Genomic DNA, 71,399 nt, shown 5'->3' on the forward strand with positions numbered 1-71,399 from the left:
AACTCATGCAAGGAAAGTGCCCTACAGGTAGTCCACAGCTGCGATACAAGGACATCTGCAAGAGGGATCTGAAGGCCTTAGGAGTGGACCTCAACAAGTGGGAAACCCTGGCCTCTGAGCGGCCCGCTTGGACTTGGCCAACAGTCTGAGACAAAGAGGCAAAGAAGGAAGGCCCATAGCCAGGGAGGCAGACCAGGGACAGACTGCACTTGCTCCCAGTGTGGAAGGGATTGTCACTCCCGAATCGGCCTTTTCAGCCACACTAGACGCTGTGCCAGAACCACCTTTCAGAGCGCGATACCAGAGTCTTTCGAGACTGAAGGTTGCCCACTCATCTACTATTACGTGTTTCTTCTTTCTCGAGTGCCTAGGATATAGTTGCCGCTGGATGAAACCAACAGCACCCCCAAAACTGCAATGGGTGCTTTGAACAAACAAAAATCCTCTCTTGAGCCAGGATTGCGATCAACTGGGCTCCTTGGAAAGAAAGCTTGCAGTTAGAAGCTCATGCAAAACATGACCTTAGGGGGAGCTGCTCTGGGTGTGTACACTGTGATTCCTCCACCTGAGAATGGTTGCTTTCATTTTTTTTCTTTTTAAAACAAATTCCTTTCTAACCCTCCTAGGCTTAAAAAAAGAAGGCTTGAAAATGAGTGGTGTCTGGAAGGAGAGTGTGCAGATAAGAATATCTCTGAAAGAGGAACAGAATCAAGACCCCTTCTAGGGCCCCTTTTCTTCTGCAAAGGAATTTCCCCCTAGACAGGAGCTAGTCAGTAGCGTAGCTATAGGGGGGAAGTATTGCAGGCACCATAATGCACCGTATAAGCAAGGAAGGTCAAACTGGTTTCATACTGAAGGCCAAATAGCATTCATGATGCCTGCTGGGGGCTGGAAGTGGCAACATTAGGCAGGAAGTGATGTCATTAAATAGGTCATAAAGTTAGCACTTTTTCTCACTTAGGAACTCATTAGCTGCAAATGACAGAAGAGAAAATACACAAATCTTGATCATATTTCAAGATATGGGCAAGCCCAATTTTCATGTGGGCTGCCCTTACAGCAGTAACATGTCAGCACTGCTCAGCAGCTGAGAGCCTGAGGGCCAGATAAAAAGCTTCCACGGGCCACATTTGGCCCCCAGGCCTTATGTTTGACACCCCTGGTATAAGCAGGCTGCGTTGTTGTCACTGCCCAGAATGGCTTTGACAGCAAGTGGGAGGGGTCACTTACATGGTGCATTGCGATGCCTGGTATACTTGCCCCCCCATAGCTACACTACTGAAACCAGTGGCCATGTGCTTTGTTGGCTACCAGAAGATCAGCAATGGATGGAAGTGAACGATAACCACAACCTCAGGGGGGAAAAACCGCTCAGGATGGAGGAAAACAGCAGAACGAAATGAGTTCTCTTATCTGGATAGCAATGTTGGCTACTTTGCCGGCACTGTGAGCCTTACCCAAGCCTATACTATCAGGCCTACCCCTGGGGGCTGGGGGCCAAGAATAGGCCCTCAGTTTGGCTGTACTTGTCGTAAGAGGCGACTAAACAGCCACCGGGTAGATGGGACTCGTCAGCCTAGGAAGGCAGCTCATCTAAGAGAAGGAAACTCTGATCCCAAACCTCCACTGCCTTGTGGCTACATCCAGTTCTGGAAAAGGCTTCAGGAGTCAACCTCGAGGCAAAATCCGGAGCCGGAGTCCCTTAGGCAGTTCATGGCTGAACACAGTCACGTTCTGGCAACTCCTGCGACGCCGCTGGAACCAACCGTATTGGCTTCTGCCTTTCCATTGGACCATTCCAGCGACGTGGAGAGGGGGGATTTGCTGCATGGGTAACAGCCTATCCTCCATACCTTCTTTACCCAGGCTTCGCGCACTGGAGAGGACACTCCAACTTCACCATACGGCGTCGGCGCAACACGGGAAGCAGCAGTTTACCGGTTATAAGTCTTTGCTCGATTGGCGTAGAGCATGAAGCCAGGGGTTGCTTCCGACGGTGGGAGAGATCATTGCATCTCATTGGGCAGCTACCGCCCGCCTTAAGCTGGGCAGTCCCCAGCCAGTAAGGTGTTGCCTCGCCACGGTCCGTTAACCTCACGGGGTGCGTGGGGTTTAGAGTGAAAACCGACAAGCGGATCGACAACTCTGCACCATGCAACAGAAAACAGAAAACTCCTGCCCTAAAGCTGGGCACCTGCAACGTAAGGACAATGACACCTGGCTTCTCTGATGACCTGCAAGCAATAGACGATGCACGCAAAACAGCTGTCATCGACATGGAGCTGAGCAGACTGCAGATGGACATCATCGCCCTTCAAGAGACAAGGCTGCCAGATTCCGGATCTGTCAAGGAGCGAAATTTCTCATTCTTCTGGCAGGGAAAACCACCAAACGAAACCAGGGAACATGGTGTTGGCTTTGCGGTCAGAAATACCCTGCTGAAATCCATCATCCCACCTACTGTGGGAAGTGAAAGAATTTTGTCCCTGCAGCTCCAGTCATCAGCAGGACCTGTCACTCTCATCAGTGCTTATGCACCGACTCTGTCGTCTCCAGCAGAAGCCAAAGACAAATTTTATGATGACCTGGCCACCACTATCAAGAAGATCCCCGTAAAAGAGCCATTGTTCATCCTCGGCGATTTCAACGCTAGAGTTGGTGCTGATAACAGTTCGTGGCCCACTTGCTTAGGTCAGTTCGGCACTGGGAAGATGAACGAAAATGGCCAACGCCTGCTAGAGTTTTGCTGTCATCACGGTCTCTGTGTCAGCAACACGTTCTTCAACACGAAGCCCCAACATAGAGTCTCTTGGAGACACCCAAGATCAAGGCACTGGCACCAGCTCGACCTGATTCTCACCAGACGCTCCAGCCTTCCCAGCATCAAGATCACACGCAGCTATCAGGGTGCTGCCTGTGACACCGACCACTCGCTGGTGTGCAGCAGAGTGAAACTGCAAACAAAGCGACTGTATCACATGAAAAGGGAAGGAAGACCTCGCATTGATACGAGCAAGACCCGGGATCAGAGAAAAGTGGAGGAATTTGCACGAGCGCTTGAGGAATCTCTTCCAGGCCCGGTCGATGCAAACGCATCCAACAGATGGGAACATTTCAAGAATGCCGTTTACAACACCGCCTTGTCCATATTTGGCAAGAAGACCAACAAGACAGCAGACTGGTTTGAAGCCCACTCTGAGGAGTTGACACCAGTCATTGAGGAAAAGAGGAGAGCTCAAGCAGCATACAAGGCCTGTCCCAGTGAGCGCAACCTGCAGGTCCTCCGAGGTGCTCGCAGCAAAGTCCAGCAGACTGCCAGGAGATGTGCTAACGACTACTGGCTCCAGCTCTGTTCCGAGATACAGATAGCAGCTGACAACATCAAGGGGATGTATGATGGTATCAAGCAGGCCCTAGGTCCAACACAGAAGAAAATTGCCCCTCTGAAGTCTGCCACAGGCGAGGTCATCCAGGATCGGGCGCAGCAGATGGAACGCTGGGTGCAGCACTACTCTGAGCTATATTCCAGAGAAAATGTAGTCACCGAAGAAGTGCTGAACAACATTGAGTGCCTGCCTGTGCTGGAAGAGCTTGACAGTGAACCAACCCTAGAACAACTTCACGTGGCCCTGGACTCCCTTGCCTTTGGCAAGGCAGCATCCCTGCTGAAGTCCTAAAGTGCTGCAAAGAGATCATCGTCACTGAGCTGCATGAAATCCTCTGTCTCTGCTGGAGAGAAGGTGGAGTACCTCAAGACATGAGGGATGCAAACATCATCACTCTGTACAAGAACAAAGGCGACAGGGGTGACTGCAACAACTACCGTGGCATCTCTCTCCTTAGCGTTGTAGGAAAGTTGTTTGCCCAAGTTGCACTAAAGAGGCTCCAGGTACTTGCAGAGAGCGTCTATCCAGAATCGCAGTGTGGATTCCGAGCCAACAGGTCCACCACTGATATGGTATTCTCCCTTAGACAACTGCAGGAGAAATGCAGGGAACAACGACAGCCACTCTTTATAGCCTTCATAGATCTCACAAAGGCTTTCGACCTGGTCAGCAGAGACGGCCTCTTCAAGATTCTCCCCAAGATTGGATGTCCACCCAGGCTCCTCAGCATCATCAGATCCTTCCACAAGGACATGAAGGGCACTGTTGTCTTTGATGGCTCCACATCAGACCCCTTTGACATCCGAAGTGGCGTGAAGCAGGGCTGTGTTCTTGCACCAACCTTGTTTGGGATCTTCTTCGCTGTCCTGCTGAAGCAGGCCTTTGGAACTACAACAGAAGGCATCTATCTCCGGACCAGATCAGACGGAAAGCTCTTCAACCTCTCCAGACTGAGAGCAAAATCCAAAGTCCAGCTGAAATGTCTGCGTGACTTCCTCTTTGCCGACGATGCAGCTATCACTACCCACTCTGCCAAAGATCTCCAGCAGCTCATGGATCGTTTTAGCAAGGCCTGCCAAGATTTTGGACTGACAATCAGCCTGAAGAAAACACAGGTCATGGTTCAGGATGTGGACTTACCTCCCTGCATTACAATCTCTGCGCATGAACTGGAGGTTGTCCATGACTTTGTGTACCTTGGCTCAACGATCTCCGACACTCTTTCTCTCGATACCGAGCTAAACAAACGCATCGGTAAAGCAGCTACCACGTTTTCCAGACTCACAAAGAGAGTCTGGTCCAACAAGAAGCTGACGGAACATACCAAGATCCAGGTCTACAGAGCTTGCGTCCTGAGTACACTTCTGTACTGCAGCGAGTCATGGACTCTTCACTCACAACAGGAGAGGAAACTGAATGCTTTCCACATGCGCTGCCTCCGACGTATTCTCGGCATCACCTGGCAGGACAAAGTTTCAAACAACACAGTCCTGGAACGTGCTGGAATCCCTAGCATGTATGCACTACTGAAACAGAGACGCCTGCGTTGGCTCGGTCATGTCGTGAGAATGGATGATGGCCGGATCCCAAAGGATCTCCTCTATGGAGAACTCGTGCAAGGAAAGCGCCCTACAAGTAGACCACAGCTGCGATACAAGGACATCTGCAAGAGGGATCTGAAGGCCTTAGGAGTGGACCTCAACAAGTGGGAAACCCTGGCCTCTGAGCAGCCCGCTTGGAGGCAGGCTGTGCAACATGGCCTTTCCCAGTTTGAAGAGACACTTGGCCAACAGTCTGAGGCAAAGAGGCAAAGAAGGAAGGCCCATAGCCAGGGAGACAGGCCAGGGACAGACTGCACTTGCTCCCGGTGTGGAAGGGATTGTCACTCCCGAATTGGCCTTTTCAGCCACACTAGACGCTGTTCCAGAACCACCTTTCAGAGTGCGATACCATAGTCTTTCGAGACTGAAGGTTGCCAACTAACTGTTATTATTATTATGAGGGCATTTACAGGGAGCCCTCTTTATTTATGGGCTCAGCACCCACAGATCTGCTAGCCCACTGATGATGAGCCCTCATCTGAGAGGACCTGAGTCCTGGATGTAACTGGAAGTTGCCAACACAAGCTGGAAGTGGCTTCCTGTTGCATCTGGGAGGCCTTCTGAGGAGGCTGGGAGGCCAGCACAACCTCTGGAGAGCCTGGCACAGCCTCCAGGTAAGTTCTTGTGGCACTGCAGCCAGATTTCAGCATTCACAGATTTTGGTGTCTGTGGAGGAGGGGGGGCGGTCACGGACCCTGTGGATTCTGAAGGCCCACTGTACTAAATTCAAGAAAAGAAAACCCCGTCCAGAGCGTAGCAACTAACTTTTAGGTGCCAGCCCATTCCAGAGCTCCTCACTGCTAAAACCCCAAACCAATGCTAGTGTGAATTCTTTAGGATTCAAATCAGGAACCCATGAATCTTGTGGGGGTTCATTTTTTACCCCGGCAATGTCCTGTAACACAGAAGGACCAGACACTGAAGAGAATTACTCAGTGCAAAAGAAATAACAGAAAACACAAATATGTGCTATTATATTCTGCTTTGGAGCATTCACATTCATTAACTCAGTAAACCTTATGCTTACAACAGCCCTGTAGGGTAGGACAGTTTTATCATTCCACTATTACAGACAAGAGATCAAGGCTTCAAGATACATGACCTTTCAGGTCTATTTCAGGTAGCAGTTTTCTTGGTTGTAAATTTTCCACCATTTATATGGTTTCTCGTTATATTGGGTGGGGAGTGCTTGCACACCTCACACGATGGCGGCGCTTTTTGAAGGACTCCGGTGGGGAGGCTCTGCCTTCCCACCCACCACACCCTGGGGTGGCCATCACGGTGCCTAAGACCATCTGGTGAGTTAGTGGTTTGAGTGAGATTTGACCAGGGGCTTTCACTTACCTGCCACACTCAGATCACAACTGCTGGGGCACCCCACGTGTGGCCTGACTGCATAACTCTCGTTGCCTCTCCAGCTGTCATGACCCCCCATTTCTCTCCGCAATCTAAACTCCTTCCACCTTCTCTGCTGAAACAAGCCCTATATTTCCTTAGCAGGCCTCAGCTGGGAATTTGTCCCAGTTACAAACTCCCAGGCTCTGCATTCTTGTTGTATCTGTGTTGCTCTCTGCTTTTCCAGCAAGTTGAGGCTGAGCTCGACAAGCATTCAGGGGTTTGCAGTGAAGTGAATATGATAAATGTGAAGCTGGATGGCCTGGGTTGGAAACTGGAGAATTCTGTCAGTATGGAAGGAGGAAGCCTCCCTCACTCCAGCAGTCACAGTGCTCAGCCATCAGGCCATCTCAGCCAGAGGACAACAAGTTGCAGGCTGAGGGCTACCAGATCATGGAGTATGGCTGCCCAACAAACCCTAGTGTTGCATACCCTCACACTTTCCCCCAGTCTGCACTGCAGGCAAGGAGATAAAATGCTAATTTGAGCAGGCAAGTTCTAGAGCCCAGCATCCATTTGAAGAACATCTGTAGCTATTTAACCATTCCAAAGCCTCATCTCCTTTGCATGGTCAAAACACATGTAACAAACACGGTGGCTTCAGGTTCCTGCTGGGGTGCTGGCTGCATCACTGGAGAACTTGGAGATGCAAGGAAGATCATGTCGAACATGGCCCTGAGTATGCCACACCTCAGAGCGTAAAATGTTTGGGTCATGCCCAGTGACACTTCAGGAACTGGGAAGAAAGTGGATAGGTGTGGAGTTTTGGATCAGGACCTGCAACGACCAGGAGTGATACTGTAGTCTACTCTCAGAGCCGCCATTTTGTCCTCTCTCTCTCTCTCCCCCATTCAGTTCATTCTCCAGAAATCTTAGAGCAGGGGTGTCAAACTCGTTTCATACCGAGGGCCAAATGGCATCCATGATGCCTGATGAGGGCCGCAAGTGATGTCGTTAGGCAGGAAGTGATGTCATTAAACAGGTCATAACCAGAAATAAGCACTTTTTCTCACTTGGGAATTCATTAACTACAAATGACAGAAGAGAAAACACGCAAATAATTATCATATTTCAAGATATGGGAGAGCCCAATTTTTGTGGGGGCTGCCCTTTCAGCAGTAACATCTCAGCACTGCTCAGCAGCTGAGAGCCTGAGGGCCAGATAAAAAGTTTCCGCGGGCTGCAGCCGGCCCCCGGGCCTTATGTTTGACACCCCTGTCTTAGAGCAACTTATATGGGAACCACAGTCATCTATCACCCAGCCATTGGTCAAATTTAATCCTGTTTGGCTCATACTGAAGCCTCTGGATCTTATTAACCTTTCAGGTTGAATTCACAGTCTTGACTTTGACATTTCAAGATGATGTACACAGCTTGGACCCTAATTATCTCAGGAAACGTCTCCTGTATGAGCCTCATCTGTCCCCCATGCATTTAAAATATTCTGAGGCAGTTCTGATCCAGGTTCCATCCTAAATGGAGGCTAAATCGGCCTCTGCAAGGTGCAGGGTCTTCTTTGTGACCACCTCAATTTCTGGAACTCCCTCCCAACAGGGGCCTGTTCAGCCTGCTGACATTTTGGAGCTTGCTGAAAAAAACATTTTTCCCCCAGAGAATTGCTAAGCCTGTTTGTGCCTGTTTTGATGCAGTGGGTTTATAGCCCAGTCCTATAAGGGCCTTACACTGACAAAATTAGTGTTCTGATAGCCCAGTGGTTCTCACACATTTAGCACCAGGACCTGCTTTTGAGAATGAGAATCTGTCAGGACCCACCAGAAGTGATGTTATGTCCAGAACTGACATCATCAAGCAGGAACATTTTTAACAATCCTAGGCTGCAATCCTACCCACACTTACCCAGGAATAAGTCCCATTTACTATCATTGTAGTTTGTTCAAACTATAGGTCTGTAACATTTCCCCAAATGCAGTCACATACCATGGTAGCATCAAGTCTAATATATTAAAAATAAAATATTGAAATGAATGGGGATCCACCTGAAATTAGCTCATGACCCACCCAGTGGGTCCTGACCCACAGTGTGAGAAACACTGTGATAGCCTAAGGCCCTTTATGGCTGTTGCAAAAGGCCACATGCTGTATCACGGAGCCAGGCCACCACTGTAAGAGGAAATTCACTGTGCAGTGTGCCAGCAGGTCCTCCATGTTCCCAGTGCTGGTAAGTCAGTGTAGTGGGTGGGAGGGCAGCAGGGAAGGGAAGGAAATGAGAGATGGGGTGGAATGGGAGGGAGGTAGAACAAAGCAGGGAAGGGGGTGGTGTCAATGTCAGCAGCACTGTTTATATCCTATCCCCCTTTCAGACCTCAATCTGCCTATCCAGGTCCACTTGGATTTGTGCCAGCTATCAGGTTGGAGCAGATCCAAGTAGACTCACCCATCAAGTGGTGAGGGCTTACCCCCAGAGAAGGGAACAAATGTTTCCTTACCCAGAGGAGACCTTCAGGGCCTGAAACTCTTCCACTGGATCCAGTGCATGCCCCTTTAGCGTGGCTGAATTGCTGAGTAGGGAATTGTGTAGGATTGGGCTGTTAATAATAATACACAACATTTGTATTATACATGGAATGTTAAAAGTGTGTTGCATTAATATTTTGTTATCCTTACAACAACCCTATAAGCAAGGGTAAGTAATCTGCGGTTTCTTTTGTTCTATATATAACATTATTTTTATTGATTTATTTTGTAAATCACTACATTTTAAGAACAGAAGTATTTTAAATAGTCATGTACATGCATTCTTTATTTAATATACATATGTAACACATCCAACACATTTCCTCCAATGGAATAAATACATTCCATCTGATAACAGTGAAAAACTTGCAAATGGATCCAGTTATCTGAAAACAGATCCTTTCAATATTGCATTAATAATATCCAATTTTCTACAAGTTTATTCAGGCATCTTCCTTCCACCAACCTCTTATAATATGTCAGTGTCATCATGTATACATAAAGGCAATCCCTTTGCAGAGCACTCCATCCGAGACAGTAGTTCAGGAGATCTCTGCTTCTCAACACAATCTGGAGGCTGTTTATATTAACTTAAGAACTTAAGAAGAGCCCTGCCAGATCAGGCCAAAGACCCATCTAGTCCAGCTTCCTGCATCTTACAGTGATCCACCAAGTGCTTCTGGGAGCCCACAATACAACAAGACACAACCTGCATCCTGGTGTCCTCCCCAGCATCTGGCATTCTGAGGTAGCCTAAAATTAGGAGCTTGCACATACCTATCATGACTTGTAATTCATGGTGGACCTTTCCTCCAGAAATTTATCTAATCCCCTCTTAAAGGAATCTAGGCAAGATGCTATCACCACATCCGGTGGCAAGGAGTTTCACAGACTAATTACAGACTGGTTAAAGAAATATCATAAAGCCGGTTCAGAATCATCTTTCGAATAACTAAGCACAGCATCTTTGGGAGGACATAACAGAGCATATCTTGAGATGTCCTGACTTTTGCTTATAGCCTCCCTTCAGAACAGCACAAACGGTATATCTGGCTGCCTGGTTTGTGCTCAGAGCTGGACACTATGAGCAGTATGGCAGGTGTGTATGTTAATTACTCAGGAGTGACAAATGTCCATTAGAGAGACTGTTCCCTCTCCCTGGGATCCAAGATCAGGTCTTCTTTGCATTCTGGGGAATCCAAGGATAAGCTCACAGAATCTTTTCTGGAGCCTGAACCCCTTTGCAGCAGCACTGCCTCCTTCCTACGATCCCTGGGAGTGTCCTTTCCTTCTGCTGCCAGACCTTTCTTGTGCATTGGAAAGCATCTGCAGGAACTAAAGAGCTCTGGGACCTGTAGTTCTGGAGAAAGCATGCCATAAATGTGCATAGTCTCTCTCTCTCTCTCTCTCTCTCTCTCTCTCTCTCTCTCTCTCAGTGTTCTAGAGGTCAGCACACTGAATGCTACTTGCTTTGATCTGTTTATGACTGACAAATAACACAGGAGCTTAGATCAGATACCCCATGCAGAGTCAGGGAACACAATTTGCATACCAGGGATGTGCAGCATGGCTTGAGTGTGCTTGGGTACACAAAAGTGTACCACAAAAGTGGCAGCACTTTTCAAAGCACTCTGGTGGAGAGTCTCTGCCTCACTTGCCTCCCCACCCACCCCACATCCCTGTTGCATACGCATGGCCAAGTGTGAGCTGAAATTTTGCTTCAACTTTTTCTTCAGGGTAATTGGGGCTTGAAATCCAACCCAGTCCTGCTGCCCCAGCCCTCCAGGTCTGAGTAAAGGGTTCATTACTTCAGCCCAGGCCTCAGTGTGCCCAAATAAGCTTTGGAACGAGGCGGGGAATCTATACTTGGGATGATGAGAAGCCTCTTTTTGCCCTGGGAGGGCAGCTAACAATCTCTCCAACAAATATGTTAAGTTTCCCAATTCACAGGTGAGCTTCAGCGTCAACCGGAAGTTAGATTTGCATGCTGCCAGCCTGACCGAACAGATGGGGAAAAGACTGAAGCTCTGCATTTAGAAGCAGATGTTGTTGTGAAATTAAATGTGATGCTGTGAATGAGCCGAGCAGTAGCCAGGCCTGAGCGGGCCCTGCGGCAAAATTTTAGCCAGTTTGCCTGAAATGGAGAAGAGAGGAGCAAGCAATGTGAATGGCCCAAGCAACTCCTGGAATGGGGTCCTCCGTCGGGGTCATCCTTCAGCCAGTGGTCAATCCTGCATGTTAACAAAGCAAGTATTACCAAGCTCCAGTGGCCTCCAAAGGAAGCCCGTGTGGTGGACTCCACACGTCTAGCTTCTCCCATGGTGGCAAGTCCACACCAAGGATGGAGGGGCACAAATGGTGGTGCCTCTGAGAGGGCAAGAGACAGGACCAGGAGGCCTGCAGCCACACAGAGCCAGACCCTTGACCACAGGGTTCAACCCACCCCCTCCTATTGCACTCCCCAACTTCCCTTCACTGGGGAGCCTTCATCAGGTGGCTTATCAGAAGGGTCGCTGCCTGTGGTTGGGGACAGTGGGGCCGAGGCAGCAGACTGTGTAGGGGAGGGCAGCTGCCTCTGAAGCCAAGGACTTCTCCCATGACCCCTTTCTGCCCCCTGGGGCATTCGCCTCCTTGAGTGGCCACCTGGCCTTGGGCTTTTCTTCTCCCCCCCCGTGGCCCCCTCCTCTTTGTCCCCTGCAGCCCCCACTCTTCCTCTTTTCCCCTTCCCATAAATCTCTCCCTGGCTGCCCTCCCTCCTGGCCACACACCTCCTTCTCCAGCTCCTCTTGCCCCTGCCCTGGGCTACCTCCTCTTTGACACCTGCCCACCTCCCCGCCTCATTCCACTGCCTGGCCCACCCAGCACTTGCTGGCTTCTGCCTTCCCAGAGGTGCCCAGTGATTACTTCGTCACCAGTCAGGTCAGGAACTCCCGAAAGCCCAGCCCAGGCAGCAGCATGTGAGCTGTGCAGAGCCAGGGAGCAGGGCTGCCCTCCACACTCTGGTAACGCTGTGCATGTCCCTGGAACTCCTCACCACTCCAAGAAGTGAGGCACCAGCAATTTGCTTCGTTCTGTACAAAACGAAGCAAATTAGGAACATGTATTTACTCAATCTGCAGGCAGTACTTAGAGGCCTGTGTTTGTTCTTGTTTTCCAAAGAACAGATTTCTGTTCCCGTTTTTTGGCCACAGGCTAGAGCAGAAGAGGTTGTTTGGGACTCTCTTGCAGCTGCTGGAGTTCCCACAGGAGGCTTTGCTCTGTGCTTCAGGGGATGACTGCAGTCAGGCAGCTTTCCCAATTCCTCAACAGCCTCAGCAGTGATGCAGGATGGCTTCTGACTGTTCTTAGGGCTCCAGGACTGCTGCAGCCCCTGGCATAGCGAGTGGGAATCCAAAGCACTAGGTTTTGCAGGGGTGAGGTTTTGCAGGTTTTGCAGGTGAGGTTTTGCAGGGGACCTCACCACTGCATGCAAATGGCCCCGTCCTGTCCCCTTCACAGCATTTGCATCTGTTTTGCTCCCCCTGCCTAGAATGGCTCTGAAAGGGAGGAGCAGCTCGCACACCACAGTGAGGCTCCCTGCAAAACGTAGTGCTTTGCACCCCCTCTAGTTACACCACCATCTGCTCTGGGCTACATCTCCCCCCCCCCCCGACTGACACTCAGACTTCTCTACATCTCCTTCATAGTGGGCTCCTAGCAGCTACTTCAAAACCTGAGCTGGAAGGGGAGACACACACCCCCCATGTTAAAAATAACACAGGCTCCATTTGGTGTGGCTGCCTCCCTTTCACAGGGGAGGAGTTGTGAGCCAATTGGGGGGAGGCACTGTCCAGTCCAACACCACCAGCACCATCCCCAGACAGTCCCCCCCCCCCCCCGCGGGCACAGGGGGTTGAGCTGGAGCCAGTGAAGGAGAGCCTCTGCTTATGAACACACCAACCCCACCTGGGGATGGATGGATGGATGCACAGTCCTTATCTAGCTCCCAGCATATCTCTGTCCCAAGCCCCAGCCTGAATCCAGTTTGAGTATGATCATCAGTCTCCTTCAAAAATCCCTGGAATTTGGTTGTCACTTCATGCTTGAGTACTTTGTTCAAGAATTGCAAGTTAAAGACTGGCTAAGAATTGTCCACCATGAATGGGTCTGGGGAGGGCTGCTTTGAAAAACTGTGGAGAAGTGCCAGGGCACCTTTGGGAAGCCTCTCTTCCCAAAACCCAAGCAGACTGGAAGGAGAGGAGGATAGTGCTCCACAGCAGAGCACTCTGTACGTGCTCCAAAGTCAAGGTCCCACCAGGCCAAATTGGATTCCAGGGCTGGGATCTCACCCAGACTAGGGTCAGTTTCGACAGTATGACATGTTGTTGAATGAGTTCCAAACCCAAGCCTGTCAACCTTGAACATAAAACTGAACATCTGCATGAAACTTGGAGAACCCAGTGCTTCCATTTGATTGTTACACATGTAAAAGAGTTACAAACCTCAAGTTGCTAGCTCTCATTGCACCACAGGAAAAACCAAAAACACTTCATAGTTGGATTTTGATTGGAAGTAGAAATTTTTAATACTGAATGTGATAGTAGCCATCAAACCTAAACTATTCAAATTTTGATTTGATGCTTCATAAAAGTTGCTAGTTCTTAGTGTGGTAGGAAAAGTAAAGCAGAAACCTATTTTGTTTTGTACTTAGAAATCGAAGGTCACCTTGATAGAGGTTCTGCAATACCTTTCCTAGGCAGAAGTCCCCCTCAATTTCCAACCCCGCCCCATGCCCTGGTTCTCCCTTACATCAAAATCATCCCCAAGCAACCTTTCTACAATCCTCCTGCTCTGAGAGCAAGCCCACCTCCCCTCTGGCTAATAGGGGTGACTTTCTCCCAACCCCACACATGAATGTTTCAGCACAAAGCCCAGAACTGGGCCCACCACCGCTTCCTGTTCATTGTACACATGTATCTGCCCACAACCCCTAAGAAGAAAGGGAGGCACCAAGGGGCAGGCCCATGACCCAGTTGCGAGAGGGCCTCAGGTTCACTCCTTGACATCTCTGGTAGTGTTGCTAGGAAAGAGCCCTGTCTGAACTAAGGTGGTTACAGCCACTCCGTCCTAAAGCCTACCAAGGAAGAACAGGACAAGCTTTGGAAGGAAGCCTGGCTTTGAGTTCCCAGCCCAGCTTCTCCACGACCCCGGCCTCTTCTCCAAGCTCCTCCTGCCCCAGTAACCCAGCATCACCCATGAAAGATGCATGAGCCAGCAGCAAGCAGGGCCGCCAGAAGGTCAATGCACTCTGAGCAAAAATTCTTGCGAAAGCCTGCAGTTGATGGATTCCTCGAAAGGCATGCAGGCTGCCTTGCGTAGCGCAGGAGAGGGCGCTGCGAGGGACAACTCCAGCTGAAGGACAAAGCTCAGCTGAGAGCTGCTGTTATCCAACGGTGCCTCATGGAGCAAATCAGCATAAGCTGAAGTCTCAACCCAGTGAAGGCGTTTTTCCTAAAGCCAGCAGCAAGGCTGCAGCGCTGCTTGTGCAGGACTGCCCAGGACTGTTCCTGGCTCTAGGGTGCATCCTGCAGGCAAGGCTCAGAATCCAAAAATATAGCTCTTAACTCATCAGGCACCTGTGCCCTTTCTGGACATTAAGGACTTGCCCCTTTCACCACACATGCCCAGGATGCCTCTCTCCTTGGCTACTGTCATTTGCTATAGTTGGGGCTGAAGAGAGCCCAGAAGTCCCAAGGGGTCTAAGATGCTGCAGTGGTGCAGGCCAAAGGCTGGAGAACATGTCCGTTTTCTCCAGTTTGTGTTGGTTACCAGCTTGATTCGGAGCAAAGCTCAGAAGTGCTGGTGCCACTAAGTTTAGGATACCTTGACAAACGCTTTACCACCCTCTCATCCTGCATATTCAAGTCAATTGAGCAGAGGCACTTTTTAAAAGTGGTGCTCCTCTTATATTTAACCCTCTTCACCCCACCATGGCATCTTTTCCAGTGGCTGTTGCTGGTATCTCCCCAACACCAAGCCTTTTAGGGACAGGGAGCCATTGATTTATGTAAGCTGCTTTGTGAAACTACTCTAGTTGAAAAGCAGTACCCCCCAATACCAGTAGTCTCACTACTTCCAGCTGTAGTTATCCTCAGTAACTCGCAGAATGCTGTCAGGGAACTGTGATGGCACTACACCTTGTGAAAACAATTCTTCACCTGCACATCCATCTTGCATTTCTGACTGCAGTTGTTGATTTTACTGCCCTAGTTCTGATTATAACATTTTGTTTTTCTTAAGCTGCATCAAGATGTAGATGAAAAAGGTATACAAAAAAATCTAGCATGCCTCCCCCACACCCTACTAAAATGTAACTATGGGGGCTCAACAGCCCCTGCAATTTTAGCATTGGCATCACAGCCCACAAAATAAGCTTTAACACCCTTCCAGCTAAGATTGGGGCTGAAAAATGTTCCACTGGGGCCTTGCAAATTCTCAGCACCAAGGAAGTAGACCAAGCAGATTCCTGCACTCTTCTTCCACAGAGTAATAGCAATGCAGAATTAGCAGATGTAATTTAGGGAGATCACAATTATGTGAGGCATACAGAAGCCTGGACAGTTAAGGTAGCAGCAGTTACATGCAAGCAAAAAAAGTGTATGTTTATGTGAGAAGACCCTCCGGCTTCAGTTGTAAGCTAGCACTTTCAAGTGAGTCCCTGGTATAGTTAATACCTTGTACAGCAGGGATGATGAACCTTGAAAGCAGGTTCTCAACTAAGAACAAGATGAAAACAAAATGTGAAAGGGAGAATGGATGGGTAGGTAAGTTGAAACAGAATTCCTAGGAAGCCACTTTCACAGGTTCACAGAAGTATCCATGACCAGCCTCTGAGGGTAGATGAATGTTGGGGACTAAGGTGGTTGTATGCATTATTTTTTTTAACCTGATTTTGACAAGACTGATATGCCCCACCCAAATGCATGCTGCAGAACAGTTTGATACCTCTACAGTTCTGATGCCTATCTCCCTCTTTTTTGCAAGGTTTCACAGTAGTGAATCAAGACTTGCATGACATCAAGATACAAACCCTCCACGGATTCCCACCAAACTGGCATGACTTGTGGGATCACATTTGGAAACAGCCCAAGTTCCCACACAGACCCCTCCCCCCAGAATATACGCATGTATAGTCCTTTCCAGTGGTTCTCACACGTTTAGCATTGGGACCCACTTTTTAGAATGAGAATCTGTCAGGACCCACTGGAAGTGAAAAGTGGTGTGCCCCAAGGATCTGTCCTGGGACCAGTGCTCTTCAACCTCTTCATAAATGACCTGGAGACAGGGGTGAGCAGTGAAGTGGCTAAGTTTGTGGACAACACCAAACTTTTCCGAGTGGTGAAGACCAGAAGTGATTGTGAGGAGCTCCAGAAGGATCTCTCCAGACTGGCAGAACGGGCAGCAAAATGGCAGATGCGCTTCAATGTCAGTAAGTGTAAGGCTATGCACATTGGGGCAAAAAATCAAAACTTCACGTATAGGCTAATGGGTTCTGAGCTGTCTGTGACAGATCAGGAGATCGATCCTGGGGTGGTGGTGGACAGGTCAATGAAAGTGTCAACTCAATGTGCAGCGGCAGTAAAGAAGGCCAATTCTATGCTTGGGATCATTAGAAAAGGTATTGAGAACAAAACTGCTAATATTATAATGCCGTTGTACAAATCAATGGTAAGGCCAAACCTGGAGTAGTATGTCCAGTTCTGGTCGCCGCATCTCAAAAAAGACATAGTGAAAATGGAAAAGGTGCAAAAGACAGCGGCTGATTACTGGGCTGGGGCACCTTCCTTATGAGGAAAGGCTATGGCGTTTGGGCCTCCAGCCTAGAAGAGATGCCTGAGGGGGGACATGATTGAGACATACAAAATTATGCAGGGGATGGACAGAGTGGATAGAGAGATGCTCTTTACACTCTCATATAACACCAGAACCAGGGGACATCCACTAAAATGGAGTGTTGGGAGAGTTAGGACAAGAGAAAATATTTCTTTACTCAGCATGTGGTTGGTCTGTGGAGCTCCTTGCCACAGGATGTGGTGATGACGTCTGGCCTGGATGCCTTTAAAAGGGGATTGGACAAGTTTCTGGAGGAAAAATCCATTACGTGTTACAAGCCAGGATGTGTATGTGCAACCTCCTGATTTTAGAAATGAGCTATGTCAGAATGCCAGATGCAAGGGAGGGCACCAGAATGAGGTCTCTTGTTATCTGGTGTGCTCCCTGGGGCATTTGGGGGGGTCGCTGTGAGATACAGGAAGCTGGACTAGATGGGCCTATGGCCTGATCCAGTGGGGCTGTTATTATGGTCATGAGTGGAAGTGACATCATCAGGTAGGAAAACTTTTCAAACAATCCTAGGTTGCAATCCTGCCCACATTTACTCAGGAGTAAGTCCTGCTGACTATCAGTTAAAAACATATATACTGTAGCTTGTTAAATGTAGAGCTGTAACATTTCCCCAAATGCAGTCACATACCATGGGAGAATAAAACCTATTACAAACAAAATACTGAATTAATTGGGACCCACCTGAGATTGATTAGTGTCCCACCTAGTGGGTCCCAACCCACCATTTCAGAAACACTGGCCTATTCAGTTGAATGGACAATCTCCAGTTATGGAGGGCTTAATGAGTGTTACCTCATAAGTGGCATGCTACAGCAGGAATAGTAAGAGGGATCCCTTAGAACAGTGATTTTAAGAACAGTGTACTTCTCATGGTACACTGACCTATATGGTCCTCATCTCTTGTGCTGTCACTTCTCTCTTCCAGAAGACTCTTCTGGATTCTGCAGTTGTTTCTAGAATAACCGTGAGGTACTGAATTGTCTGTCTCTCTTCTTCTGCCAGTGAAAGAAGGACAGAGAATTCATTGCCAAGGACAGTTGCCCTAGAAACAGAGCTGTAGAACCCACAATAGTTTTTCAGTGATTTTCAACTTCTGCGCTCCACAGATATATGTGGGCCTTTTGCAGCACATCAATGTGCCAAGACTCACCAGTTGAAAAATTACTATGCCAGGGCACACTTTCTCTTCTAGAAGAAAGGAGTGGAAGGGAAGCTGGTGAGGGCACTTTGTGGCATCACACAAGACCACATGGATGATTAAAAATACTGGTGGCAGTGACCATAGATGAGGGACTCCAGCAGACCCAGGTCCAAAGATCCAGAGCATAAAGCCCAAGAAGGCAAGGCAGAAGGGTAGCCAAGGGGACCCTTACACAACACACAGTGTCGCCTGCCATACTTACCGAACCCCCTCTGATTACACTTGCAAGGTGGGGTTCCTGAAGGATCCAGCAAGACTGTTTATGGACACTCCATCAGCAACTGACTGTCTTCCAGTCCCTGTCCCCCAATTTCACTTGAAAAACATTAAAGGATTTTTACCTTCTGGTTCTCTACCCCCCCCCCGCAACTAACCTCATCCCCCACACCAAAGAGAAAGGAGAGAAACAAACAAAACAAACTACACAGCAATTGTGCAACCAGCTTCGTTAGAACAACTCAGCAAAATAAAATTCCGGTTTATTGTTGGACAACATTGTTTTCACACATACATCAAACAGGCCAAAAAAAAAATTAACAGCAACTTCATCGACAAAAAAAGGAAAAAAACAGGAAAAAAGAAAACCCTTTATCTTTGGCCTTGCCATCTCATACAAACCCACTATTTATGGTACAGCTAAAGTACATACACAAAAGAGAGTTACTGGAATGCTCAGAATAAAGATTGGACTTTTTTTGCATTTTTGATTTTTTTTTCTTTTTTACAAGGTATCTTCTTCTCCTTTGAGATAATAATGGTTTGGACATGGTCACACCACAAGTAAAGTTAAGGAATTTTTTTTGTTTGCTTTTAGGAACAGAGAAAAAACACACTTCAAAGCCCCCCTTTTGGTCAATCGGAGATCGCGATAAAAATGGCTGACCTCGTCACAATATGTACAAAAATATAAAATGTAAATAAAAAATACAAACAAATTCTCCTTTAAAGTTACTTTTAAGAAAGCAAGCAAGGGCCTTGAAGTTTTCGGTGCCAGGGTGGAGGGAGGGACGGGGCCCAGGTGTTGTCGTCTTTCTCTCCCCCTACTCCCGAGGCGGCAATGGGCGAGGAGGGCAGGATTTTTAAACCTTTTTCCACATTCAGTTGGGCAAATGGCAGCACACTGGCTTTGTGGGGCTTTTTGCGCTCTACTTGATGACGGTGACCACAGCAAGAGGGGTGGGGGCGCGGGGGCGTGTTTTGCAACGGGAAGTTTCAAAGGTGAAGTAGGTCACGCTGGCCTATTAAAAATTTTTTCCTCTTTAAGTTTAAAAAAAATGTTTTGTTTTTTCACTTTGTTTCCTAATCATCTTCGTCAGTTTTCTGCTTCTTAGGGTCAACGTCGTCATCCTGTAGAAAATCAAAGGGTTGGAAATCAGAGAGGCAAAGAAAAGATGTGCGCAGAGAAATAAGAATGGGGACAAAGAAGGCTTGTGGGATCTCTTCTGAGGCCCACAACCCAGAGCCAGGCGCAAAACTGTGACTGAGGGCAGTGGTGATAGAAAAGAGCCTTCTCCACAACAGGACACACCTTCTACATTTTTTGGTGTATTCCTACAAAAGTCTGGCAAATGCCCCCAATTTTATCTTGCCCTGTGGAGTCAGAAAATTCTAGGACACCAACAAAATCTGTATGGAGTTTTAAAAAAACTGTATTATTAAATGACAAAAGTCTACACATGGTCAAAAAATAAGATACCCAGATCTTCTATCTGTTGACATTAACAGGACTTTATATGTGGGGTTAAGGCAAGATGCTGTAACAGTTTCCTGTTTTGAGCAACAGGCTCAGCCAGATGATCTTGGCAGTCCCTTTCAACTCCTAACATTCTATGCTAGTCACCTCACAACTTCTTAGGCAGAGGGTGGATGAGCAGACTTGCGGGATTACTTCAGTTCTTTGCCTTTTAGGAAACCAGTCTGTATTTACGGTGTAACAAGACACAAATCCAACTGCATTCTTCAAACATAAATCTAAGTGCCCAAGAAAGATTGGTAAACCCATTACATAAAATCAGTTAACGTTTCACCTTTAAACAGAGTTAGGAGCTGTCGTTTTCCCTCTGAGACTCTAACACAACTCCAACAGCTCTCAAACCCATTTATGCCTGCATTGTGCAGACTAGCTGACTTGGTTACCTCATCATCCTCAGCTGCCCGTTTGCCTGTGGGGCCCTCGGCTTCTTCATCCTCATCACCATCCTCTTCTTCACCTAGAGAGAGGGAAAGCCATGCAGAGAAATGAAGGGTGTGCAGCAGAAGGCACGCCTGACCCCATGCCATCCAAGGAAATACCCAACCACAGCAAGCCCTGAAGCACATTTCCTGCCTCCCTCAGAATGGGGGTTCTGCTACACACCCTACCACCTCCCAAAATCCAAGTCACAAAATATGCATGTGTTCTGCACAAGATTTACCCCTATCTGGACCTCCTCCTCAGGAAACTCAGAACAATCCCCCCTTCCAAAACCAGCCGCTGGTCACCTCTATCACCCCCTTCACGTCTAACTCTGCTACAACCTCAGCTGCCCTGCTGTGCACAGATGCATCTCACTCAGAGGAAGGTGAGTTTGAAATTCCCAGTTTTGTGTGTATGCTGGGGGCAGGGTGTCAAGTTAAATCTTTGCCTGGTCTAAACTGGCAGTCTTAGCATCTGGCCTGCATCTTGGGTAAGATGACAACACATTTGCCACCATGTCAACCACGTGCTTTAACCTGCTTTTTTCGCTCAGGAAAAGCATGACAGTTAACTGAGATGGAACCTGCACTCTGTATTTCTGAAACTAGCAGGCATGAGAACACCTTCAGGTACAGGTGGAGGCAGTGCTAGGTGGCTACAACAGGCAGCTTTTGTGAGGTTAAATTCACCCACAAGAACAGCATGGCAAGGGGCACCCTCTGTTTGTGCAGCCACTGTCAATTACTTCTGCGTCCCTTCTCCACTATGAGCCCAGCTTTAATGAGGCAAAAGAGCCAGGATTCATTATTTCTGAGTCAGGACACTTTCTAATTATCCTACATTGGGTGCACAGATCCTGCCAACAGGCCACAGCCTTCGGAACCAAGGGAGAAAGAGAGAAGAGACAGAGCCTGGATTGACCCAGATACAAGGCTGAAATAGGCCAGTGGATAAGGGACGACTCAGCCCAGTTGGAGGCAGAGGCTCCAAAGCCATTTAAACAACAGTACTGGGGGAGGGGGCAGTCCCAGCTTAAGCCCTTTTGCATAAGTAGCCAGGTCTGCTTGCTCTCCATGTTTAGGCCAATAATCTGGCTTAACTGGTACCATGAGCCTCAAGGCTAGACCAGTGTGGAGGGGGGGAGGGGAAAAAGGAGGAGCAGAGGAGATTAGGGTCACCTGAACAAGAGCCTCCCCCACACCCCTCACAGGATGCCAGCTAGCCTGAGCAGGCAGAACTAGCTCCAGCAGGTGGCCCAACACTCCTTCAGTTTATCTCACAGAGTTTAAATCTTTGGAGTTGCACACCAGGCAAAGAATCTGCCATTTGACTACAGCACCACTGACCGAAACATTCTTATGTCCTGAGAGCTAAATTTCAGCATAGTGAAACTTGACCCATGTTCCCACTCCCTCCTCTAGTTATCTCATTCTAGAGAGAGGGACCCATTTCACATTTAAAACAAAAACAAAAAAACAAAGGAAGTGGTTTTTAGGGGTCCTTATTGTTGCAACTTGTAGCTTAAGGAGACAAAAAGGTAAAATCTCTTCCAACTCCCAGCTGTAAGGCAAGAGCTTCTCTACCTGGTGCTTTCCCCACTGACAACCCAGAACATTCCTGCCACATCCTAGCTTGGTGCTGACATCACTGCTCATTGCTATGGTTTCCAAGCTCTACTTCCCACCCCCTTCCTCCTTCATCACCACTGTATCCAAGCAACACTCCCCACCCAGTAACAAAAGCCCAATTATGCAAAACTGCATGAATACCACAGGAGACCCTCTTGAGGGAGAGAGATTTTCAGGGGGCTGGTTACCACTAGCAGTTTTCTAATAAACAGTGGGTTTCTTCCTAGAAAGGGCCTCTGTGATTTTTGCACACAGATTATGTGTGCCCATGGTATTTTTCACTTGTAAAATTCTCCAGCCTACAACAGGTTAATGCCACACGAAAGATGTCAGGAAATGTTAACAACAACTAGAGACTGGAGCATAAGTAGGAAGCTGGCAGGCAGTTAAGGCTACCTTTGGCCAGTTGTTTTTGTCAAAGACAGGGAGCCAATGCTCATTCCAAGCATGCTTTGTTGAGCAAAAGCTATCTAAATGATGGAGAACACAGCCGGGAGAACTTCATGGGAATCCTCTGGCTGACAATAAATGGAACCAGGAAGAGACAAGAGCAAGTCTGCTTCACGTGAGAGGTGGCAGCCGTTTCCCCCAGGCTCACAGATTTCCAGCCCAGCATTGGAGTAGAGGCAAAAATCAAGTGCCAGGCGTAAGGAAGGAACAAACTATAGGCTTGATGGCCTCTCTCTCTGCTCAACACCTGTGCAGTGGGATGGAGGAGAGCAGGCCCGAATTGGCACATGAAACTCACACAAGAGGCAATTCTTTGAAGGGAAAGAACCCAGAGCTTCTGCCCCAAAGTAGCCTTTAGCCATCAAGAGCGCAACAGAGCATGGTTCACATCTCTTTCAAACCTGCTGGCTTGGTTACACCAATCAGGTGTTCAGTAAGGAGTTAAGTGGCCTAACGGCACATAAAAGTATGCCTATATCCTCTAGTCACACACATCAAGTGGACATCAGAAACATTTAAGTCAAGCAAGTGTGTGGACAGGGCTTCAGAGGGCATGTTGCACTCTAAGGCACTGGAGTATTGCAAAGCCTGCAGAGGGAAAACAAAAGACTCGGGCCTCTTTCCTTGCATTTGGGCAAGGCTGCAGTCATTCCAGTCTACTGAGACTTAGCTCTCCAGCTTAGTTTTGCTTTGTAGGATAATGAACCTGCTCTTTTGCTTTTCCCAAGTCAACCCACACTACTAGCAATTTCTTCAAGGTGGCATCTATTGAAAGCTGCTATTTCATTGCGCACAACTCAAAGTGGTCACTAGGGGGAGCCACAGCCCTCTGCAAATGACTACAGCCTAGGAGCAGGCAGCCCTGGCAGAATGGGAGGGGGCTGTTGTGGAAAGGAAAATTACCATCACCCACCTTCTTCCTCATCCTCCTCCTCCTCACCAACTTCTTCTTCTTCTTCGTCTACCTCGTTGTCTGCTTCCTGCTCCCCATTTTCCTCGTTCTCCTTGTTGAAAACAAGACACACTTAAAAAAAAATCCTGGGGCCACTTGCTAGTCACCATTTCAATGGCAGCTCAACCCACCGCCAGGCTAAATACACCAGAACCCATCCTAAATACACAGTGCAACAGCTGCTGAGTAGTGGAGGAACTGCATGGCTGCCTTTTGCAACAGAAGCTGCGCTGCAAGGAGGGTGCTGACGCCCGAGGGACTCCTGGGGCCTGCTGACTCAAAGACAGCTCAACTCTGCGAGGTAAGGTAGACAGCCCCTTTCCAAAGGGTTTTATTCAGCTTCAAACAGTTCAGAAGAACTCCCTCCCCGCCAAAAGAAAAGGAACAGTGTCCTCATCTGAAATGCTTTGTCCTTGTGCGCACAAACAGGAGGCTGCAGGCAGCTCAGCAGGGCACAAGATCCCAAATTCAGTGCTCTGCAGCACCTCCAATGAAGAGGCTTTCTGGCAGCTTCACCCAAGACCCTGGAGAACTGTGGCTGCCAGCCAGGCAGCAGTCGTTGTATAAGGCAGCCTGGTAACCGCTCACCTACTGACACCCTTTCTGCCAGCAGGCATACTTACGGCATTGCCATTGGCTGGTGCATCTTTGCCGTTTTCCGTTTCTTCCACCACTTCCTTCTTCTCTTTCAAGTCCTTAAAAGGGACAAAAATAAACCAGAATGAATCACCAGGATTCCAGCTTGCAACGGGGTCAATGTTTGGGTTTCCCCCTCCTTCTGGAAAGGTTCCTCCCTGCCATGAGGCAAACTGGGGGGAAAAATCCAAACATTACAGTAACAGTGGTTGGGAAACGTATGGGATCGCTTATTCCTCCTCTCTTTCCCACTGCCATGAGTGGGATGGATGAGACACAGAAGACTAACTATCTAGAACTGCTGCCAGCCCAAAAGGCAGACACGGTTTTTGACAAAACAGACTTAAACCTCAGAAGAACTAGATTTTCATGACCTCCCTGTAAGATGCCAATTTCCCATTATCGACCTAACAAACAATGGCCGAACACAGCGGCACTGGCAGGCTCCGTTCCCTTCCCATATGAAAAGGTCAGAGGGAGGCCTGGATAAGCCAACAGCACACCAACAAGCCACAGACGTAAACACAAAGACCGCAGATAGCATGCTGCAGTCATCACCCAGGAGTTCAAGCCCACCTTGTGCCTTGGAGTTCAACCCACAACACTGAAAGAGGGGACAGCACTTCTTTGTGAGGCAGCCATTACAGAGGGTCTGGAAAGATGGCAGATTCCGAGCAGCCAGAAGACGACCCAGAAGAACCCCCCCCCCAGCACCTTCTTAGCCACCAAAAACCAGACCCTTCCCCACCCAAAAGGCAATGCTCTGTGTTTTGGTAAAACACCGCCACCTGCTGCAGGCCTCTTAAAAGGCTAAAAGGAGCCTGACTGAACACATCCCGGCAGCATCACCCGCTGCTGTGGCAACCCTGGGCCAGTTCTGTCACAGGCTCCGTTTTGCATTCAGAAGCCAACACAGCCCAGAGCTCACAGCTCTGCCACAGATGAGGCAGCCTTCCTTCTCCCCTGCCCCACTCTGTACTGTTAGGGATTAGACTAGCCTTTGGATTATTCAGCCACTACAGCAGGCCTCACACTGCAGCATAAGCCTCTCAAGACAGCCACAGCGTCTGGATAAACCAGGAACAGATTAGCAAACTCTGCATTACCCAGAAACACCCAAAACTCTCACTCTGCATGGCCCTTTCCAGCACCACTAACTTTTAACACACTTGTTGCTCAAAACAGGCATAACCAAGCAGCCCCCCCTTCATTTAGTAAGTAAGCAGTGCTGCTACACCATTATTTTTGGGTAAACTCGGAAGAAAATTTCAACACATTTTGTTGGGTCAGGGGAAAAAAAGTGTCATGCACAATTTCTCATTCCCTCCAAAAACCAAGTCCCAGCTGGTTCTGTAGAGGAAGGGGCAGCAGCATTACATTTCCTTGAACTGGAATGAAATGTGCCACTCAAAGGCCCCTGTAGGGCATTATGGGTGGGGGAATATGCATGTCACAGCCAGTCAACTGAATAACCAAAACAGCTGATTTGCATGGAGTGCAGGTACTGCAAAAGTGAAGTGCCAGAAGTTTCTTCCAACCCTCCCAGAGACAACCAAAGGAAACTGACAAAGTTTTCTATAACACTCTAGGCAAGAAGCTACAAGCTTTAACTTCTGATAGACTCCTGGCAGAGTCTCTCTAATTATAGGGCCAGCAGAGCTGCTTGCTACTTGAAGAACAGTCAACATTACTAGGATCTCAAACTCAGAATCTTATTCTATTTTACTATACCAGCGATTTTCAACCTTTTTCAACTCAAGGCGCTAAAATTTTCAAAGCACACCATTAGTTTATGGACCATTGACAAGGCACAGCACGGTGCCGGTAGAGGGTCCCTAATAAATGAACCTCCCCAAAGTCCCACGGCACACCAGTACGCCATGGCAAGGTGGTTGAAAATCACTGTACTATACATTACACCAAGTGCCACACTGCTTCGCAATCAGAAGAGCTCCCAAGCTGAGCAATTCGATGTGTGTTGAGTTCCAATAATGCACACCACTGCTACACAGGGAGTCTGGCAGAGCAAACCCAGGCCAGAGAAGCACACAGGAATCCCATCTGATAACCGAGGAGTGGCTTTAAAACAGACACCAACTGGAGCACTTCAGCTTCTCCAAATGGGCAAGCCACAGAACATTTGCAGCCTGCTGCCAAGGCCAACCCACTGCAGAGTGCATTAGGAGAATGAATGGGCAGGGTGTAATTAAGACTGCACTCCTGCAAACAGACCCTTATTAATAAATGCCTCTGCTGGGATTAATTCCTCCCACCTGCAGGGGGCGTGCTAGCCGGAGAACGACAGCCCTGCTGCCATGCGTCCCGGGCCATTTCAAACCTGCGCGCCACACTTGGCGCCTCTGATTGGCCTATTGCCATCGAGCTCTCAAAGCATGCCGGGGTTTGTAGCTCTCACCAAGCCCTTTCTAAAGGGGGCAGGGTATGAGAAAACTACGATTCCCAAGAGGCCCCGCGCGGGCGCGGAAGGCAGAGACAGAGAACTGAAAGCGGCACGTGGTGGGGCGCTTCGGGTTGCAGCTCTGCTCGCTGGCTGGCTGGGTGCTGCGGCCGCAGGCAGCCGGGGGCGGCGCTCAAGAGGAGCCGCCGCCCGCCTGGGAAATACATCGGCAGCTCTCTACCCTCGGGCATTCTGGTGCCCTGCTGGTGCAAACAAGGGAGGGAGGGAGTTGTGCAAGCCTTGCAAACGGGCTGGGCGCCCCACAAGTGGGGGGAGATGGGCCTTGGAAGTTCAAAGGGGGTCACAAGGACGGAAGGAATCCCCCACCCCCAGTAAGCATTCACTTCTTTTGCTGCGGAAGGGGGTTAAAATGCCCCCCACCAGTGGCGTAGCTAGAGGGGGCAAAGCACTAAGTTTTGCAGGGAGCTTGCGAGGGGACCCTCCCCTTCGGAGCCATTCCAGGCGGGGGGAGCAAAACGGAAGCGTTTTGCTCCCTGCAAAACTTAGTGCTTTGCCCCCCTCTAGCTACGCCACCGCCCCCCACCACCAGTGCTTGGTCCCCGCAATCTGCAGTTTACCCCATCAATGCCACCCCTCCCCCACTCATGGACAAAATAAGGGCTCTTGCTGGCTCAGTGGGGCGCCCCCTTTCCAAAGACGGGACAAGGCGGACCATCAGGCCACAGCCAGTGGTTAATCCGAATTGCCCCCCCAACAGGCAGGTTTAAAGCACCCACCCGGATCGGGCCCTTTAGAGGCCAAGCCCACGCACACGTCTACTCCGAAGTAAGCCCCTTTAGAGTCAATGGGGCTTACTCCCAGGTAAGTGAGGCTAGGATTGCAGCCTAGCCCGGCCACCGAGTGGAAGGCAGAGCCCGGGTCTTGCTGCGGGGGCTGGAGGCGGGGAAGCGCCTGCCGCGGGCCTTTCCTGGCAAGCAGCCGCAGCGCGCTTCTCCTTCCCGCCTACCCAAGGCCAGTGGTCGGGAGAGCAGAGGCAGGAGAACCACCGAATGACCTTGCCGCCCGCTCTCCCTTCCTCCCCGGCTTCAGATGCGGTGGACGCGCGCTAAGAAACGGGGCGAGGAGTCCCGAAGACGCGGATGGGGAGAGGAGGTGTCCGAGGGCGAGCGGTAACCCGCCCCTCCATCTGCGGGCGGCGAGGAGGCCGGAGAAGCGAGCCGCGCCGTCCGCCAGGCACGATGTATCCAGAGGTGGCTACAATGTGGCCTCTGCCAGCCGCCCGACGGGGGGGCGCGCGTGAGCCGGGCACTCGGGGAAGGACGAGCCCTGCCTGAGAACAGCGGGGGCGGAGGGCAAGGAAGGGCCCCAGCTCGCCCCTTCGCACCCCCCCGTCCACCCACCTCCGCCCTGCTGACCGCTCCGAATCGGGGGCGCCGTCGACGAGCCCCGTTATGCCCCCCGTTGAGTAGCTTCCTCAACTTTGATCGGAAGGGGGGCGAGCGAGAAAGGTCAGCTCGGTTCAAGGGGGGCTCTGAACTTTGGGGGCGGGAAAGTATCCCCAATTCCACCCATTTCCAAACCGACCTTCTTCCAACCAGGTCTTTAGCCAGCTGCAGTCGAACTGAAAGCCCTTCGTTAAAAATCCCCCCACCAGTGGCGTAGCTGGAAGGGAGCAAAGCGCTAAGTTTTGCAGGGAGCGGGCAAGAGGACCGTCCCCTTCGGAGTCATTCCAGGCGGGGGAAGCAAAAGGCACGCTCCCTGCGGAACTTGGCGCTCTGCCCCCCTCCAGCTACGCCACTGCCCCCACCAGCGCCTTGGGGAAAGATCTGAACCCGCCCCCCCTTTTGGGGGTGTGGAAGGTCCGAGGAGGCGCACGACGGTCACCGGAGGGCGAGGGGGGAACAGCAGGTAGGAAATCCCGGGAGGCTGGGGCGCCACGCGAGGACCGGCGCGGCGTGCTCGCTTCCCTGCACCAGCAGACAAAGAACCCGCGCTGGATGGATGGCCGCAAACACCCGCTCTCGGCTTCGATCGCCCTCTGGCCAAGCGGAGCCCCCCCCCCCCCGCGAGCAGCACCCAGCCTTCGCGCTCCCCTCCCCAACCCCCGCTTCCTATTTTCTCGCAGCCACCGGGGGTCGTAAAGTTATTTCCGTGCAATTAGCAGACGCGGGGGGGGGGGAGCCCGCACACGCTCAACTTGCATGGCAAGTACGTCGGAACCCGCACAAAGAGCCGAGCGGGGAAGTGCCGCGCTCGTTCAGATGCCTCCCGGGCTGCTTCACTTCCAGGGGGAGATCAGCCGGGGGAAGCCCTTCTCGGCTCTCCCTCAGCACGGCGGGTCTCTCCGCCCGCTCGCGGGCACTGCCGCGCGTCTCCTCTCAAAGTCCCGGAGAACCGAGGGGGAGGCTCCCAAGTTTGGCGTGCCTGTCAAGCCCGCGGAGCCCGTTTGAATGGCAGGATTTTCCAAGCCCCCTTGGAAGAGGCGCGACGGGGAGCGAGGGATCAGAGGCACCTTCGCCGGCTTCGTGGGGGGAGAAGCCCCTCGCCCCCTGCCCACCCCCGCGGGGAAAGCAGCCTCTGCAGAAAGGCAGCCAGAAAAACAAGCTGGGAGTCTCGCAGAGGTGCCCGCCTCCCCTCGCAAACAAAGGAAGGGGAAGCCGGGGGAGCGCACGCCGCAGGTTGTAGAGGGGGCTCCGGGGGCAGTAGCGTAGCTGGGGGGGCAAAGCACTAAGTTTTGTATGGAGCCTCACCACGGAGTGCAAGGGCCCCCCCTTCGGAGCCCTTCCAGGTGGGGGGAGCAAAGCGGCTCCGAAGAGGGGAGGAGGCTGCCCTTGCACGCTGCGCTGAGGCTCCCTGCGAAACTTAGTGCTTTGCCCCCCTCCAGCTATGCCACTGCCGTGGGGGGAGAGAGAAGCAAAGCCCCGGCGCGGGGGCGGCAGGCGATCCGGCTGAGCTTACCTTAGTGGAGATCTCGGAACTGGTGTCCACGACTGTGTCTGACATGGCTGGGCTGGGAGGCGGTGGGTGTAGAAAAGGCAGAGCTCGCCCCAGAAAGAGGCCCCAACGTGTAGCTCCGACGGCTGGCTGCGCCCGGAGGAAAGAGGCGGAAAGGGGGCGGGCAAAGACCCCGGGCGGGCGAGCGAGGGCCGGGAGAGGCAAGGCAGGAACAATGCAAAGATGGCTTTAGAGCGGCCAGTGGGAGCCTCACGCGGCGCCACTGCCCGTAATATAGAGCGGGGGGCGGCCCGCGCACTCCCCTGCCCGGCTCCCATTGGGCGGCCTGGGCAGAGCCGGGGCCGGCGATTGGTGGCGCGCGAACAATGGGCACGACTGCTCGGAGCTGGAAAAGCCCGGCCTCCTCCTCCGCCTCTTCCCGCGCCCCTCCGGTCACTGCTGCGATGAGTTTGCGCCTGGCCTCAGCCGAGCAGCGCCCCCCAGAAACGGGCGGGGGACGCCTTTGCAAAACACGCACGGGAGGGGGGAGGAGGGAGGTGCAGCCGGGCACAGCGCGCGCCTGGGCAGGGGAGGCTCTGCTGCGCCCTTGGGAGCCTCCTCCTCCTTCCCCCCCAGGAGTGGGGGAGCAGCTCCGCGCAGCGTCGCCAGAGCGCATGAGCGCGCCTGCGGGAGGGGGAAGAGGCATTGTTCAGACGCAGCGCTGGGGCAAATCCTCGGGGCGCGCAAGCTCAGCCCCGGCGCCCGTCTCCGCTCTGGTGCTGGAGTCGCAACGCGCGTTAAAAGCGCTGTCGGCCCGGAGTAGTTCCCACGCAGCCCGTTCCTGTGACTGCGCGTTTACTCCCGAGCAAGCCCTGCTGCGGCCCACGGCTCTTGCTCCCCAGTAAGCGCCTGCTTGGCCACCTTGCCTGGGTCGGGGACCAGGGTTGCTGCTGCCCTCGGGAAGAGCCTTTGCAAAGGTCACGATCCGGCACGACAGACCCTTACTCGGGAGTAAGCCTACTTAGGGCGGCGCGGCTGAGGGTTTCCGCGCTCTCCTCCCTCGCAGTCAAGACCTCGCATCGTCGCGGGTCTTCCATCGGAGCAAGTGCGGCAGAGGGAGGAGAAGCTCCGCTAGCCGCGATCCTGCTGAAGCCGGCACATTTCCACCCAGCCCGTCCTTGTACTGCCCCAATCCCCGTCTCGATTTAATTTCCACGGCCCTTTCGCTGCCGCCTTCGTGCGCTGAGCTGCTTAGCCGCAGCAGCCCAAGTTGCGCTGCTGACCGCCCTGCCAAGGGACTCGGGCTACAATCCTAGGCGTACTTACGTGGGAGTAAGTCCCATTGAACTGAATGGAGCTTACTTCTGAGTATACACGCACAGGATTGCGCTCTCGGACTCCTCCGCTGGGGAAGGAACAGACAAGCTGATGGGGGGAGGAGGAGGGGAGAGTTTCCGATTCTTAATCGGAATCTTAATCTTAAAGGGGGGCACATAAAGAGAAAGCCGGGAAATTTGAGCAGCTTCCCCGTCACTCCGCTCCTGGCTGTCACAAAAGCAAGCTGCGCTCCCTCCCCACGACCACCAAGAAAAGCACGCCCAAAACTTAAGAGTATGATCCTAGGCTTATGTACTAAGGGAGCTCCGCTGTGTTTAAAGGTGCCTACTCCCAGGAAACCATAGCGCTGCAGCCCCAGAACCCAATCCTGTGCGTGTCTACTCAGAAATAAGTTCCATTATAGTCAATGGGGCTGACTCCTAAGCAAGTGTAGATAGGATGGCAGCCCTACTCCGTCCCATCCTCAGGAGGAATTGGGTCCAACTAAGTTCCAAACACAGCAAGAGAAAAGGTGCAGCTGGACCTCGCTTCTTGTCACCTTGTGCAACCTGCATGTCGCCCTCGACCCCCGCAAAACCCAGAACAAAAGCCGCCCAGGGATTGGGGGAGGCCGGGAACCGCGTCTTTGCAGGACTGGGTAAGCGTTTGATTGCAGGGCTGAAAAGATGCGGGTCTTTCTCCCTCCCTGGATAAAACTGCTCGACTGAATTGCAAACACGGGTTTTCCTGCATCCAACTGAGCCCTGCACGCTTCTCTGTTGTGCAAGCCCAACGCCAACGTGAATGGGCCGGGACAGGGGTTTTTGGAGCGCCCCACCCGCCCTGCTACTGCTTAGGGCGAAGCAACGCTCGCCAGCCCGCCCGTGCACGGGATGTCCAATGAAGGCAGCTAGGCAGGGGAGGCAAGAGCAGTGTCTGCCACACTTAAGATGGCGCTGGGCAGGCTGGGGCAGGACCCCCCTCGCTTCTGGCGCGCAGTGCGGGTCTCTAAGCAGCCGCATCCCCTCCAGCCCGTGCCTCTGCACCCCAAGGAACCCCTTCCCTGCCCGAGGAGGGGCAGCAACTCCTCGGAGCCACACCAAAGGGCTCCCCAGGGCAGAGCCGCCCCTAAGACACACTCAGCATGGCCGCCGAGCAGGTGCAGCTCCAGCTCACGGAAGGCGGGCTGGGGGGCTCCCGCGATGCGCATAGGCTGGCAGTGTGGAGCGAACACAATGTTGACGCTTTGCGAGGCCGGATTGGACCAGGCGCGTGTCACTTGCGAGTAGGGCGCTGGGGAAAACCGGGATCCGGAGGCGCCTGGCTGGGTGGAATGGACTCCAGCCTGAGCCCTGTTTGCAATAGGGAAGGACGGAAGGGACGCGTCCCAGCTGCGCGGTTGCAAGCCTTTCAGTGGCGTAGCTAGAGGGGGGCAATGCACTAAGTTTTGAAGGGAGCCTCAGTGCAGCGTGCAAGGGGCTTCTCGCCCTCCCCTTCAAAGCCACTCCAGGCAGGGGGAGCAAAACGGAGGCGTACGCCTGGAGTGGCTCCGAAGGGGAGAGTGAGGGGCCCCTTGCACGCTGCGATGAAGTTCTGTACAACAGTCAGTGCATTGCACCCCCCTGTAGTGCACTGAATCCTTTCACAGGATTTAATTTTTTGCATATGCCACTTTTAAAAGTTTCCATCTTGGTGTTGTGGAATTGATTGCCACCCTCGCAGACGCAGTTTGTAAATACAGCTGTAGTTGTACATGCGCACGTTCCAGGATCTGAGTCATTCCAAAGCCACAGTCATTCACAGCGATGAGGGTCCCTGCAAAAGTTACTGCTTTGTAACCCTCTCTAGCTATGCAACTGGTTCACACCTCCCAGGTGAAACGGTTTCCCCTCCACCTGTTCGATAACAATCCTTGTTTTCGCATGGTTTGGTTTTTACTTAAGTCAGCGTACGGTGGACTATGCATGCTTACTTCCAGGAAAGCATGCATAGAATTGCAGCCTAAGTTCAAAGGTGTCCAATTTAGAACCCAATCCTATACATGTCTATTCAGAAGTCCCATTAGAGTCAATGGGGCTTACTCCCAGGAAAATGAGGATAGGATTAGGCTGCTGTTAAACTGCAATCCCATGCATGTTTTCCTGGGAGTAAGCCCCACTGAATATGGGACTTACAGAAAGTGCGCTATTTTAGTTGGTGGTTGAGCTTTGGACTCAGGAGATCTGGGTTCAAATCCGGATCAGATAGGGAACGCTCTTTGGCGAGATCCCCCCCGCCGCCGCCTCTCCAGATCTTGTGAGACTTCCCCCCCCCTCTCTCCAAGGGAAATTCTTATGTTCGCAGCAGGGCTGCTGTCTTGCAAATAAACCAGCTCAAGACAGAGCTTATCTACTAAGATAGCAGCCCTTCAAATCTGGACACTCCATTGTTTTGATTGGAGTCACACCTCTCCAAGGCTTGCAGGGATTTCTCTGAGCGGACATTCCCACCTGAATGGAGATGCTGCCGGAGGTAACCGTTGCAGCACCTGGCAGCACGTGGACTCCTAACAAAGCGCACAGGCAGTACCCCAGAGGACCAATTCTCAGATTCAGCAAAAGCAAACTGGGGTTTGGCATCTATTATGGTAGTTCAACAGCAAAGCATTCAGAGCATTCTGACAATCGGATGATACACGTGTTTGTGGCAATTATTTTTGCACATGTTTTAGTGTACAGTACATTAAAAGTGCAGTGACCCTGTGCTATAGTGGCAGTATCAGCTCCTATTTTCTTTACCTCTGCCCTACTCAGTGGCATAGCTAGAGGTGGTGCAGAGCACTAAATTTTGCAGGGAGCCTCACCATGCATGCAAGCAGCCCCTTCCCTTCGGAGCCAGGCATAGGCCTCTTCCACCACCCCAAATGGTGGGGAGGGGCCACTTGCATGCTGTGGTGAGGCTTCCTGAAAAACTTTGTGCTTTGCACCCCCTCTAGCTATGCCGCTAGAGCTTTATGCCCATGTCTAAAACCACAGCCAAATCCCAAACATAGTAATCAGAAGTAAGTCCCATTGAGTTCTGTGGGGCTGCTGTCCCAGTAAGTAATATGCAAATGATAAACCTGTGCAGTCTTCTTGGGAGGAAGCTAACAGCCCAATGAAGGAAGCTAACAGGACCTCAACAAGTGGGAAACCCTGGCCTCTGAGCGGCCCGCTCGGAGGCAGGCTGTGCAGCATGGCCTTTCCCAGTTTGAAGAGACACTTTGCCAACAGTCTGAGGCTAAGAGGCAAAGAAGGAAGGCCCATAGCCAGGGAGACAGACCAGGGACAGACTGCACTTGCTCCCGGTGTGGAAGGGATTGTCACTCCCGGATTGGCCTTTTCAGCCACACTAGACGCTGTGCCAGAACCACCTTTCAGAGCGCGATACCATAGTCTTTCGAGACTGAAGGTTGCCAATACAAAAACAGCCCCAATCCTATCCACACTTTCCTGGGAGTAAGTCCCATTGACTCTGATGGGACTTATTTCTGAGTAGATATGCATAGGATTGGGCTGTAAGTTACCACGCTTGCTGTTTCATTTTATTCAAGTTCTGCCTCTTACTAACCTGGAGTAGCCAGCCTTTCAACTTTAGGGTTCCAGGACCTTTACCAATTGTGCAGAGGAGGAAATTTCAACAGGTGCCTCTTGTCATCTGTGAGGCAACAAGCTACACCTGCTGACATTCCCCCTTCTACAGAATTGTTAAGGTCCAGGAGCCCTACAGCTGAAAAGCTGGCTACCTTTGTACATCACAGCCAGCATGTCCTGATTTTGCCTTTTCTTGTACGTATATACTGTATTTCCTTTGTCCAAAATTGTGGCCTAGTCTTCTGTTGTTGCCGTTTTGCCCTCTTTTTTTTTTTTTTTTTTTTTTAGAAGAAAAGGCTGTAACTGCAGACCTAGGATTGCCAAATTTATAAAAAGTCTTGGTAGCTGTGCTGTTAACTGCTACCTGGTGTGCAGCAATTTGCATGTAATGATATTATCTCCAGAAACACCTGTGAATTTCTGCTAATCAAGAGGCTATTTCAAGTTTGGAAGACAGTTAGCCGTTCTACATTAAATAGTAACAATTTTGATGCTGTGTGTTGGAGAGGAAACATGGAGCTTAGAAATGATATTGTAAAATAGCCAGTGTCAAGATCATAAAATAGTCAGACTTAGGGCCCAATCCTATCCAACTTTCCAGCACCAATGCTGGAAAGGGAACAAAGGGAACAAGGTAAGGGAACAAATGCTCCCATACCTTGAGGAAGCCTCTGTGACTCCCTCCCCAGCACAGGATGCAGTGCATACTCCACTGGCACAGCAGCACCAGCACTGGAAAATTGGATAGGATTGGGCTCTTAGTGGCCACTAACAAATTGGTGAAAGGGTTCAATGTGAAGAAGAAAAAGAAAGGACAGTGGTAGTGATTGAGTGTTCTTCATAAAGAAGTCAGAGGAGAGCAAGGGGGATCCTATAAGTAGAGGTGTTTGTTTCCTGTGAGATAGGATTACAGCCTTACTGAACACAATGGACTTACTTCTGAGAAAGGTGAATAACACAATTTTCAAACACCTCTACCTGTGAGGCTAGGTGGTGATATTGAAAGGAGGATAGGGTTTCTGTACCTTTTCATTGTAGTGTAGAAGAGAGAATTTTAGCTGATGCAGCTTATTACAGAAGCTTGAGAAATGCCGTACTCACCCAGATCTCCTCTTCTGCACAATGGTGAGTGGTGCAAGGAGTGCTGTTCTGCTATTTATCTAGTCCTCCTGTGTGAGAGTTCTGTTTTCATGGGAAGACATGCACTACTTTGAGCCAGTACAAACTTGCTTGTGAAGAAATCTGGAAGCACAGCTCTAACTAGTAATGGATCACAGAATGTAGTGCAGACTTCAATGTGTTCTTCCATGGTTTTCTGCTGTGAGCTGCATGAAAGCATCTGGTCTGGATATGGGTTAATCCTTAACCATCTTTTTGTTCACAAAGCCTGTGGCTAAAGCATGATGAAGCCCTTTCTTCATATGCTTTCAAAGCAAATTTATTAATGTTCCTTACAGGCTATTGTTAAATCTTTGGGGGTTTTTTGTTCTAGATTAACAGATCTGGAGTAACTTCATAACCTTGCCACAACAGGGAGAATTAGCTATCCTTTTAAACATTTCTGCAGTGTGGAAATGGCAACTCTTTCAGTCAACCTTACTGTGTGAACAGAAGGTTTGTTAGAAGTGTATGAAGTGACACTTAGGCTTTGAAAAACTTCTGAAGGTTCCCTTACAGGGCAATCATGAGAATTCCTGGCATGTATAGATTCCTGCATCACCCTCATGCTCAAGTGAAAATGTACAAAGTTCTGTTTGTGTAACAGACTATTTTGCAATCGCACACAAACCTCTCCAGGCACTTTATTCCTCTGTTCATTGCTGATATTTTCTCCTTTTGAAATACAGCATTAGTGTTAGTTTGTGTTTATTATACACATGTTGTGATCTCCTTGTTTTAGTTGTTCCAGCAACATGAAAGTGAACAGAGAGACCTTCGCTTTCAGTGTGTGTTCTTAGGAATAATGGATTGGCAATGCTGCTCTCTCCTTGCGATACTCGTATACGAGTTCTTATGAATGATAATAGTAATATGATTCATCTTTCAGAGCACCTACAGTTTTGGACAGTTCACCAGTATGTCACACTAGCTCATATTCTTATTCAAAACCTGCTGTTTATTTAAGGTGCTCAGAGGGGCTTACGCTGAACTGCCACTTGATCAAGAGTCTATTTCCCCACATGAGAAACCTTGCTGACAGTATCTGATGGGACTGGAGGAGGACACTGAATATTTCCTAGTAAACGAAGGGTGTGTATACAATGAATAGAGTATTGACAGAGATTGACAAGTGGTAGGTTTGCACCCCAGGAGGCATGAGCAAGTGCAAGGGGAGGCATGGGCTCCACCCCCAGGCCCGTTCACCATATTTATAGGTGTGATGAAACAGATGTCATTATTGTATAGGATTTTCCCGATCTCGTCTGATCTCAGAAGCTAAGCAGGGTCAGGCCTGGTTAGCACTTGGATGGGAGACCGCCTGGGAATACTGGGTGCTGTAGGCTTATGCCATAGTCTTTCGAGACTGAAGGTTGCCAACCAACCAACCATTCCCTCCTATTCTGAGGGACTCCATTTTTTTCTCCACTTCTGAGGGGCTTCATTGTCCTGAGGGGCTTTGTTTTTCCTCCGAATTCTGAGGGGCTTCATTATGCTGAGGGGCTTCGTTTCCCCTCTGAATTCTGAGGGACTTCGTTTCCCCTCCAAATTCTGAGGGGCTTCATTGTCCTGAGGGGCTTCGTTTCCCCTCCAAATCCTGAGGGGCTTCATTGACCTGAGGGGCTTCGGAGGGGCTTCATGATGCCGAAGGACTTCGTTTCCCCTCTAAATTCTGAGGGGCTTCATTTCCCCTCCAAATTCTGAGGGGCTTCATTGTCCTGAGGGCCTTTGTTTCCCCTCCAAATTCTGAGGGGCTTCATTATGCTGAAGGGCTTTGTTTCCCCTCTAAATTCTGAGGGGCTTTGTTTCCCCTCCGAATTCTGAGGGACTTCATTGTCCTGAGGGGTTTCGTTACCCCTCCAAATTCTATGGGGCTTCATTATGCTGAGGGGCTTCATTTCCCCTCCAAATTCTGAGGGGCTTCATTATGCTGAGGGGCTTCGTTTCCCCTCCAAATTCTGAGGGGCTTCATTATGCTGAGGGGCTTTGTTTCCCCTCCAAATTCTGAGGGGCTTCAGAGGGGCTTCATGATGCTGAGGGGCTTCGTTTCCCCTCTGAATTCTGAGGGACTTCGTTTCCCCTCCAAATTCTGAGGGGCTTCATTGTCCTGAGGGGCTTCGTTTCCCCTCCAAATTCTGAGGGGCTTCATTGTCCTGAGGGGCTTCGGAGGGGCTTCATGATGCCGAAGGACTTCGTTTCCCCTCTAAATTCTGAGGGGCTTCGTTTCCCCTCCAAATTCTGAGGGGCTTCATTGTCCTGAGGGCCTTTGTTTCCCCTCCAAATTCTGAGGGGTTTCATGATGCTGAGGGGCTTTGTTTCCCCTCCAAATTTTGAGGGGTTTCAAGATGCTGAGGGGCTTTGTTTCCCCTCCAAATTCTGAGGGGCTTCATTATGCTGAAGGTCTTCGTTTCCCCTCTAAATTCTGAGGGGCTTTGTTTCCCCTCCGAATTCTGAGGGACTTCATTGTCCTGAGGGGTTTCGTTACCCCTCCAAATTCTATGGGGCTTCATTATGCTGAGGGGCTTCGTTTCCCCTCCAAATTCTGAGGGGCTTCATTATGCTGAGGGGCTTTGTTTCCCCTCCAAATTCTGAGGGGCTTCAGAGGGGCTTCATGATGCTGAGGGGCTTCGTTTCCCCTCTAAATTCTGAGGGGCTTCGTTTCTCCTCCAAATTCTGAGGGGCTTCATGATGCTGAGGGGCTTTGTTTCCCCTCCAAATTTTGAGGGGCCTCATGATGCTGAGGGGCTTCGTTTCCCCTCCAAATTCTGAGGGGCTTCAGAGGGGCTTCATGATGCTGAGGGGCTTCGTTTCCCCTCCAAATTCTGAGGGGCTTCGTTTCTCCTCCAAATTCTGAGGGGCTTCATTATGCTGAGGGGCTTTGTTCCCCCTCCAAATTTTGAGGGGCCTCATGATGCTGAGGGGCTTCGTTTCCCCTCCAAATTCTGAGGGGCTTTGTTTCCCATTCAAATTCTGAGGGGCTTCATTGTCCTGAGGGCCTTCATCTTCCCTCCAAGTTTTGAGGGGCTTCATGATGCTGAGGGGCTTCGTTTTCCCTGCAAATTCTGAGGGGCTTCATTGTGCTGAGGGGCTTCATTTTCCCTCTAAATTCTGAGGGGCTTTGTTCTCCCTCCAGTTCTGAGGGGCTTCATGTTTTGCATCGAGTTTTGCATCCAGTGCCACATGTATGACTAAATGCCTCTGGGGCATAAGTCATGGGTGTGTCCTCAGTGCAAGGAGCTCCAGGGACTCAGGGAATGCGTCCACTCCCTTGAAGCCTTGGTGGCCGACCTGGAGAAGCAGAGGCAGGCAGGGAAGGACCGTGGGGAGACTTCCGGGGACTATCAGGCTTCGTCCCAACCTCAGGCGTGCACCTCCTCAGCTGCCCAGGTGGGAAGTCTCGGGGCTGGAGGACGTCGTCCTGGAGAGGAGGGAAACAATCCACTGGGGGGACCCCTTCTCCAGGGGATGGGCCCGTATCCGAATGCACTCAGGATACTGCTTGGCGGGAGGGGGGTCGGGGGCTTCTTGTAGTGGGGGATTCGATTATTAGAAACATAGAGAGGGGGGTTTGTGATGGATGTGAGGATCGCATGGCAACTTGCCTGCCTGGTGCAAAGGTTGCAGACATCAATTCTCGTCTAGACAGGCTGGTAGACAGTGCTGGGGAGGAGGTAGAGGTTGTGGTGCATGTCGGCACCAACGATGTGGGCAAGTGTAGCCGGGAGGTCCTGGAGGCCAAATTTAGGCTATTAGGTAGGAAGCTGAAAGCCAGGACCTCAAAGTTAGCGTTCTTTGAAGTGCTACCTATTCCACTAGCAGGGCCAGCTAGGCAGGCAGAGATCAGGGGTCTCAATACGTGGATGAGACGGTGGTGTAGGGAGGAGGGGTTTAGATTCGTTAGGCACTGGGGAACGTTTTGGGACAAGCGGGGCCTGTGCAAGAGGGACGGGCTCCACTTGAACCAGAATGGAACCAGACTGCTGGCGCATAACATTAAAAAGGTGGCAGAGAAGCTTTTAAACTGATCCTTGGGGGGAAAGCTGACAAGAGCCGAGGGGCATCCGGTTCGGGACTCCTCATCCCTATGGGACGAGGATGGGGAGGTTAGAGAACAACAAGGTAAAGGCAGAGTAGGAGAAGAAATTGGGAATGGTAGTGTGATGGGATGCGATAGATGGTTTGGCACAATGATAGGATTCAGGGATAAAGGAGCGAATAAGCAGCCCATCCTGGGGCATTCCATGTACAAATGCTTTTATGCAAATGCCCGAAGTCTCCGAGCAAAGATGGGAGAACTGGAATGTCTGGTGACAAGGGAAAACATTGACATAGTGGGCATAACAGAAACCTGGTAGAATGCGGGGAATCAGTGGGATACCGCAATCCAGGGCTATATACAGAAGGGACAGGGAGGGGCGTGTTGGAGGTGGGGTGGCCATTTATGTTAAGGAAGGGATAGAATCCAGCAAAGTAGAGATTGAAGGTGGGTCCGACTCCATAGAATCTCTATGGGTTACATTACCAGACCTGAGGAGTGATGTAATTCTGGGGGTGTGCTATTGTCCTCCAGACCAGAAACCGGAAGGGGACCTTGAAATGAGGAAACAGACCAGGGAGGTGACAAGGAGGGACACGGTTGTAATCATGGGGGACTTCAATTATCTTCATATTGACTGGGTCAATTTGTGTTCTGGTCACAAAAAAGAGATCAGATTCGTTGACATGCTAAATGACTGTGCCTTAGAGCAGCTAGTCATGGAGCCCACCAGAGGACAGGTGACTCTGGATTTAATATTGTGTGGTACTCAGGACCTGGTTAGAGATGTGAACATTACTTAGCCGTTGAGGAACAGTGATCATGCTGCGATCCGTTTCGACATGCACGTTGGGGGAAGAATACCGGGCAAATCTCTCACAAAAACGCTTGACTTCCAATGAGCGGACTTCCCTCAAATGAGGAGGCTGATTAGAAGGAGGTTGAAAGGGAAGGTAAAAAAAGTCCAGTCTCTACAGAGAGCATGGAGGTTGCTCAAATCAACAGTAATAGAGGCCCAGCGGAAGTGTATACCGCAAAGGAAGAAGGGCTCCACTAAGTCCAGGAGGGTGCCCACATGGCTAACGAGCCAAGTTAGACAGGCCAGAAAGGGCAAGGAAGCTTCCTTCTGTAAATGGAAGTCTTGCCCTAATGAGGAGAATAAAAAGGAACATAAATTGTGGCAAAAGAAATGTAAGAAGGTGATACGGCAGGCCAAGAGAGAATATGATGAACACATGGCCAGCAGCATTTTCAGCCTCTTCATAAATGACCTGGAGACAGGGGTGAGCAGTGAGGTGGCAACGTTTGCAGACAACACCAAACTTTTCTGAGTGGTGAAGACCAGACACGATTGTGAGGAGCTCCAGAAGGATCTCTCCAAACTGGCAGAATGGGCAGCAAAATGGCAGGTGCGTTTCAATGTAAGTAAGTGTAGTCATGCACATTGGGGCAAAAAATAAAAACTTCACATTTAGGCTAATGGGTCCTGAGCTGTCTGTGACAGATCAGGAGAGAGATCTTGGAGTGGTGGTGGACAGGTCGATGAAAGTGTCGGCTCAATGTGCGGCGGCAGTAAAGAAGGCCAATTCTATGTTTGGGATCATTAGAAAAGGTATTGAGAACAAAACAGCTAATATTATAATACCATTGTGTATCTCAAAAAGGATATAGTGGAAATGGCAAAGGTGCAAAAGAGGGCAACTAAGATGATTTCTGGGCTGGGGCACCTTCCTTATGAGGAAAGGCTATGGCATTTGGGCCTCTTCAGCCTAGAAAAGAGACGCCTGAGGGGGGACATGATTGAGACATACAAAATTATGCATGGGAAGGATAAAGTGGATAGAGAGATGCTCTTTACACTCTCACATAACACCAAAACCAGGGGACATCCACTAAAATTGAGTGTTGGAAGAGTTAGGACAGACAAAAGAAAATATTTCTTTACTCAGCGTGTGGTTGGTCTGTGGAACTCCTTGCCGCAGGATGTGGTGACGGCATCTGGCCTGGATGCCTTTAAAAGGGGATTGGACAAGTTTCTGGAGGAAAAATCCATTATGGGTTACAAGCCATGATGCGTATGTGCCACCTCCTGATTTTAGAAATGGGCAATGTCAGATGCAAGGGAGGGCACCAGGATGCAGGTCTCTTGTTATCAGGTGTGCTCCCTGGGGCATTTGGTGGGGTCGCTATGAGATATAGGAAGCTGAACTAGGTGGGCCTATGGCCTAATCCAGTGGGGCTGTTCTTACATTCTTATGTTATGTTCTTATGTTCCAGGGCAGCCAGCCAATCAGAGAGCAGGGGCCAGAAGAAAGATCACAAGACCTGAGGAGATTTGTGCTGTCTCTTCTGCAAATTTGACAGGCCAAGACAGGGAGAGCCATTCTCTGGATCAGAGTGGAAGGCTTCTGAGGAGAGCCCCAGGACATAGAGGGTCCAAGTATCAGCCAGGACAGAGCGTCAGGTTCTGTTCATGTGGTCTGTCCTCCCCCTCCAGACGTTGGGACCTCTTGTCCCCTCAGCTCAGGCCAGGCCAAGTGGGGTCCAGGCTCTTGACCTCATCCAGCAGGGCCTGCTCTTGTGAGGCTTCCCTGCAGAGCCAGCACATTCAGGGGACATTAACCTGTGAAGAAAAAAACAAGTTTAAATTGTGTTTTTTCCTCATCTGTTGATAAGACCTTCTGGTTTAAAACTTCTGCCGTTTCTGGGATCAGTGGATTTGTCAGCCTCCCCGCTCTGCAGGTGCTACTGGCAGAGTGGAAGCATTTTAGCAACGCTGCACAGTTGTTCTTAGGGAGGGGTTTTGCCCAAGGAAACCCTCTGGGAACAGGATCTCTTGGGCTGGTGGCAGCAGACTAGACCTACCAGCTCTTCTCCCACCAAGCCACGTGTTCAGCTGATTGGAAGAGTGGGGGGGGGGGGAAGGGAGTGAGTGTTTGGTACTAGGCATCACTGCCCTGGATCGGTGGGCGGTCACTAGAAGTCCCCCCCCTTTCATGACAGTAGGTGAGCTGGCAAAGCAAGGAAGCAGATTCAGGTTGGATGTTACCAATTATTTCCAACCTGACAGCTCCTGTACCCTTACCAACAGCGAAGTAGTTCCCAGGGCCTAGGAGAGGGGGTAAGGGGGGTAATTTGTACCCAGGCCCAGGATCAGAAAGGGGGCCCAGGAACCAAAGGAGGGGCCCCAGAAATTTCCTGGGATGTGACAGTTTCCTATCTCACCAGACTCACTGCCCACATGGGATGCTGGATGCATTACCATGAGCATGTGGTGGCAACTACTGAATCAAACCAAAGACACAAGGCCCAGGAATGCATACATTCCTTAACAGTGTCACATCTGGGAGGAAACTGACCTGCTACAGTAGCTCTTTGGCTTGTGGATCTGCTTACCATGAAGGAGTGTATAGGAGCTCAGCGACACAGCTGCGGGACTGTAGCTGCTACAGAAGTCAATTTTGGTGTACACAGGACACTTTCCACACCGGGCAGGCAGGTGGACCCGAGCTCTTGGGAAGACTGGTAGACCTGGACTCCAAGACTATTCTGGTTGTTGCCACCCTCCCTCTACTCTGTTTTGCACTCTCCCTGCCCCTGTTCTGCCAATCCCCATTGCCATCCTTTCCCCATTCTGTTTCACCCCTTCCTTCTTTGGGAAGGGGCCCAGAAGAAACTTTGTACCCCTTGATAAAATTATTCTCAGAGGCCCTGGTCATTCTCACCGCATTTATTTATTAATTTAGGGATTTTTATTCCACCTTCACAGGTGAAGGTTTTGCTTTTGTCTCTGTTCCAGGAAAAGCTTCACTTGCTTAATGTCTGCAAGTAGTTATTCACGTGGTAGAAATACCCGTTATAAGTCACATAGTAAAATAACCTTGAGAAAGGCACCCCTTTGTCTGCCCTGTGAGATGAGGCTGCAAGTGGCTTCATCCTAGTATTCTTCAGGCCTGGTTGCTTTGGACTAGATGGAAGGGCAGGATGTGTTTGTTCCCCTAAGTAATATGGCAGAAGTGATTTGGCAGCCCTTGATCTTAAATAAGGGAGGAGAGCTGGCAGGTATCCTGTGGTCAAATGGGTGTTTGTGTGAGAGTGAGAGAAAAACAGAAGCCACATGTGCATGCACACGCCCAACGCTTTCTCACGGCTTACAAGAATCACAGATCAAAACTGTTCCCTGTAAAAGGTCGTTGCTCTCTTGGGCTTCCTCCTTGTCCCTCATGTGGCATAAAGATTTTGTGTGTGTGTGTGTTGAAAAGCGTGGGCAGAGTAGCAGAAGTTCACACTACAAGACTCAGTCTAGAACCATTGCCCAAGTGATTTCTGGCTGTCCTCTTGGCTAAATTTGGCCAACCTAATTGAGGATCCAATGAGCATGACTTCCTCTGCTGTCTAACTCAGGGCCTGCGTTGCTAATTCTGCAAAGTTCACCTTTTTGCTTTAGTTTTTTTCTTCTTCCTTGTTGGAGGCTGGAGAAGTGTTTATTCTGTGGCAGTGAGCCTGAAAAGCAGCAAATGGGGGATTCTGGAAAGCCAAAGTACAGCTGGGACTTCTGCCATGATTGTGAGTTAATTTTGTGGCCCAGGAGTTGGGCAGAGGGGCTATTTGGTAACATTTTGCTCCTCTCAGAAGAAAGAGCCCAGGACAAACTGGAGAAGAAAATGCTGCACTGTCCTCTGGAGGTTGGTTGTGTTGTCTCAGACAAGGAGTACTGGCCTGTGTGAGGACTGACTCCAGAATGTGTCATCTCTTAAATGCTCAGGGATGAGCAGTTAAGCCAAAACCACTTTTTTCTGTGCTTTGTTGGTAGAAGGAGAAAGTAGGACATGTGCTTAAAAACAGCCCCCACTTTTTTTTTTTAATATCACCCCTTCAAAAAACAGTCTCAGTTCCAAATCATACAATTTAAATTTAAGATGAAATGATTCAATGTAGGATAAGAGAGAAGAAAGAGACATGCCAGGGTAAGGGATGGATGTGTTGGGTGAAGCCAGTGATGGAATACTTGGTTTCAGTTGGACGCAAGGGCCAGTAGCATAGCCAGAAAGGGGGGTAACGTGGTAAGTACAACAGGCACCACAAAATGCTGTGTAAGTGACCCCTTCCACTCACTGTTGGAGCCATTCAGGGCAGCAGCATCAACACACAGGAGCTCTCTGTGCTCCTGCATGTTGCCATCACTGTCTGAAATGGCTCTGAAGGCATGCAAGGGGCTGCACATTGCAGCACCTGCTATACTTGCCATGCCACCCCCTTCTGGCTACACTACTGGGAAGGGCTAAGATTTACAAAGTATCACAGAAAAGGTGGACCTTTAGGAAGGGATTTAAACGAAGAGAGAGAAGCGGCATCTCTGAGATGATCTGGGAGAGAGTCTGGTTAGTACAGAACAGCTTTTCAAGGGTTCTGTAACTTAAATTTCTGCCTATCACACTATCTCAATACAAAGAAAACTGGCACCTGTTGAATTCCTACCTGTTTTACAGCTGTTAAAGGATAGCAGCTGTGTGTGTGTGTGTGTGTGTGTGTGTGTGTGTGTGTGTGTGTGTGTGTGTGTGTGTGTGTGTGTTGCATGCAGAAGCTCTTGGGTTCAATTCCTGGCATCTCCAGCTAAGGGTCACATCACATGTTACTGATGACACATAATGTGACCCTTTGTTTTTTCTTAATTTTTCTAAGTAGGTTGCTGAGAGGGGCCAAAATGGTGTGAAACCATAGCAGGGCTATATGGGAGCGTTAGGTCTTTGACCCCACTGCAATTTCCAACTCCTCATGCCCCTCTTTGCACTAATGTTATTAAGAGGAGGGGAAAACCAATTGATTTTTCAACAGAACTTTTCCCCAACAAATGTCATGCACAGGGGGTGGGTGGGCTGGCTGTGATCGGAATGGGATATCATGGTGGGGACAAAGAGCTAAAGCCTTTAAATGCAGTTTTGCACTATTTTGAGCCCCTCCAGCATGCTATTTAGGAAAAAAGAAAAACAAAAAACCAGAGGTCCACGAGACAAGCTTCTGGTAACATGTAATTTGGCCCTAAAAGGATGAAATAGCAGATGATGAGAAAGACCTCTCTCTGCCAAGACCCTGGAAAGCTGTTGCCTGTTTGAGTAGCCAGTACTTGACTGATCATCTGATTTGGTTTTTTAAGGCCGCTTCACGATTCTCAGTGATTTTCAACATTTTTCTTCTCACAGCACACTGACCTGATGGTCTTCTCTGTGGTCTTCACCTCTTCTATGTCACTTCCATAGCTTCCAAGCAAAGGTGGGAGAACTTGAATGTCTGGTGACAAGGGAAAATATTGACATAGTGGGCATAACGGAAACCTGGTAGAATGCGGAGAATCAGTGGGATACCGCAATCCCCGGCTATAAACTCTACAGGAGGGACAGGCAGGGGCGTGTTGGAGGTGGGGTGGCCGTTTATGTTAAGGAAGGGATAGAATCCAGCAAAGTAGAGATTGAAGGTGGGTCCGACTCCACCGTAGAATCTCTGTGGGTTAAATTACCAGGCTTGTGCAGCGATGTAATACTGGGGGCGTGCTATCGTCCTCCAGACCAGAAATCGGATGGGGACCTTGAAATGAGGAAACAGATCAGGGAGGTGACAGGGAGGGACAGGGTTGTAATCATGGGGGACTTCAATTATCCTCATATTGACTGGGTCAATTTGTGTTCTGGTCACGATAAGGAAACCGGATTTCTTGACGTGCTAAATGACTGTGGCTTAGATCAGCTAGTCACGGAGCCCACCAGAGGACAGGTGACTCTGGATCTAATATTGTGCGGTACGCAGGACCTGGTTAGAGATGTAAACGTTACTGAGCCATTGGGGAACAGTGATCATGCTGCGATCCGTTTTGACGTGCACGTTGGGGGAAGAATACCAGGCAAATCTCTAACAAAAACCCTTGACTTCCGACAGGCGGACTTCCCTCAAATGAGGAGGCTGGTTAGAAGGAGGTTGAAAGGGAGGGTAAAAAGAGTCCAATCTCTCCAGAGTGCATGGAGGCTGCTTAAAACAACAGTCATAGAGGCCCAGCAGAGGTGTATACCGCAAAGAAAGAAGGGTTCCACTAAATCCAGGAGGGTGCCCGCATGGCTAACCAGCCAAGTTAGAGAGGCTGTGAAGGGCAAGGAAGCTTCCTTCCGTAAATGGAAGTCTTGCCCTAATGAGGAGAATAAAAAGGAATATAAACTGTGGCAAAAGAAATGTAAGAAGGTGATACTGGAGGCCAAGCGAGACTATGAGGAACGCATGGCCGGCAACATTAAGGGGAATAATAAAAGCTTCTTCAAATATGTTAGAAGCAGGAAACCCGCCAGAGAAGCGGTTGGCCCTCTGGATGGTGAGGGAGGGAAAGGGGAGATAAAAGGAGACTTAGAGATGGCAGAGTTCTTTGCATCTGTATTCACGGCAGAAGACCTCAGGCAGATACCGCTGCCCGAACGGCCCCTCCTGACCGAGGAGTTAAGTCAGATAGAGGTTAAAAGAGAAGATGTTTCAGACCTCATTGATAAATTAAAGATCAATAAGTCACCGGGCCCTGATGGCATCCACCCAAGGGTTATTATTAAGGAATTGAAGAATGAAGTTGCAGACCTCTTGACTAAGGTATGCAACTTGTCCCTCAAAACGGCCATGGTGCCAGAAGATTGGAGGATAGCAAATGTCACGCCTATTTTTAAAAAGGGAAAGAGGGGGGACCCGGTAACATCCATACCGGGTAAGATGGTGGAATGCCTCATCAAAGATAGGATCTCAAAACACATAGACGAACAGGCCTTGCTGAGGGAGAGTCAGCATGGCTTCTGTAAGGGTAAGTCTTGCCTCACCAACCTTATAGAATTCTTTGAAAAGGTCAACAGGCATGTGGATGCGGGAGAACCCGTGGACATTATATATCTGGACCTTCAGAAGGCGTTTGACACAGTCCCTCACCAAAGACTACTGAAAAAACTCCACAGTCAGGGAATTAGAGGACAGGTCCTCTCGTGGATTGAGAACTGGTTGGAGGCCAGGAAGCAGAGAGTGGGTGTCAATGGGCAATTTTCACAATGGAGAAAGGTGAAAAGTGGTGTGCCCCAAGGATCTGTCCTGGGACCGGTGCTTTTCAACCTCTTCATAAATGACCTGGAGACAGGGTTGAGCAGTGAAGTGGCTAAGTTTGCAGATGACACCAAACTTTTCCGAGTGGTGAAGACCACAAGTGATTGTGAGGAGCTCCAGAAGGATCTCTCCAGACTGGCAGAATGGGCAGCAAAGTGGCAGATGCGCTTCAATGTCAGTAAGTGTAAAGTCATGCACATTGGGGCAAAAAAATCAAAACTTTAGATATAGGCTGATGGGTTCTGAGCTGTCTGTGACAGATCAGGAGAGAGATCTTGGGGTGGTGGTGGACAGGTCGATGAAAGTGTCGACCCAATGTGCGGCGGCAGTGAAGAAGGCCAATTCTATGCTTGGGATCATTAGGAAGGGTATTGAGAACAAAACGGCTAGTATTATAATGCCGTTGTACAAATCTATGGTAAGGCCACACCTGGAGTATTGTGTCCAGTTCTGGTCGCCGCATCTCAAAAAAGACATAGTGGAAATGGAAAAGGTGCAAAAGAGAGCGACTAAGATGATTACGGGGCTGGGGCGCCTTCCTTATGAGGAAAGGCTGCGGCGTTTGGGCCTCTTCAGCCTAGAAAAGAGACGCCTGAGGGGGGACGTGATTGAGACATACAAAATTATGCAGGGGATGGACAGAGTGGATAGGGAGATGCTCTTTACACTCTCACATAATACCAGAACCAGGGGACATCCACTAAAATTGAGTGTTGGGCAGGTTAGGACAGACAAAAGAAAATATTTCTTTACTCAGCATGTGGTTGGTCTGTGGAACTCCTTGCCACAGGATGTGGTGCTGGCGTCTAGCCTAGACGCCTTTAAAAGGGGATTGGACAAGTTTCTGGAGGAAAAATCCATTATGGGGTACAAGCCATGATGTGTATGCGCAACCTCCTGATTTTAGAAATGGGTTATGTCAGAATGCCAGATGCAAGGGAGGGCACCAGGATGAGGTCTCTTGTTATCTGGTGTGCTCCCTGGGGCATTTGGTGGGCCGCTGTGAGATACAGGAAGCTGGACTAGATGGGCCTATGGCCTGATCCAGTGGGGCTGTTCTTATGTTCTTATGTTCCAGGAGACACTTCTGGATTCTGCAGCTCCAATTTGTAGCAACATATTTGTCTGTCCCTTTTCCTCAGCTGGCTCTTCCTCCGCTCTGCTGGTGGAGAAAGAGGGACAGACAATTTGTTACTACAGATAGTTGCTCCAGAAACAGAGCTGCTGAAGCTGGAAGAGTTTTTCAGTGATTTTCAAGAGCTGTGCTCTAAACTCCCACAGCCCGCCTGCAAACATTTTGTGGCACACCAGCTGAAAATTGCTAGACTAATTTGTAGTGTTCATAAAGGTGGCCTCCTTCATTCTGAATGATGTTACTTTGAAACTTTGCCCAACAGCATATCACCCAGCTGGAGCTTTTTACTATACCTATTTTCTCATGGCATACAAAGTTGCCTGGTTGCTCAGTATTTAAGGGATGCCTGCTGTGCATACCTGTTCCCCTCTCCTCACTCCATGGGACTGTCTGTCTTTGGGAACTAGGTCACCTAAATTTGCTCATGTGTGCTGGATTTTGAAATTCTGAAAATGTTTTTTTATTGTCAGGAGCAAAATGCCTCTTGTGTTTAAAGGAGTGCAGAGGTATGATGTTCTATTCATGGGAACATGAGGAACCTCCCTTCTTCTGTAAGGGTTATGAGGGAGGGCCTGCCATTCATACACATTTTAAACACAGATGAGACATAGTTCACTGGCATACCTTTGTGCAGTACGTGCATAGTCCTAGACCTATCTTCTCCACTGAAAACAATTTCAAGACCCTGGAGAGCTACCAGGGACATGCGGTGGGTAGGAAGGCAGGTGAGGCACAGCCTCCCCTCCAGAATCCTTTGAAAAGTGCCGCTGCTATGTGAGGCGCCCAAGCACTCACAACCCACATGCTCCAACCCACCCACCACACACCCCTGGCTTCTACCAACTCGGAGCACAATCCTATAGATGTACTCAGCTGGTGCAGTGGCTGCTGCGCAGGTGAGTGTTGCAAATGTGCCATAGGATATATTCACAACTTGAGGGAGCAGTGCTGGTGGGGAGGACTGGACTGCCCCACCAACACTGCATCCCAACCCAGGGTCACTTGGCAGAGGTAGGATTTGCAACGACCAGTGCTGGGGCGTGGGCGAGGTGGGTTTCTGGGCAGGGGGGTGGTGGAACAGAGAAGGGTCAGGGCCAGGAGGGAGGCGGTATCAGTGGAGCCTCCTTTGTCGTACCCTAACCCCCCTCCTCGACCAGCCAGTGTTATACTGGGCTGCTCTACTTCCACCAGCTATATAGCTGGCAGAGATCTGAGTAGCCCCATAGGGCTGGCTGGGGTGTTATTCAGGTAAGTGGGAAAAATATCCTCTTACTTGAGGAGACCTCCAGCCAGCTCCCAACTAGTGCTAAATACAGTGCAAGCCATGCAGCTCAGCTGTGCCAGTGATAGTTGGGATTGGGCTGCACATGTGTTTATAGATAGCTGCATAGAAAAGAACATACCAGGAAGTGTGGCTTTTCCCAGTGCTGCAGAACTCTAACTGGAGAAGTTGTACTTGCAGAAATCCACCCCCCTAATCTATTTTCCAAATTTAAATCATATGAGCCTGCTTTGTAACAGAGATGGAGTAATAATTCCATCAAATCTGGCAATTCTGGTAGTCAAGCAGAACTTCTGCCTTATTCTGGTTTCAGACAGGTTCTGGGGCAAAATGGCAGTAACTGCAGTTCCTCTTGCCTCTTTACTCTCCAAGTTTTTTGAGGAATTTAGATACTTTTGGAAATGCTGCTGCAGAGCCTTTCAGGACTTCTAAAATTCCTAAAGTATACAGATGCTTCAAATTCAGAGTTACACATTATGAGTCTCTTGGGTAATTGCAGTTAATCGGATCCTTTTTGAGTGTGTTATATTGTTGTCATTTTTTTGAGGCAGGTTTTGCTGACTCTCTTCATAATGTCCTGTGGCAATGAGTTTCACAGCTTAGTGAACAAAGAAAAATATTTTCCACAAGATCTTGTCACATTCAGGGCCCCACAACAGCTTCAGGGAGATTTCTTTGCAGGAAAATGACATGAAGATAAAAGGTTAAATAACTCGACATTATGGCTCCATTGGGCCCTTGGGCTGCTGCTGGACTAGAATAAAAATGAGCCTGTAACTAACTATTTATGCATTTAACATCATGTCTAGTTTGGCCCAAAGAGAGCCAGAGCTGATTCACACAGCCTTAAAATATGGGAAGATATCAGTGAAAAAACAGTGAATTTTGCGCAATAGATAACTTTCCTGTGCATGCCAGGGTCTTCCAGGCTCTGCTGGACTAGAGGCATGGTTCTTGTTTGGGTTTATGTGCACAGTTTGGTGTTCAGTTCCCAGGCATATCTCTGTTCCAAGGAAGGAGGGGGCGCACATTCAGAGAAGGCCCCGTAGCTCAATGGCAGAGGATGTCTTGGAATCCAGAAGGTCCCAGGTGTGGCTGCCAGTGTTTCGAACTGCTAAAAGGTCACAGGTAGAAGGCTGGATCAAATTGCCTGAGAACTCTGAGAGTTGCTGACAGTCGAAATAATTTCTGGGCTGGATGAACACGCTCTTAACTCAGTAGAGCAATGATATGTTGATGTATTCCCATGAACAGTGACATGTTAATGTACATGCCCAGTGAAGCCATTATGAAACCAGGATTGCCACCATCTTTGATCCTAGAGGCTCTGTGCCTTTGATAGCTACACAGCATGCAGAAATTCAACCAGTGCAGCTTTCCCCAAGCTGTTAAATTTCTTTCTGCTAGTACTCTGGAACTCAGTGATGGAGCACCTGTTTTGTAGGAGAAAGTCTCCATTTCATGTCCTGGCATTTTCAGGAAGGGTTGGGAAACACCTTGTCTGATACCCTGGGAGAGCCAGTGCCTATTTGTGTAGAAACAATCCTAGGTTAGGTGAACTAGTGACCTGACTCAGTCTGAGGCAGCTTCTCCTACACACCTGTGCCACAGATCACCTCTTGGGATGGTGGTGGTGGTAAGATACAGTACTTGTCATGTATCTAGTAAAAGGCTGAGATGCCTGCTGCATCAATCAGCTTGTTAGCAAGCCTGCATTGGAGGTGGAAATTGTTTACTGGAATAAACAAAAGTTGAAAAGGTCAACAGGCATGTGGATGCGGGAGAACCCGTGAACATTATATATCTGGACTTTCAGAAAGAGTTCGACATGGTCCCTCACCAAAGGCTACTGAAAAAACTCCACAGTCAGGGGAATTAGAGGGCAGGTCCTCTCCTGGATTGAGAACTGGTTGAAGACCAGGAAACAGAGAGTGGGGTGTCAATGGGCAATTTTTCACAATGGAGAGAGGTGAAAAGCGGGTGTGCCCCAAGGGATCTGTCCTGGGACTGGTCTTTTCAACCTCTTCATAAATGACCTGGGAGACAGGGGGTGAGCAGTGAAGGTGGGCAAAGTTTGCAGACGACACCAAACTTTTCCGAGTGATGAAGACCAGACGTGATTGTGAGGAGCTGCCAGAAGGATCTCTCCAAACTGGCAGAATGGGCAGCAAAATGGCAGATGCATTTAAATGTAAGTAAGTGTAAAGTCATGCACATTGGGGCAAAAAATAAAAACTTCACATATAGGCTAATGGGTTCTGAGCTGTGTGTGACAGATCAGGAGAGAGATCTTGGGGTGGTGGTGGACTGCTCTGTGAAAGTGTTGACCCAATGTGCGGCGGCAGTAAAGAAGGCCAATTCCATGCTTGGGATCATTAGAAAAGGTATTGAGAACAAAACGGCTAATATAATGCCATTGTACAAATCGATGGTAAGGCCACACCTGGAGTATTGGGTCCAGTTCTGGTCGCCACATCTCAAAGGACATACAGGAAGCTGGACTAGATGGGCCTATGGCCTGATCCAGTGGGGCTGTTCTTATGTTCTTATGTTATTCCAGTACCAAAGAGAAGTGTATTAATATTATCACCAAGCAAATGTTGACAAGTGCCATTGCTGGACACATTGCCACTGAGGTTGCAGCTAGTTGATCTGCTGCCACTGAAAATATGACCACCAGACTTGCCCACACTGTGCCCATTGTCATTGTCTGGCCACCGAACTTGCCACTGGCAGGAGATGAACCATTAAACCTATTGCTGCAGGGGTCTCTCTGCCAGTATTTGGTCGATGAGGAGAAAGATTCCTGAAGAAGACTCCAAGGATGTAGGAGAATTATCTAGCAGCAGCAGGACCAGGGACAACCTCCCTGATATGAAATGAAAAAGGAAAGTTTGTTTCCCAAGATGTCCTTCCACTGGCCCCAACTGTAGCTGGGCTCACTTTGTGGCTGGGGGGCCACCTTGGGGGGGTGTCAACCCATAATGGGGGCTCTGTCTCTGCTTGGCCCCAACCATGATGAAGGAGGTTAGGTCTGTGACCACTCTTGCTAAGGCTGAGGCTCACCGAGTCTACCTGGGCACTCTGCTGTACGTATGTGATGCATCTCTGTTGAAACTGTCCACGTAAAGAGTGTTACCTAGTTTGGGAAGTTGCAGTAGGAGGTTGTGCCAGATTGCCCCCCCCATCTGTCCTTGATCACCCTCCTCTAGATGGCGGTTGAGTCTTGTCAGCAGTACTTTCTGTATGATTAAACCCACAGCACTCCTGGCCATTGTAGCCTGTCCCACAGGCATATGGTTCAATGACCAGAGGTTAAGATCAAGCTGTGATATAATGACAACCTCCACCACCTGGCCTTACTGCAGGTGGAGGACTTTCTCCATCCAGTCCTGCTGGGGCATGATATACCAGACTTTCAAGGGCATAAGAGAAACAGACGACTGCTTAGACTCTGGAGATAAGGGACTGGCAAGCTAACAGCAGACCTTAAATACTCTTTTCCCAAGTGGTCCTCAGATCCCATCTTTATTGAGATTCAGGTCCAGGATGAAACTTTAAGGAAATTGCTTGGGGAAGCAGCAATAAGAGAGGAGGAAGAGATACCAACCAACAGTCACTGGGAGAGTGCTCTGCTGGGGTGAGTAGGGACTCTTGCTAAGTCCCCTGCTAAGTGTAAGGGAGCCATCATTGCTTAAAGAGCACCTCTCTCTTAGTCACCCCCTTCGTAAGATAATATTCCTGGGGGCAACGTTGTAGGAGCCTGAAGTTATCTGATCAATGATATTGTAATATGCAAAGCTGCTTTAAGTCAAAAGAAAGCCAGACTGGCAGCCAAAGAGAGGTGTAATATTTTTAGTGCAGTGGAACTGTTGGGAAAGAGCCCTTGCTACAGTCTGTGCCTGCAGTTCTGTATACTTTTAGCTGGGAGTCCCACTAAACCTGGTGAGATTTGTTTCTCAGTAAACATGCAGCTTTCTGTCATTAAGCTTTGGGGGGAAATCCCTCATCCTGCAAGTCTGAAGAAGAAACCATCTGTTCACAGTACTGATTGGTGGTCTCTTGTGCTGTCACTAATCCCTCCCCCAATCTCCAGAGCAGTCTCTCTCACAGATTCATTTTTAAATTAAGAAGTTAATGAATGAATAAACAAACAAACACATGGGTGTTTCTTCAGTGCTTTGTTTTTATTATTATTTAAATAAGGTGCACACTGACCAGAAGCAGGACAGGATTGTGTCTGGTTGGCCAGGTTGTGCACTCACATTCTTCAAAAGGCCCATCTGGCTAGGCCAACCTTTGAGTCCTCAATTCTGGCAGCTACAGTAGTGCCCAGTCCTTCTCCCTGCTGGTGGCAAGTGCAGGGTTTTGCCCTGGGCACTAAACAACCTGGTGCAAACCCAGCAGTGAGGGCGGGGCAAAGAAAAATTTATCACGGGTTACAAGTCATGGTAAGTATGTGCAAGTTAGAGGTAGGCTGCCTCTGATTGCCAGATGCAGGGGAGGGCACCAGGATGCAGGTTGTGTCTGTTGTCTAGTGTGTTCCCTGAAGTATTTGGTGGGTCACTGTGAGATACAGGAACCTGGACTAGATGGGCCTTTGGCCTGATCCAGCGAGGCTCTTCTTATGTTCTTAGAGGCAGGGCTACCATTTGATTTACTAAGGGCACAATCCTAACCTGCACTGGAACAGGCAAGCCAAGAGGCTTGTGCTGTATCCAGCGCAGGATAGGGGGGCAGAGTTGGCTCAGCCAGAGGCAAGGGCAAACTTTTCCCCTTACCTCTGGGTAAGGCGCCCTGGCCCCTATGGGTCTCCTCGGACCCACACCACCTCCAGAGGTGGCGCAAGTCCGAGGAGAGCGAAGTGGCTTCTAGCGGCTCCAAACTCCCCAGGAACAGAGGGTGGGATCCAGTATAACTGCCAGATCCCAGCCCCACCTCCTGCTGCCAGCCTGCCCCCGAGGCCACCCGTCGCCCACCCTCCACCCACCTAGAAATGCCTCCCTCCCCGCCCACCCCAGAGCCTTGCGTTGGCCCAGCTGGGCCGATGCAAGTCTCGCCACGCAAGCCGCCACAGAGGCTGGGTTCAGCCTCCATGTGCCAGCGTATCTCCATGTGCCAGCACGGCTTGCTTATGAGGAGGCGCAAACATACTTTACAGAACGTTTGTGACCCTCCTGGGCCAGTGCAAGGAATTTGCATTGGCCCAAGTGCAGCTTAGGATTGTGCTGTAATGTGCACACCTGTCATTTCAATTGCAAAGTTGGGAGGAATGTGGCTTATTATGTTCTAGGTGAGAGAATGGGTTGTGAGCTCTAGTTTGTATTATTCCAATCTTCACCTAGAGATCTTTGCTTTTTGTAAAGCCCAAAACAGTGTTTGTGTCTAAGAGGGCACAAGAGGGAAATGCAAATATTTGAGTAACCCAGATCTTTGGGGCATGAACCACCATCACTTGGTAAGAAGTTGAAGCAGGATTGGAACTAGTGTCTGGGTCCTTAGTTCCCAGATTTCCCAGTGCCAAGGATACATGAATGCTTACAAAGCCCTGTGAAAGACTGATAGGTAAAAATCTGCACTGATTCAAAATACCTTTGAGCTCAAGTTTTCCAAGTCTGTGAGACATGAGAAGATGATAGAACAAGCCACTCTGCCTGCCCTGCATGGCTGGTGCTTGTTTATGTCTCCAATGCGCTATAGAAGCAGAGAAACAAGTTTCTTCCTTCTTGATAATGCTCCACAGTACAGCACAAGCTGAGGCAACTCAAAAGCTTGCAAATCCCAACAGCAGCAGAACACAGTCCAATTAAAAAAAATAAAATAAACTTACCCACTTGTGCTTTTGGTCCACGAGCACAAACAGAATCCTGAATTCCACCCAGTTGCTCTTCATTCCAAGTGTTTTGGTGAGGATTAAAGCTATATTGAAGCAGACAGAAAGCTTGTAGGCTTGTACCTGCAAACCGTACTGTAGAAGAAGGAAGGAAAGAGCACAAGACGTTTTAGCTGTTCCCTGCAGCTGCTATTTCCTTTTGTGCTAGCCAGGGCTGGTGTTGCTTAAAAGCAAAGCAATCCTTGTGAGTCACTGAAACACTTCAATAAATCCAGCATGTGGGAATTAAAATTATTAGTTACGTCAGTGTAGGAGTAGCCGGAATGCTGCTATTTCCCTGAAGCGGCACAGACATGCCTTTCTTGCACTTTGCAAAAAACCTGGAACCAGAGGCTTTGTCTCCTCTGCAGTTTCCAAATCCCAGTTGTTGTCAAAGCTGCAAAACTGGAATGGTAGTTCATGCAGAGGATTTGCATCTTTTCCCTGACCCTGTGCATTTAATGGCAGCTGGAATCATAGACATTTAGCAGGTGAAACTTTTCTTGGAATGGAGATAAACCAATAGGACAAATATAAGAATAGCCCTGCTGAACCAGACCAAAAAATCCACTCATTCAAACTCCTACACCATCCAGATACTTTTGGGAAGTCCACTGGTAGCGTGCACAAGCAATTAAGGGCACAATCCTAACCAGGTCCACTCAGAAGTAAGTCCTATTTTGTTCAATGGTGCTTACTCTCAGGAAAGTGGTTAGGACAGCAGCCAAGATCTGTCATGCTGTTGCTCCCCAGCAGCTGGTATTGAGGGATACACTGCTCTTGTAATGGGTGTTCCATTTAGTATAATTGCTATAGCCCTTGATTGACCTCTAACTGCCATGAGTTACAAGCCCTAATGGGTATGTGCAGCCTCCTGGTTTTAAGAACAAAAGAACAGCCCCACTGGATCAGGCCATGGGCCCATCAAGTCTAGCTTCCTGTATGTCACAGCAGCCCACCAAAAGCCCCAGAGAGCACACCAGATAACAACAGCCCTGCATCCTGGTGCCCTCACTTGCATCTGACATAGCCCATTTCTAAAATCAGGAGGTTGCATATGCACATCATGGCTTGTAACCCATAATGGATTTTTCCTTCAGAAACTTGTCCAATCCCCTTTTAAAGGCATTTAGGCCAGATGCCATCACCACATGCTGTGGCAAGGACTTCCACAGACCAACCACACGCCAAGAAATATTTTAACCACACGTAAAGAAATATTTTCTTTTGTCTGTCCTAACCCTCCCAACACTCAATTTTAGTGGATGTCCCTGGGTTCTGGTGTTATGTGAGAGTGTAAAGAGCATCTCTCTACCCACTTTATCCTTCCCATGCATAATTTTGCATGTCTCAATCATGTCCCCCCTCAGGCGTCTCTTTTCTAGGCTGAAGAGGCCCAAATGCTGTAGCCTTTCCTCATGAGGAAGGTGCCCCAGCCCAGTAATCATTTTGGTTGCTCTCTTCTACACTTTTTCTATTACCACTATATCCTTTTTGAGATGTGGTGACCAGAACTGGACATACTACTCCAGGTGTAGCCTTACCATCAATTTGTACAATGGCATTATAATATTAACCATTTTGTTCTCAATATCTTTTCTAATGATCCCAAGCATAGAATTGGCCTTCTTTACTGCCGCTGCACATTGGGTCGACACTTTCATAGAGCAGTCCACCACCACCCCAAGATCTCTCTCGTGATCTGTCACAGACAGCTCAAAACCCATTAGCCTATATGTGAAGTTTTTATTTTTTGTCCCAATGTGCATGACTTTACACTTACTTAAGTGAAACGCATCTGCCATTTTGCTGCCCATTCTGCTAGTTTGGAGAGATCCTTCTGGAGCTCCTCACAATCACTTCTGGTCTTCACTACTCGGAAAAGTTTGGTGTTGTCTGCAAACTTAGCCACCTCACTGCTCAACCCTGTCTCCAGGTCATTTATGAAGAGGTTCCCAGGACAGATCCTTGGAGCACACCGCTTTTCACCTCTTTCCATTGTGAAAATTGCCCATTGACACCTACTCTCTGTTTCCTGGTCTTCAACCAGGTCTCAATCCAGGAGAGGACCTGCCCTCTAATTCCCTGACTGTGGAGTTTTTTCAGTAGCCTTTGGTGAGGGACCATGTCGAACGCCTTCTGAAAGTCCAGATATATAATGTCCATGGGTTGACCTCTAACTGATCATGCCTCATGATCCACATGCCTGTTGACCTTTTCAAAGAATTCTAAAAGGTTTGTGAGGCAAGACTTACCCTTACAGAAGCCATGCTGATTCTCCCTCAGCAAGGCCTGTTCGTCTGTGTGTTCTGAGATTCTATCTTTGATGAGGCATTCCACCATCTTACCCGGTATAGATGTTAGGCTGACTGGCCTATAGTTTCCCAGGTCTCCCCTCCTTCCCTCAGAGTACCAGATGCAAGGGAAGGAACCAGGATGCAGGTGTCTTGTGTGTTCCGTGAGGCATCTGGTGGACCACTGTAAGATGCAGGAAGCTGAACTAGATGGGCCTTTGGCCTGATCCAGCGTGGGACTGTTCTTATGAGTTTGTTTAATCCCCCAAAACCAGCTAAGGCATCACCACATCTTGTCACAGTGAATTCTGCATATTGTTAAGAAGCAGTATGTTCTCTTAGCAGTTCTGAATCTACTGATCCAGTTATTTATTTTATTTTAAACATGTGTACACTGCTCTTCAACAATTTTGAGACATACAAAATTATGCACGGGAAGGACAGAGTAGATAGAGCAGTGATTTTCAATCTTTTTCATCTCAGGGCACAGTGATAAAGCACTTAAATTGTCAGGGCACACCATGCTGCCAGTGGGGGGCTCATATCTTTCATTGGCCCTAGTAATAAGTGACCTTCCCCCAAATTCCTGTGGCACACCTGTGGACCACTTGTGGTACACCAGTGTGCCACAGCACAGTGGTTGAAAATGGCTGGGATAGAGAGATGCTCTTTACACTCTCACATAACACCAGAACCAGGGGACATCCACTAAAATTGAGTGTTGAGAGAGTTACAACAGACAAAAGAAAATATTTCTTTATTCAGCATGTGGTTGGTCTGTGGAACTCCTTGCCACAAGATTTGGTGATGGCGTCTGGCCTGGATGCCTTTAAAAGGGGATTGGGCAAGTTTCTAGAGGAAAAATCCATTATGGGTTACAAGCCATGATGTGTATGTGCAACCTCCTGATTTTAGAAATGAGCTATGTCAGAATGCCAGATGCAAGGGAGGGCACCAGAATGAGGTCTCTTGTTATCTGGTGTGCTCCCTGGGGCATTTGGTGGGCTGCTGTGAGATACAGAAAGCTGAACTAGATGGACCTATGGCCTGATCCAGTGGGGCTGTTCTTATGTTCTTAAGTTCTGCAAGGTCTCAAGCAGGATCATCTTATCCTGCCACTACCTGCATATTTTTATTCAGTGTGCCAACATGTGCCAGTTAAAAGGGGGGAGAGAAGAACTCTCAATGAACAATTTTAAAACACTTAGCAGTTGTTGAGGCTATGAGCTTGCACCTGTGCAGGAGGATAAAAAAAATTTGCAGGGTCACTTCCTGCCTGCACATGTAGACTAGCATTGGGTGCTGCACAGGACCTGTGGTTGTCCCATGGTGAAGGCTGGTTGGCTGTAATGGCACCAGTGGGTGGCTGTTGATTGGACAACAGCTGTCCAATTTAAGTGTATGCCTTCGTATAGAGATGGAGCCAGGATGGTAATGGTAGGGATCAGGCTGCCTCTATGGGGATAAACAAAAAGGGGGGCAAAGGAAGAGAGTCCTAGAAACTGATACTAGATAGAGCAAAATGGTGATTATGGTGTGTGGGTTAAAGATAGCACAGAAAAGATGGGTGGATTTTTTAAAATGGGAATTTCTCTTCAGAGGAGGGGGAAAGGTATGGAAGAAGTGAGCCTCTAGAACAGCTATTTTCAACCTTTTTATCTCATGGCACACCGACAAGACACTAAAATTTTCAGGTCACCCATCCGTTTTTTGACAATTGACAAGACATACTACACTCCCAATGGGGCTCACATCCACCAATGGCCATACTAATAAATGACCCTCCCCTAAACCTCCGTGGCACATCTGTGAACCATTTGTGGCATACAGGTTGAAAATAGCTGCTCCAGTAATAACGGCTGCTCTGTGTGCTCCATTCATTCTTGCTAGGCCTTTCTCCACATTCTGCAGACAGAGAACAAGGAACTGAGAAGTGATCTGACCAGGGTCAAATAAGAAGTGTTTCATAATGTGACCAAGAAAAGGAACTCCACTGTGGGGCTATACAAATGAAGAGGCAGGGATATACAAACTGGTTCTGAATGGCTCCTGTGAAATTATGCAACACAAACTAAACAAGTTGCATTCTGGGAAAAGAGTCAAGATTTATAAGCCATCTGTCAGCATCAGACTCCCAGGGCAGCACACCAGTGATGTAGTAGACTCAAGTCAATTGATTTGGACTCAAGTTGGACTCAAGTCCCCTGGCACCAAAAAGTTATCGAAGTGTCAGGCAAAGGGGGTTTATGTATAGGACACTCCAACCAAAGAGGCCTTTTTCCCAGGCACTACCTGTGGCGCTTCAGATGGGCCATCAAGGGTTCCTGATAAAGACATGTGCAGGCTTATTAGGGGAAAGGAGCTTCTTCAGATACCGGCAGTCCACACCATTTTAGAGCTTTAAGCATAATGATCAGTGCTTGGAAAGCCAATGGAGTTGTAGGGAGATATGCTCCCTGTAGCCAGACCAAGCTGGGCTCAAATGAGAAAATATACTCACAACATGATTTTCTCTCCTGCCCTTGTTTTTCTCTTTAGAAATAGTCACTGTGGGCAGACATAGCCTGATCTGGGTTGGGATCATAGCACATGGGGAAGGAGATTCCTCCCCCCATTCTCCCTATGCCATTTTCCTGCTGAAAATCACCCCACAAGCTATTTGCCTACAAATGTGCCATTTTCACCATCAGGGACAAGTTTTCGGGGTGATTTCAGTGGAAACTGGGAGAAGGGTCAGACTCCTCTCCCAACATACCACAGTCCTAATTTTAGATCAAACCGCCCTCTGCTGTGGGTCTATCTAATAAAAAACAAGTGGGAGAGACAGCCCAATCCTATCCAACTTTCCACAGCTGATGCAGTCACAATGCAGTCCTGAGGCTGAAGTAATGTTCCCTTACCTTAAGGAGGTCTCCCTGTCATCGTCCCCCAATGCAGCACACAACCCTTTGGCACAGCTTCATCAGTGCTGGAAAGTTGGGTAGGATTGTGCCCACAATTATGTCTTTATCCTTTTTGTCCCTCAGTAATCTAGCAGCTGCATTTGCTACCAACTGGTGCTTCTAAGAAGTTTTCAAACATTACAGTTGTCTAACCTCCAGGTTACTAGGGCATGAATGGGCATTTTGCTAGTAAGTTAAATAAATGACAATGTGCTTCCTGTTAATGATTCACAAAATCTGCCACCTCTGTGTACCCCGTGATAGGCCCAGCTTTAGAGAAAGGAGCCACTAACTCAATGGGGGCCAACTGGCAATTCACATGTTCTGCAAGTGTCCCATCTGCAGCAGAGGCCAGTGTGAAAAGCATCCAGCACACTGTCATGGCAGGACCTCTTCCTTCCTGTCTTCCACTCTGCCTCGTCTCTCCCCCACAGCCCAGTCTGCCCATCCACCTTTAGGCTTTCCTGTGCCCAAAGCCTTTCTCTCCGTTTCCTATCAATCCACCCAGGAGAAACAGAAGCCTCATTTGAAGGAGTTACCTAACATTCAATTATTTTTAATGAATATTCACACCTTGACGTCCTTATGGGAACTCAAAGCCCCAAAGCTAGTGATAAAAGACAGACAACAGAGCAAGAGAGACATCTTTTCCACCCTGAAATGTTTTCAGTATGAGGGGATTCCTCCTTCAGAAACAACAGGCTTTTCTCCTCCCTCAAACTGGGATAGTTTTGTTCTTCTTCCTATGAGAAGGGCCTCTAATTACAATGGGATGCAGGGAACATATTGTGTGTATGTAATTACATGCCTTGCTGTCTTGAGAGTTGGCCTTCATAACCAATGAAGTTGGTTATAACCAGTTGGCCTTGGTGCTTCTATGTGAGTCAAATGCACACACCCCATCATGCCTTGGCAACAGCACAGGTGAAGTTTTTTTGCCACCTTTGTGACACACTTTGCTCCTGTGCCTGTGATGGCAGTCTGATCCAAAGAAATTCAGAAGGTGAATCTTTCCTATCCCATCTCGTCATGCCCATGTGCAAAGCAGATGGCAGCACTTCACCCCATGAGACAGCAAACAGATTTAGGGTATACCCTGCCTTTCTTAAGGAAGGACAGTGATGGGGGTGGGTGGATCAGATCCAGGTGGGAGTGGGATTGGCGGCACCAGTGCGCTTCACCTTCTAACCCCCTTCCTGTACGGGCCAGATCCACCAGCACAAATCAACTTGGACTTCTGCCACTGATATCACTGGCGCAGGTCCAAGTTTACCCATAGCAGCTGCTGGGGCTCACCCCAGGGCAAGGGGACAATTGTCCCCTTACCTAAAGGAGACCCCCAGCAGCTGAAATTCCCTAGTGGAATGCAGTGTAGCCTATGCCGCCGCCGCTGTATTGGTGCAGGGGAATTTAGTTAGGTTTGGCCTGCTCATCCAGAGCAAGTTTGCTTGTCACCTACTTGCTTCCATTCACTCTTCCTTCCCCAGCCCCTTCCCTCTCTCTGCTATTCCATCCCGTCCCATCCCGTCCCGTCCCCTCCCCTCCCCTCCCCTCCTGGAATGGCATCATCCTAAAACCTAGAATGTAAGTGTCTTGGGGTAGGGCCCTGTCCTTCTATTCATGAAACTACATAAAATGACATGTACATCACTCTTGCTGACTGAAATGATAACTTGTTATTGCGCCATCAATGTACATGGTGCTTTGCAGAATTTAACAATTATGGATTCTGCTAGGAGCTAAAATTCAGCACCAAGCACGGTGGAATAACTAGCTAATATACAAGTCTCTTTGATCTCACTGAAATGTAGATCAGGTATCTACAAAGTGAAAATAGTACTATATGTTGTTATCTGTTATTCTTTGGGCCAGGGGTGTCCAAAGTTTTTAGCATGTGGGCTACATAATCTCTGACACTGTGTCGGGGGGGGGGGGGGCTGGAAAAAAAAGAATTAATTTACATTTTAAATTTGAATAAATTTATATAATTTTACATAAATGAATATATTAAAGATGAACTTATATGAATGAATGAAGGTCTTGCAATAGCTCAAGGCCTATAAAAGGCCTTGCACAAAGCAAGGCTGGCCTTTCCTTTGCTGCCACTACTGCATCACAGATGTGAAACCACAAGCAGTGGAGGGAACCCTCATCCCACAGCTCACGTGAGAGGTCAAACAGTCGCCCTCACACTGACAGCAGTTGCATCAGGCCAGTGCAGGCTAGTCTCCAGAGGGCCAGAAGCTCATTGGAGACTGGGGGCTCCCTAAGGGCTGTATTGGGAGTCTTTGAGGGCCGCAAGTGACCCCAGGGCTGGGGTTTGGGCACCCTTGCTTTGGCATATTGTCTTAGCTTTTTTATGTGCTTAAGAAATAGAAAGATTTTATTGTTGTTCTTGAGAATATTTGTTCTTCCTGCAGGATATTGTGTACTGGAACCATTTGAACACCTTATTTCATTTCTACCTCTGGGGGTGAATCACAGGCAGAAACTAACTGTAAGTGAGTCAGTCATCACTGGCAAAATCAGAGATTCTTGATTCACCTCTCTTTTGTACCAGGATAACTGATTGCACACAGTGGCGTAGCTAGTGAGGGGCAGTCCACCCCAGGTACCAGCATTGGGGGGGGGGGGTGACACCACAAATAACCCAACATCACTAACATCGAAGAGGTTAGGAATAACCCTATCATGCTGTATACCATTGGATGCGGAATTTACAACAGAATGCAATGGAAAAAATATCTGGAGTAAAATATCTCCTTTCCATCAAAAGTTATGGCCCAAAAACCGGAAACCAAAAAATACATGGAGCCCTATGGAAAGTGAAACTGAGCCATATCGCACATTTACTTGTGAGTAGGTAAAATTGCCTTAGTCCGTTGGAAAGGGCAGGCTGAGAGGAATCCAGTGACACCAGAATGGTTCCTATCCAATGAAAACAGCCCCCCCAAAACACCCAAGATGGAAGTCCCCCCTCCAAGTAGACGAATGTATTGAGCCCTATGGAAAGTGAAAGCCAAACGTCGTGTTTACTTGCAAGTAAGCAAACGTGCCTTGGCTCCTGGTCAAGTCAGGAAAAGGGGAATGCAAGTCTGGCTGCATGCAGTGGCATAGCTAAGGAGGTGCAGGGGGTAGCAGTTGCACCGGACATCAAGCTTTAGGGGGGCAACAAGTTGAGCTTGACACTAGTGACCAAAATTGTGAAAATCGTGGTATGTATGAATAATACCATCATGTTATATATCATTGGAAAGGTAATTTAATACAGAATACAATGAAACAAACTGCATTGGAATATCTGTATTCTATCAAAAGTTATGGCCAATTAACCAGAAAATGAAAACAACTGCCTTGTGGAACAAAAAGTGGATTTGCTTAACTCCAAACTGACCTATGAGACTGATTGTTCTGAGTGCCAATGAGATGTAATTATGATACAGCACGGAACCAATAACTTTTTATTTATTTACTTAATTAAATTTGATTTTGTCATTCAAGGGGGCTACAAAATCTTCTTTGACCCCAGGTAGCAGATATATACCTTAGCTATGCCACTGACTGGGGGGAGGCAGCAAAGCAAGTGGGTGATGAGCTGCTGGGGGGAGGAGGTGGGTTCCTCCCAATTTTCACTTTTTTAAAAGCCCTGGCATGATGTCACTTCCAGTTGTGACATCACTTCCGGGGCAACACTTTGAATTTGGCACCAGGCTACATGATGGTCCAAATCTGATGAAAGTGAAGCTAAACAAATGTTCCAGAATGCAGCTTCTCCCCCCCCCCCCCCAAAGAATAAAACAGAGGCTTTAGCTGGTAAGGTCAATTTTTATTTGTTTTTAGACTTGTAAAGCCAGGTGGGTCCTGATAGCGCTATGCTTGAAATATAAGAACTTACACTGAACTGGGTACTGGGGAGGGCTGAAAATATTACTGATTTGTGTGTGTGTGTGTGTGGGGGGGGGGTGTTATTGCAGACAGGCTACAGAGAAAATTTATTTGGTGAGAACAGGGCTGGCTTCCCCGTATTTAATTATTTGTTTTTCTTTAATTATTTATAATTATTTTAATTTGCTTGGTTATGTCACATCCAGCCATGACATCACTTCCGGTGGGTCCCGGACAGATTGTCATTCTAAAAAGTGGGTTCCAGTGTTAAAAGTTTGAGAACCACTGCCTTAACTCAAAACGGGCCAATGAGACATCCTTGGGGGGGAGGGGTGTGACACCCTAGTGACCAAAATTCTGGAAATCTTCACTTTTAGGAATAATACCGTCATGTTATATACCATTTGATGCAAAATTTCATCCACTGCTTGTGGGGAAATATTCACTGCATGTATTTTCTGCATGAATAATAATTATTATTCATTTCATGTCATGACTATTACTATCTCACCTACCTCACAGGGTTATGAGGACAAAATAAGGGGATGAACCATGTACCCCATCCTGAGCTGAAGGGTGGTATAGAGGAAGGGTGGTACAAAAATGTTAATCAATTAATTAAGGGCACAATCCTAACCCCTTATGTCAGTGCTTTCCAGCACTGACTTAAGGGCAATGCAGCTCTGAGGTAAGGGAACAAACATTCCCTTACTTTGAGGAGGCCTCCGTGAGTGACACCCAACTGCAGGATGCAGCACATGTCCCATTGGCACCACTATGCCAGTGCTGGAAGTACTGACATAAGGGGTTAGGATTGCACCCTAAGTCATATGGGCTGACAAAAATTTATGGGCCCCGGGTGTCAAATGACCTAGCTACACTTCTCACCATTTCTTCTTTGAACTCTGCTTCCAGACTCACCCTCCTTCCCACCTTTCTCCTTTGCCTCCATCCTTGCCCTTCCTTCTTTACCCACCCTCTCTGCATGACTCTCTCCCTTTGAACTCCCACCTTGCCACTGCTACCACTCTACTCCACAGGATCCAGACCGGCAGCACTGCCTGCCAGCCTGTCTCCTGAGGCCATGCTGATACCCAAAAGCCCCACCCCACTGTTGCTGCTCATGGCATCTCAGGTTGCCACGGATCACAGTCCCCTCCTCTAATTTGGGGCTAGACCTGCTCTGAACAGCTCAACCACAGCTAATCTATATGACAACTCTGATCCTTTACTCTTGTTTAGGAGCATGGGATACACCTTGCTGGATCAAACCAATCTCTAAATGCAACAAAGAAAAAATGTCCAAAGGCTGGTTCCAATGTCCAAAAGGCTGGTGATCTTCCAGTAGGAGATCTTCCAGGTTGCCATCTCACCAGACAAACAAACAAAAAGATGGCGCGACACACAGAGTGGTTGATTGTGCCAAAATTATCAGACAAAGCTCTTGATGGCAGAGAGACAAATATTATTACCTGTTAATTGCTTGCAGATCTAGCTGCTGTTAAAGGCACAGTCACAGGGCTCATTCAAACCTTGGCCGCTCTACTAGTTGTACTCCACCTTTCAGTGAGAAAACACCCAAGGCAGCTTATAGTAGCTAAGAGAGTTGCCAGCTCTGACTGAAGTGATTCCAGCATGTTCCAATGAAATGCTGGCAGTTCCTGGAGGCCCTGTTAAGATCTCCAGGGTTGCTTTCAGTCATGCAATCAGTCAGGAGTTGGATGCCAATTCCTGGAGACCTCAGGCCAGTCCTGCAGGGGTGGCAGCCCTAATTAAAAACAACCAATCAGTGATAATAAAATAGACAAAACAATTGCAGGAACAAAAAACCTTATTAAATAAGAATACCAGAAGCTGCATTCAGTGAGTTGAAAGGCTTTCTTCAAAAGCCTACAGGGAGGAGGACATGTGACCCCCTTCCAGTGAGGGAGCCCTACATCCTGCCCTCTGGGAAGTGGGCAGGGAAAGTGGGAAGTGATGTCTGAAGACATGGAAAACAAGTGAGAGATCCCTGTAGTAATTTTCCTGGATTCACTAGGAAGGCAAATCATGGGTGTTCATTCAGCCAGGTATCTGGTTGGTTAGGGTGGAGGTTCCCCTTTCTCCACTCTTGGTGCAAATGCCAACCAGGCACCAAGGGGGCTATTAGGCCTTTCAGAGAAGCATGGAAGAGAATTGTCTCTACCAGCTGTGGCTTCTCTCATTACTGCAACTGTTTGACTGGGGAAAAAAACAAACCAGGGCATCTATTCTGCCCCTTATGCAGTTCTTAAGGGTACAGAGGATGTCTTTAATTGCTGGCCCTGGCAACTGTAACTCTGGGCTGCTGGAGAGGAGGAAAAGAAAGGTTCCCCCTGCCCTTCCCCCAGTTGTGATGAGAGCAAGGTCTCTAAGCTTTGCAAAACAAATAGCGAAAGATGTTCACTCAATGTCCTCTGATGGGTAGAAGGTGCTTGTCGACACTGATGGCTGGTGCCTGCTAGACAGTCACATCTCACTTGCTTGGAGAGAAAACTGCAGTTTGAATGTGTAAGCATTCAAGGAGTAAGTAAGGAGAAAGCAATGTGAATGTGGCTGAAGGGCTCCAGGAGGTTGCTCTTGGCTCTGGGGGAAACTGAAGCTGCTTTGAGGACTTTTCTTGGGACTTGGTTACCTGCTTCCTCTCCTACTAAGAACATAAGAACATAAGAACAGCCCTACTGGATCAGGCCATAGGCCCATCTAGTCCAGCTTCCTGTATCTCACAGCGGCCCACCAAATGCCCCAGAGAGCACACCAGATAACAAGAGACCTCATCCTGGTGCCCTCCCCTGCATCTGGCATTCTGACATAACCCATTTCTAAAATCAGGAGGTTGCGCATACACATCATGGCTTGTACCCCGTAATGGATTTTTCCTCCAGAAACTTGTCCAATCCCCTTTTAAAGGCGTCTAGACTAGACGCCATCACCACATCCTGTGGCAAGGAGTTCCACAGACCGACCACACTCTGAGTAAAGAAATATTTTCTTTTGTCTGTCCTAACCTGCCCAACACTCAATTTTAGTGGATGTCCCCTGGTTCTGGTGTTATGTGAGAGTGTAAAGAGCATCTCCCTATCCACTCTGTCCATCCCCTGCATAATTTTGTATGTCTCAATCATGTCCCCCCTCAGGCGTCTTTTCTAGGCTGAAGAGGCCCAAACGCCGTAGCCTTTCCTCATAAGGAAGGTGCCCCAGCCCCGTAATCATCTTAGTCGCTCTCTTTTGCACCTTTTCCATTTCCACTATGTCTTTTTTGAGATGCGGCGACCAGAACTGGACACAATACTCCAGGTGTGGCCTTACCATAGATTTGTACAACGGCATTATAATACTAGCCGTTTTGTTCTCAATACCCTTCCTAATGATCCAAAGCATAGAATTGGCTCTGCTTCTTATTTGTAAACAGACTATTTCCAAGTTACCATAAGGATCCAGAGTGAGAAACTGACGCCGTAAGAAAGGTGCCTCTTGGAACTCTCCCCGACATGAGTTGGAAGTGGGATGGTGTGAAACAGGATGGTTTCATGTCTATGTTGTGTGTGCATTCTAAGGGAGAATATGGATGCCAATATACCAAGAGGCAACTCGGTAGTCCACTGCATCCCCTGAGCCATGTGGAAAGTGCTGGCATCTCCAACACCCTTCCAAATCAGCAGTTGTACCCTTTGTAGCTTACACTGATAACACAGGCCAACACACATTTTGCTTCCTTAAATGTTACACCAATTCCTGGGTACGTTTGGGGTGCTGATTCCAAAAATTGCATCCGTTTTGCCCTATCACGTCTAGTTTTGGAGACATGGCATAGCCTCTTTAGTGAATGGTTCAAGCAGCTTCCTCATGAGGAAGCCATGGTGTAGGCTTCCTACACCTCATGAGCTTCCTCGTGAGGTAGCCATGGTGTAGACTTCCTCATGAGGAAGCTGTTTGAACCATTCACTGAGGCTATATCTCCAAAACTAGATGTGATAGGGCAAAACAGATACCATTTTTGGAATCGGCACCCCAAATTCATATCAAACCACCATGAAGTTTGGGAAAAACTTTTCTGACCCTCAATTTTGTATGCCTGTGTAATTGTTTCTTGTCCAGTCCCTGTCTGATAAGATGAACGACTGATCCTCCTCCTCATTTTGAGGTCCAGCTGCATAGCTACAGGTGTGTGTGTGGGGGGGGGGGGCACGATAACTACAATAGGTGCCACAACACATCATGTAAGCGGCCCCTCGCACTTGCCATTGGAGCCATTTTGAGCAGCAACAGCAATGCGCAGGAGAAGCCGTTTGGTTCAGATAGCGCCTGCGCATTGCCGCCACTGTCCAGAATGGCTCTGACAGCAAATGGGAAGGCCACTTACATGGCACATTGCAGTGCCTGCAATACTTACTGTGCCGCCTCCCGTAGCTATGCTACTGCCTACAGGTTTAAGGGAACCAACTGCAAAGGAGGACCAAGAGGCTCCAGGAAGTCTCATGGAAGAATTTCTGCAGGTACCGCTCCTCAGCAGCAGTGACAAAAGCTTCACCTGCCAAAATTCCCTCTTATTCCTGCTGTCTCCTTACCTAGAGGCTGGGTTGCTGTAGTGAGGCTGCCCTAGAAGACAGTTCAGCTTCGGTTGGTACAGAACATGACTGCCATTTTCTGTCTGGGACCAGGAAGTTGGATCATGTGACACTGAGCCTCACCTCCTTGATCAGCTGTTGGTTTGTTTCCAGACTCAACTCAGAGTGCTGTTGGCTTTGAAAGCCATGAGTGACCAGAGCTGAGAGTGTGGTGTGCCTCCTCTTACACCACAGAGCCTGCCCCAGGACTGGGCTCTTCATCTGATGCCCTCCTCTCTGCCCCTCGGGTGACAGGTGTGCAGTAGGCAGAGACAAGAGAGGATCTGTGCTGCACCAAGATTATGAAATGGCCACCCAAGAGAAGGACAACTGTCCCCTTCGTTGCCAGTATTTAAAAATAGTTTTGCTCTGGTGAGCATTTAGACTCAAGGGCATTACTCTGCACTCCAGATCTGCCAGTGGGAAGATTCAAGATATGTTCTGGGGCTGGGCAATGCAGCACCAGATTGCTGGGGGCACTGGGCACAGCGCTGCACTGGGTCCCCCACTGGCCTCTGATGGCAAGTTGGGTGCTGCCACTGTGCTGAAGGTTCAAGGTCAGCTCAGCCACAAAGCCCCTCAGCCAGAGCCCAATCTCTGACAACACTCCTGGGGCCACAGGAGAGTCTGCAACCATAGGAGAGTCTGGACTGGGAAGCAAGCCAGAAGCCAGGATGGGAGATGGAAGTCAGACTTGGTGTCACAAGGAGATCTTGTTGGGACGACCCCATGGCCAACCTTTAATCCTGCAATGATGTTGCAGTTCTGGCAGCTGGCCCCATGGGCAGCTGCTCATGGAACCCCAAGGCTTTTAGCTCCAGCCCAGGCAGCTTTTGACAATATGGCGGACACACCCCACCCCATGCTGATAGATCCAAGATACACCTCTGCTGCCTGCACCGTGGTTGCCGCTTCATCGGATTAGGTCAGCCCATGTGTTTTTCATCAGTCTGCTACTTTATCTGCTTATTGCTTTTAATTATTTGTTATCTTATTTATTTCACTGTTTATTTTGATGTTTTTAAAATTGTTGCAAGCCACTTTGAGTAGAGGTAAGGTGCAAATTAAAAATATATATATGTACAGCTATGAAAAGGGACTGAAGCCCAAGTCGTCCTTTGCACCCACTTGCTATTGCATTGTGCTTACTCTTGTTTGAGGTTGATTCATGCTCCCCACAATGGCAATAGTCAGTGCCTAATTTGCAGAGGTTTCACCAGGGGCCACCCAGGGGCCCCTGACCCCCCACATCGGGGGGGCACTGTGGAGCAGGCCTTTGCCCTGCGGCCCTTGGCAGCCTGGCGTCAGCACTACTTAAGCAAGTCTAAACTGCAGAAATCCTCTTCAATACCAGGGTTAGTTACATAAAAGGAGAGACTGAGTGTCTCTGAACATGTGCAGAGCACCTGTTACTTGCTCCCACATTATTGCAGTCTGGACACATCTGAGAGCTATTTTAATGTCATAGCTAAAAGACTGAACAATGCACACACCCGCCCACCTCCAAGTGCCTGGCAATATGGAGATGCTAATACGATCTGTTGTTGTAAGGGTTGCTGATGACATCTGTGAAATGCTCTGAACAAGCATCTCAATATGTAACACTTCCATAGTGTTCTTAGTTATTAAAGTGTTGCCTTTAGACTGCCGATGTGCGAGGCCATTCACTCCGACGGGTGCCACTGGCCAAAGGAACAAGAGCTGCTGGAGAGTGGTTTGCGTCATTTTAATGTGGTGCAAGTCACCTTGGAGAGGATTTGATCTCTTTGAGGAAGACTATTTCCCATGTTAAACAAATGGAACCTCCATGGTTGGAGGCAGTGCACCTGTGAAGTCCAGTTGTTGGGTGCCCAGTAGTGTGTCACCCAGTACGGGAGGCCAGTGCATCACCCCATGATGAACCTCCTCCTATGTGGTGGGTGGGGCAATGCCCCCAGACAGTGGGCATGGTGATGCATCATTGCCTTGCACCCACATCATTGCTCCACCC

The 71,399-nt window shown here is 49.0% G+C and overlaps 1 protein-coding gene across 2 annotated transcripts; it reads right to left on the reverse strand.

The window, feature by feature from the left end:
• Positions 1 to 18,373: 18,373 nt before the first annotated feature.
• Positions 18,374 to 29,406, reverse strand: PTMA (prothymosin alpha). 2 transcript variants are annotated; one of them, XM_066620742.1, is made up of 5 exons: positions 29,162 to 29,406; positions 23,772 to 23,843; positions 23,110 to 23,197; positions 20,079 to 20,152; positions 18,374 to 19,289 (listed from the first exon to the last, which is right to left on the reverse strand). In XM_066620742.1, exons 1-5 carry the CDS (start codon positions 29,204 to 29,206, stop codon positions 19,242 to 19,244), a joined length of 327 nt encoding a protein of 108 aa, XP_066476839.1. In that variant the 5' UTR covers positions 29,207 to 29,406; the 3' UTR covers positions 18,374 to 19,241. The 2 variants fall into 2 exon arrangements, with proteins under 2 accessions (XP_066476839.1, XP_066476838.1); XM_066620741.1 differs by having other exon boundaries at positions 23,110 to 23,200.
• Positions 29,407 to 71,399: the final 41,993 nt, after the last annotated feature.

The sequence above is a fragment of the Tiliqua scincoides genome, chromosome 3, assembly GCF_035046505.1.
Source record: "Tiliqua scincoides isolate rTilSci1 chromosome 3, rTilSci1.hap2, whole genome shotgun sequence".
NCBI lineage: Eukaryota > Metazoa > Chordata > Lepidosauria > Squamata > Scincidae > Tiliqua > Tiliqua scincoides.

Coding starts and splice junctions, on each gene's coding strand:
- PTMA (XM_066620741.1), bottom strand. CDS start 29,206: ATGTCAGACACAGTCGTGGACACCAGTTCCGAGATCTCCACTAAG. Junction 23,844..29,161: donor GTTCCGAGATCTCCACTAAG/GTAAGCTCAGCC, acceptor GTCCCTTTTAAG/GACTTGAAAGAGAAGAAGGA. Junction 23,201..23,771: donor CACCAGCCAATGGCAATGCC/GTAAGTATGCCT, acceptor GTTTTCAACAAG/GAGAACGAGGAAAATGGGGA.